Source organism: Neofelis nebulosa, chromosome 3, assembly GCF_028018385.1.
Source record: "Neofelis nebulosa isolate mNeoNeb1 chromosome 3, mNeoNeb1.pri, whole genome shotgun sequence".
NCBI lineage: Eukaryota > Metazoa > Chordata > Mammalia > Carnivora > Felidae > Neofelis > Neofelis nebulosa.
The window spans coordinates 8,693,364-8,765,452 of record NC_080784.1 but is presented as its reverse complement, the minus strand read 5'-3'; positions in this window follow the sequence as shown (position 1 = coordinate 8,765,452).

The window sequence follows — 72,089 nt, the reverse complement described above, 5'->3', positions numbered from 1 at the left end:
TATGTTTCATAAAATTTACTCATTTTTACCTTACTTACTTACACTATACAAAACATTACTTACACTATACAAAAAAACAGAGTTGGATGCTGGGCTCTTGAGAAATGCAGTTTAATCTGAAGTGTATGTGATCCCCCTCACTAACCTATTTCTACATCCTGATAACAGAATGTGTAAACATTTTGGGTGGCCCCAGCGGTTTTCAAATTTCAAACCTTTTTGCAGGGATGCCTTGAAGCATTTTTAAAATAACAAATCCATCAGCATCCTGTTGGTTCCAAATGTTTTTGATTTATTCCCACTTTCAGACCAAAGGAACTTATCAAAACCTGGCAATCCTTTTACTTTGGACTTTTTTAAACAAATTTTTAAAAGTTTCCATGGTTATGGAAAAGGGCAGCGGTACAGTATTCTACCTTTTGTGGCCATTTTCTAAGTATAACAGGAATCAAAGTCTCCTCATTACAGAGAAGATAATGTGTCAGAAAACAGTTACTGTTTAGTTTGGGAAAAAATCAAGTAAAAAATCCAAAAGTATGGCAGCAGCTATATTTTCATAATGAACAGTGCAGTTGCTCGTCAATTTCATTCAGAAATCTTCCAAGAAACTTTCTGGCCCTTCATCCCACTTTGATTTAACCAGTGTATAAGACAGCTGGGTTTATACACTAACGTGATGGGTTCTCCAAATTGTGACCTACCAGCATATCAAGGTAGGTTGTTTCCGACACCAATTTCTCCAATTTAGTTCCTATCCTTTCAATTACCATTGATTGTTCAGCCATTCACCAACAAGGCGATCCACATAATTTACGATATCAGAATTGTCCTCTGTTCTATTTCTAGTATATGTGTCCAGTGGTTTTCATTTTTCACTTTTTATCTTGCCCCTCACTTGAAAAATTGAAAAATGACAAAACCATTTTTAAAATGTTTGCACTGATTGTTGTTTCCATAAGTCAGGCAAAGCCTGGAAGAAGATTCTGGGCAGTCAGGAATGACCCTCCAAATCCCAAGAAGATCAGCAAGTCAGGGAGTATTTGTCACTACATCTGGAAGTGAACAAGGACCTCCACCTACAAGTGTGTGACAGCCGGGAGCCATCAGACAAAGGGGAGCCCCTCTGGGGTCAACCTTGTTACAAACCTGTGAACTCTGTTCATGTTTTATGACCCTGACAAGCCAAGAACTTGAGATGTCAGTTGAATGAAGGCAAGAGCAGGAATCTCTCCCTTGTCCACTTTGATCATCCTGTACACAGTTTTGTCTAATCTTCACACGCTATTTAACTTCTTTCTCGACCCAGAGGACACAGGGCATTTTGTAATTTTAGATCTTGTTTATGGCAAATATCAAAACCTTAGTAACTGATTTAGAATCTAATGACATATAGAGAAAAGACTACCTTTTCCTCTTCATAATTCTTCTCCATGACAATAAAATGACTCATCTATATGCATTGTTTAGCATTTTACCGCCACATTGTTATTAAGAATTTTTTTTCCAGGGGCGCCTGGGTGGCTCAGTCGGTTGAGCGTCAGACTTCGGCTCAGGTCATGATCTCACGGTTCATGGGTTCCAGCCCTGTGCTGACAGCTCAGAGCCTAGAGCCTGCTTTGGTTTCTGTGTCTCCCTCTCTCTCTCTGCCCCTCCCCTGTTATGCTCTGTCTCTCTCACTCTCTCAAAAATAAAATAGAAACATTTAAAAAGAAAAGAATTTTTTTCCAACCAATATTTTTAAAATTAGCTTTAGGTTTTGATCGGGGTAGGAGACGGGTTGGTTAATTCACCTTTTGGTTTTATTATTTTGTAAGACATTGCATAGCTCCAATGTCAAAGTAACATACAAACGTTCGGAGAAAGCAGCTCTCATTACTGTCTCTTCTTCCCTACATCCTCTCTCTTCATATGGGTGAATATGCTCATTAGTTTTTGGATTAACCTTCCATAGTTTCTTTTGGAAAATATAAGCAAGTATACACACACATGTGCACACGCACACTGATTGTATCAGAAACACTATTCTGAGCCTTGCTTTTTCATTTAATAACACGTCCTGGGATTACACAGAGCAACATATAAAGATACTCTGTGTCCCATTCTACAGGCAGGCACATATCACCATGTGAATGTACCGTCTTTTATTCAACCAGTCTCGTGATTATGGATACTGGGGTCGTTTCTTCTATCTTACTGTTACTAATAATGCTGCAATACCCTGTGCCTGCATCAGTTTTTTGTTAATTTTCTGCCACTTCCAACCAACTTACACATATAATCTATGTGATTTGCAATTTACTCAGCAGATGACCTACATAAACCTAGTGGAACCATTTCAGAATTCGAGACAGAGATTTCACATCAAGCTTCGGAGAGCCCGTCCCACATGATAAAAGCACAAAAAGTGAAGCGGGTACAAAAAAAGCAACCAAGACTTTATGCATCTCCCTATGGGAAAACAAACCCTATGAAAGATGTGTCGTCCACAGCAGGCTGAACAGTCTGCAGATCTGATAGGCATTAAGTAAGGACTATGACAACCCAAATGTTTAAAAATGGTATTGTACTGTGATTCTTTATAATCCACCTTGCAGCAATAATTGGGAACTCAAACTGTGGTTTCTCCAATGTAATAAAAACAAGACTGAGGAACTGTGGTTAGAGAAAGTTCTGGTGATTTTTAGGATAGACTTTTAGTAGATCCATCTCATCATTCTATCTCATTTTTACTCACTACCACATAAAATGGTATTTCGAATACAAGAACACGAACCTAAATGCTGCTGATGGGTCCACGTTTGGAGTTCTCTAAGAATGAAACTTTCAATTTAATTGGAGGGCCACAGATGTACACAGGGGAGTGAGATTTGTAAATGTTGAACTACATCTAATCACTTACTTTGCAAAGTGGTGGGAAACTCTGAGTTGTGCTCTCCACGCCACTTCCCTGCTTCCTTTACCGTCACATGCTTGTCACCCAAGACAACATGCCAGCTGAAGATCTACGAAAAATAAGCAAGATGATTGTATTCAGTTCATGGATGAGCCGATCTGCCCCACAATGTCTGTGCATCAGTATGCTGGAAAAGTCGGTTAGAGCATGGGCTTTGAACCCTTAGAGCCTGAAGTCACGAGGTGGTGATTCCAATCACAGTTTCAGCGCCTTTCCTTCGGAGAGTGACTTAGCACCTTGGTACCTCAGTTTCCTTAACTATTATCCTTATAATAGTAGTGCCTCTCTTATATTATTGTTCTGACAATTAAGTGAGCTAACATTTAAACCATTTGCTCTTGGAACAGATTAAGTGCTCCAAATTTAGCTTTTGTGAATTCTAAATTAATTATTCTGCTTAGACCCACCTAGGAAGGAAAATTGGTGGACCCCCCCCCCCATAAAGCGTATAGCTTACCAGCTTTAACCATGGGAACAACAATCTTCCAGAGTAATGTAGGCATAAGGGAGTCTAAAGACAAAGCCAGAAATTTCCCCAGGAAATAGGAAGAGAACATAAGGATGCATGGGAAAAAAAAAAAAAAAAAAGGTATTCTAGAATCTCCTAAATTCTCCAGCACACAAGATGGCCACAATCATGTTGAACGACCAAATTGTAAGGTAGTGGTGTTGACTCACAGAGAATTAAAATGAAATTGCTATAACAGATTAGTTTAAAAACCTCAAGATTCAATACCCTTTAGTAAAATCCATTCTCTTATCTCATTGCCCCTCCCTTCCACAAACCTAATTTTGGTTTTTCTACTACATATTTCAGTATCAATGCATATATGATGTTTATTCTCTTTATATCAATGCTTTAGAGATGCTCTATTTTTCTTATTGTTCTTTTTTGAATTTAAAGATCCATGAGGGCAAAAATATTTATTCTGTTCACCACTGTTTTCTTCGTTTGTATTACTGAGGGAAATTGTTAAAAACATGACTTGTTATACACAAGTCAACTTTGGAGAATGTTTGAAATAGAAGGCGTTACAGTTACAAAATAATTAATATCCAAATATTCTTCTTTGACAATATCTAAAAACTAGAACCAGTTTTATCTCATGACCTATCTGGGCTCGTGCTGATAAAATCATACCATCAGAATCATGGGCAGCATAACTAATTGCCAGTTCTCTGTGCCAAGAACAAACCTGCAGGAAATCCGAGCAAAGCTTCTAATAACATCATTTCATAAAATGGAGGAATCAGAATTTGTTACATCAGTGTGTTGTCATCTCACTAAGTGAATACCTCTTGTCAACCAAGATATTAAATCACAAGATATTAAATAGGAGACAACAAGCCCCACGTAGAAGTAACATAATAGGTATTAAATGAGACTTTTCCTGCCTTAGAATTGCAGCTGAAGAAAACACAATCAGTCCATATATAATCTCACACTGAGTGCTAGACATTTCTGTCGGATTTTCTTCAAAAGAGAACCAAGCTACATAATCTGTGCCCTATCTCTAGCGTTGGGTGCCATTGCCTACACAAGATATGGACCGGAAGTGAGGAGGAGAATGACCAGATGAGTGGTGCAAATGCTCCTGTTGGCCTCCCTTCTCCGTGTGAGGGGGGCTTTAGCAGAACCCTCCACGGACAGCGGAGCTGCTGCCCCAGGGGAGGACACATCCCCCACCCTCCGGGGGGCACACTGGCTGAGCTGCAGAAACCGGTGAGGCAACCTGACAGCGTGGCTTGTGCTGCTCCAGGCGCCAAGGTTACTGAGGTCTTTTCTCTCTTTCCTTCCAGGGGGAGCTGTCCCTGTGAAGGAGCCCAAAGCCAGGCAGTCAGAAGTATTTAATCCTGACTATCAGGATCAGGATGAAGCAGGCCCTGAGGATGTTGGGAAGGATGCTGATTTCCCTGAGTGGCGGGAGCTCTGTCTTCAGAGCGGCCGCAGGCTGGCAGGTGTCTCGGCTTCCAAGAGGAGATATGGGAAAACAGGAAATTAAGGCGTACTTTCGTGTTCAAGGTAATGTAAAAGGGTCCCTTTCTACCAAGAGTTTCCCCCAAATCATTTGAAAGTCCAGTTCTATAAGAGTTGAAGAAACAACAAGCAACTGTCCTAGTCAAATTTTTTGAGTGTCAGATGTGTCTCCCTTAACAACTGAGACACAAACCTTCAAGGAAGGATGATATTGATGCACAGAGCAGGTCAAGAGGATAGCCACGGGACAAAATGAGGGCTCTGGGCCCCTAGGGGGCCAGGAGAAGAGAGGATGGTAAAAGGTATCCACCGACAACCAGGCAAGAGGTTTCTAATTTTACCTCACCTTGGTTTTCCATCTCTTTTTCCAAAGACTAAAAAGGAAGGATCCATCCACAGTTAAGAGTCGTTACTCTGTCTTCATTTTAGGTCCTTATACTACCCAAGGCAGCAAGGAGGTAAAAAGTGGAGTCCATGTAGGTTTCGGGGTGCTAGCCTTTTTTTTTAATGTTTATTCGTTTTTGAGAGAAAGAGAGACAGAGCATGAGTGGGGAGAGGGGCAGAGAGAGGGAGACACAGAATCGGAAGCAGGCTCCAGGCTCTGAACTGTCAGCACAGAGCCCGATACGGGGCTCAAACCCATGAACCGTGAGATCATGACCTGAGCTGAAGTCTAACGTTTAACTTACTGAGCCACCCAGGCGCCCCTAATGGTGCCAGCTTTTAATCTACACCCGTAAGGAGGCTTGTGGGTGATACTAAGCCAGTTCTCTCTGGATGTGAAGGAGAAATTTTATCCCTGGAATTTACAAAAAGCTCCCTGGAATTAACAGTTGGCTAACAGTCTAAGGCTGCTTTGTAGCATGCACAAGGACATGCGCACGTGCACACAAGCACTGCTGGAGGACCCTGTGTGACTTAACACTACTACCCCAGTGAAAAGTGCTGCTTCTTTCTGATGCCCTCCGTTGGCAGCTCCTGTCCTCCGTAACAGAAGAGCGTTTACTTTGTGCACCTCATGGCCTTCTTGTTGTCCATACTCAGCCTCAGATAACTTTGCTTTCTGACTCTTTTCACTGTGTCTTGCTTTTAGGAAGACAGCTGGGAAGGTGTCAGCGTGGCCTCAGGCCTCAAGCTTGGACAGACGCCGGGAAGAAAGGAGAAGCAGGATCCTGGACAGAATTCCTCGCATATTCCCTTCTGAAGAATAAAGATATAAATAATATAAATATAAATAAAGAATAAAGGAGGACGGTAAAGGAAAACATATGGAGTATTAATGAGGGAAGCAGAGAAATGTGTTAATGGCAAAAAAGAATTTGCTGGTGATTGATCTAGGTATTATATGTAGCATTTTATTCTTAAATATAGATTTCACGGTTGATGCTCTGGGGGAATTTAGTTAAAAAGGTAATGATTAACGCACTCGGAATTCTGAATCTAGCTGAGGCAAGTTTTAGATAGGAGCAGTTCTGATACATACGCTCAGCTCACAAAAAAGTCAAGTCCATAAGCACTGCTGAAAACAAAAGCGGGTCAGAAATATTAAATCAAGGAAAACTTCCCAGAAAAGGAAAACTTCACATGGCTCCTGTAAACGATGGCGAACGTGCACTGGACACAGTTTCAGGTGGTGGGGAGTTTGTGGGTGCGGAAAACTCTTGACTTGCATCATCTCTTTCTGTCCTGCAGACACCCCCCCCCCCCCCCCCGCCAAGCGCCCGTGGGCACGTGCACCCCACCGCCTGGCTATTGGGAGAGGATGAGGAAAGTGCGATCACTTTCCTCTTTCCTCCTCTGAGAACATTAGGACTCTGTACTCAGAGAATTGTAGATGATTATTAATATGCTCCATCTCTCAAGTTCTACATTTGCTTTTTACCTGGCCTTCTGAAAATGGTGCCTTCGTCCATTAAGGCCAGTCTACTGGAAGGACTGGAGGCCCTGTGTGAGGGGCAGGCTGCAGGCTGGCGGGATAAAGTGCATCGCACATTTCACATCTTGCCTGCGCCTGGTCAACCCCTTAGCTTACGAATGTGTAGGGCTCAGGCAATTAACACAACGTGTTTTTATTGAAAATCAAATAGTTAAAATATTTAAAGTGAATATTAACATACCATCCTTTGAAAAATTAAAAAAAAATAAACTAAGTAAAAAAAATGGAGTTATCTCCATTCCTTTCCCATAGATTTAAAAAAATGTTTTGTTGGAACATTGCATTTTAAACTGTGATAGGCATGAATATTAGATGAGGGTGAATATTTCTCTTGGGACACAGAAGGCAGCCCCCTGTTATCACTCTCATGCTAACAAAAGAATAGCTTTAACCTCCATCATGATCAGAACTCAGAGGTAAGATGTCCCAGCTCCTAGCTCAGTAATGTATCCTTTGAATCAACTTAATAATCAACTCACGTAAATTTAATCCTGCATAAAGCCAAGTCTTATTATTAACATGCAATTTTGCTTCTTTATTTCATTTCAATTGAATTTACGTTTAGACTTTTTGTTCTCAAAAGTTTCTTTAGGGAAGTTGTTTTGATTGTATCATATTAAATACTGTGATTGAAACTCTAGAAATAGGTATATAGATATAATATATCATCATATAAAGACAAATTTTTAAACTTCATCATGAGAGAGAGACAGACAGAGAGAGAGGAATTCTAAAGCCATATACTTTAACAGTGGCAGATCAGAATTGATCCAAAATGTGATGGAAAATACTGAAGAGCTGATCTGATGTTTACCTGCTGTCCTGATACAACCTCACTAGTTAAATTAATCCCGATGGTGAGATGGTATCCCCAGGCTCTATGGAAAAAGTTTCTGAGTGTCAGATACCTGTTATAATTTGGATTCATGTTTATATAATCAGATTATTCATCTGCTTTCTATTTCACTGACTTCTGTTTATTATTTTCTCTTACTTGGGAATGGGTGGAGATAGATAGATAGATAGATAGATATCTATATAAAATCATATCAAGCTAGGATTCAATGTATTTTTTGTTATGGATTCTTGCATCTACGTTAATGAAGAATACTGGATTTTTTTTCTTGTAATGACTTAATTAGGTTTTTAAAATAATTTTTTTTAATGTTAATTTATTTTTGAGAGAGAGAGAGACAGACAGAGCATGAGTAGAGAAGGGGCAGAGAAAGAGAAAGAGACATAGAATCTGAAGAAGGCTCCAGGCTCTGAGCTGTCAGCCCAGAGCCTGATGCGGGGCTCAAACCCATGACTACAGGATGGTGATCTGAGCCGAAGTCAGATGCTTAGCCGACTGAGCCACCCAGGGGCCCTCTTAATCTGGTTTTGATATCATAAGTATGCTGGCTTCATGAAATGGATTGGTAAATATTCCCTTTCCCTCCATTTCCTCTAAGAGTCTGTGTAGGATGGGTACTGTTTCCCCCTAACGTGTCTGATAGAATTCACCAGTGAAGCCATCATGGCTTGAAGTTTCATTGTGGAAACGTCTTTATTAATGAATTCAATTTACTTAATGGGATAGGGTTCTTTTGACTTCCCATTTCTTCCTGCCACAATTTTGGTAACCTTTGCTTTTCAAAGAATTTGTCCATTTCTTCGAAGTTGTCAAATTTGTTGACGTGAAGTTGCTTACGATAATTACCTTCTATAGAATCGGCATGATCTACTTGCTGCATAGACAAATGCTTAGAAGTTTAAAAGAAATCTTTGAGATCTCACAGGTCCCTGGATTCTGGGTCAGGAATTCAGAAGTGTGTTAGCTGAGTGCTTCTGGCTCAGGAACTCTCACGAAGTGGCAGTCAAGATGCCAGCCAAGGCGCGGCTGTTGGAAAGGCTGACTGGAAATGCAGGATTGGCCTTCAGGGAGGCTCACACACCCTGATTCTGACAGATTAGGACTGGTTGTTGGCAGGAGTTCCTTGTCACATGAACCTTGTCACCACGCCTCTTATTTGTGGTCACGACATGACAGCTGGCTGCTCCCAGGGTGAGCGAGCCAATGGCAAACAAGGCGGAAGACACAACGTCTTCAAGACTTGGCCTTGGGAGTCCCACTTGGTAAGTTCCACGGTATTTTTTGGTCATGCTTGTTGTCTCTATTAATGTAAAATGGAAATACCCAAAAGTATGAATACCAGGATGTGGGAGTGGTTGGAGTCATCTTTGAGGCTGGCTGAGATCTATCATTCAAGATGTATCATCCCTGGTATTTGTAATTTCTGTCCCCTAATTCTTTTTATTATTTTTCTCTTAATTGGCCTAGCTAAAGGTTTCTTTAATTTTATTGATATTTTCAAAGAACCACTTTTTAGCTTTAAGTCTGATTATTCATCTGCTTTCCATTTCACCGATTTCTGTTTATCTTCTTCCTTTTACTTTCTTTGAGTTTATGTCCTTCATCTCACTTTTTGAGGTGAAAGCTTCCACCACTGATTTTACAATCCTCTTCAAATACACACATTTAAAACTAAATTTCCTTTTAAGCACTCTTTTAGCCATAGCCTCCAAATTTTGTCATCCGATGTCTTTATTTTCATTCACTTTAAAATATTTTCTGACTTCTCTTGTGAGTACCTCTTCAAGCCATTCACTATTTTAAAACGTGTTGCTTAATCTTCAAGTATTTGGGGATTTTACTAATATCCTTCTGCTATTAATTTCTAATCAATTTCATCGTGCTCAGTGAATATATTCTGTAGTACTTAAACTTTTTAACTTTATGGTGTCTTGGTTTACGGGTAATTTACCACGTGTACCTGAAAAGAATGTGTTCTGCTACCATTGAATGAGTTGCTCTAGAAATATCAATTATGTTACATTGGTTGGTTAAGTGTTCTATATTCTTAATGATTTTTTTGTCTACTGTTCTGTGATTTACTGAAAGAACTATTGAAATCTCTAGTTATGATTTTTTTTTCTTTTTTATTTAGGCTGTGCGTTTTGTTCGAAACTTTGTTTTTAGGTGCATGACCATTTGGGTTTGTTATTTCTTATTTATTTACTTATTTTTTATTTTTATTTTTTGAGAGAGCAAGCAAGCATGGGGGGGAGGGTAGGGAGGGAAGGAGACAATCCCAAGCAGGCTCCACACTCAGCACAGAGCCCGATGCAGGGTTCTATCTCATGACCATGAGATCATGACCTGAGCCAAAATCCGGAGTCAGATGCTTAATCAACTGAGGCACCCAGGCGCCCCCTGATCATTATGAAGTGTCCCTCTTTATATCCAGTAACACTGCTTGCCCACTTTTTCTCCTACTAATACAGCCACTCCCCACTCCTTCTTCGTGAATACTGTTAGCCTGCTGTATCTTTCTGTACCTTTTTATATTGTAACCCTTGTATTTCTTCATATTTAAGTAGGTTTCTTCAGACAGAAAAATAGGTTGTTTTCCTCCCGTCTGACTTCTGCATTTTGCTTCTATTAGTAGCATGTCTTCGTTAAAGAGGGATACCTGGGCCAGACTTGGCAAACAAGGGGCAAATTACCAACCGAAAAGGTAGATCAGGCCCGAGGGATGTGAGGGCAGCTGATGGTCTGCTGAGAGGAGTCAAGGAGGTCAGGACCTTGCAACAGCTCGGGGAGGGGGGTGGGGATTTCAGATGCTGGGCCACCAGCCATTCTGCAGGGGCTTGTGGAAGTGTGGAGCCCGCCAGGGGTCTCCTTGACACAACTTCTGCCTGATCGCCCTAATCCAGGAAGCCGCAGCATTTTCTGTAAAGGGTCACACAGTAAGGATTTTAGAGTCTAGGGGCTGGATTTGGCCCATCGAACCAAGTTTGCTGATCCCTGCCCTAGAGTATTCCATGGTCCGGGCCTGAGTTCTGGCTTTTCATGCCCATTTCATCTCTTCTCCATCATAAAGAGACTCGCTGGAGTTATCTGCCCCATCCGTACCCTGCAGACACGCAACAGCCTCCAGGTCCCCCCCTGCCATTCTCTTTGTCCTCACCGTGATTTGTCCCCTGCCACTGTGCTGCTGCGGGTCCGGGTGCGGGGCGGCGGCCCCCCAACGCCTCCCTCACGGTGGGCACGACGCTGCTGTCTGTTCCTGCAATTCTCCCAACTTAGGCTACTGACTGCTGTTCCTCCCAGTGCAGCTCTGCCTCAGCCAAACGCGTTCACGATAGACGAAACCACAGCATCTCGGGAACATGAGGGGAGACTGAGGAAAGTAAACTGCCTGAGGCAACTCCCTGTCAGCTTTTTAAGTATAACATGAATGTTACATTTAAGTTTAATTAATTTTCATTGTGGTTGGAATGAAGTCTACCATCTTGCTATTGACTTATATTCTGTTTGTCGTGTTTTTTGTTTGTTTGTTTGTTTGTTTGTTTCCTGCCTCTTATTTTTTCGGGGGGATTGTTTCTGGATATCACACTTTTTCTTCTCTGTTGAATTGTTACTTACTCTAAATTTTGTCATAGTTGTTCCAAAGTCTATAGTAACCGGCTTTAACTTACAACTGTCTATATCCAAATAACATCACACTATTTTATATCTAATAAAAAAAGCTTTATAGCGATACACATCCATTGTCCATATTCCATCCTTTTGCTAGAGTTGTCATGGCTCACTTCTACCTCCACTATAAAATTCAACATACTTTGTTTGATTTAAACAATCAGTTTTGAAGATATTTATTTATTTACTTATTTATTTATTTAAAAAAAAATTTAAGTTTATTTATTTTGAGAGAGAGAGAGAGAGAGAGAGAACACGAGCAGGGGGTGAGGACCAAAGAGAAAGGGAGGGAGAGAATCGCAAGCAGGCTCCATGCTGTCAGCACAGAGCCTGATGAGGGGCTCAAACTCACGAACCGTGAGATCATGAACTGAGCTGAAACCAAGAGTCAAACTCTTAACCGACTGACACACCCAAGTGCCCCTGAAGACATTTAAATACTTACCTACATATTAACTTCTCGTGTTGGTTTTCCAAATTTCTGTTTATCATCCTTCTTTCTCCTGAGAGAAATCCTTTACTATTTCTTATAGCACACATTTATGAACAACACCCTCTGTCAGCTTTTTTGGCCTAAAAAATAATTTATTTCTTTCTCCTGAATTTGCGAAAGACATTTTCATCAGATATAGAATTCTACATGGACTCTTTTTATTTCAAAACCTAAAACGATTAATTCATCAGATTCTGGCTTCCACTGTTTCTCCTAAACATTTTTATCTTTGCTTCCCTATAAGTAGCATGTCTCTTTCTGGCTTCTATATGAGTTTCCCTTCTCCTGAGTTTCCAGTTATTTGATTATGATATGACTTGACGTTGTTTATCATATTTGGGATTATTTAGCTTCTTGCATGTGGAAACTTTTGATCATCATTTCTTCAATTTTTTTTTTCCTTTCCCCTCTTCTAGATCTCTATATTATATCACTTTATATTTAGACACAAGTAATTTTGGCTCAGGTAAAATTTTTTAGTCTCTTTCTCCCTGTGCTTTCTTTTGGAACTTTTTCTCTTTTCATATCTTCGGTCTCACTGGACTTGTTTTCCTCTGCAATGTCTAATTGTCTAGTCAGTCCATCCAGTTGATTTTTCATGTTGGACATTATATTTTTCTTCTCTAGTAATTCCATTTATTTTTTTAAAAACCTATCTTCCATTTCTCTTATTATTTGATCATGATTTTCTCTAAATCCTGGAGCATGTGTACAATAACCACTTTAAATCCCTTGACCTCTACATCTACTATCTGTCATCTCTGGACCTGTTTCTATTGATTGATTTTTCTCCTGCTTATGGTTCATATTGTCCTCCTGCTTTCCATGTCAAAAAGAATGTGATTGGGTGGTAGATATTCTTAATAAAATGATATTGATGACCGGAATATTTTTGTCTTCCTTTAATGTGTGTTGACTCTGTTTTACGAGCAGACAAATGCTCTTCAGCGGAAAGCCACGGTAGTGGGGCTCGCCTCGCGTGTTCCTCTTTTGTCAGGGCTCACGGTCCTGTGTTGCCCATTGTCCATTATCTAAAAACAGGGTTTTGATTTTTTTCTGCATTTTTTCCATTTTTCTACTTGTTTATGGTAAGAGGGCAAGTCCTGTACCAGTAGCTCCACTGGAAAGGTTGGAGGCCAAAGTCTTAAGTGCATGATTGAGTTATGTTCTGGCTAAGTAAAACCAATCTAGTAGTCCAGCATAAGACTGTACAGCCTGAAATTTGAAGATACTGCTTCATGACTACCTTTTTTTTCTGTGTTACCACAAGATTTGAAAGTTCCAGCGGTGTTTGGTTGTGAATCTTCATCTAGTCAGCTATCTACGGCAGCTATGGCATCAGTTAGCACATCCCTTCTGAGACAGGGCACCTTGGTTAAAGACCCATTTGTGACGCTCATGACCTTGGGTAAGTTTTTTAATTTTTCTCTTCCCTAGTGTCCCACTATTAACTTTGGGTAATCATAGTACCCACTTCAAAGGATTGTTCTTAGGATTAAATGAGTGTCTACATATATAGTGTTTTCTAAGGTTATTTAGCATCTCCATGCCTTCTTTTCCCATCTGTGATACTGTGATAATCGTATTACCTACTTACTTCATAGGGGGTGTATTGAGGGGCAAATATTAGTTCTTGAATGTATCCATATTTTTTTTGGCATTTTGAGTTTTTCAATTTGAAATTGTCTCTCATTTTTCTGGGATGGATTTTCTCTCTTCTCTTCTTTTCATATTCCTGATAATTAGGTATTATAAGTTTTTAATATAAAGGAACAGAGAATAAATATTTTTAAATTTTTTTTTTCAACATTTTTTATTTATTTTTGGGACAGAGAGAGACAGAGCATGAACGGGGGAGGGGCAGAGAGAGAGGGAGACACAGAATCGGAAACAGGCTCCAGGCTCCGAGCCATCGGCCCAGAGCCTGACGCGGGGCTCGAACTCACGGACCGCGAGATCGTGACCTGGCTGAAGTCGGACGCTTAACCGACTGCGCCACCCAGGCGCCCCGAGAATAAATATTTTAACCTTCGACAACCAGATGGTCTCGGTTGCAATTATTTGTTTCTGCTATTGCATTGTGAAAGCAGTCCTCAGTAATATATAAGTGAATGGGCGTGGCTGTTTTCTAACAAAATGTTATTTACAAAAGTCAGCAGTGGGCCAGGCTTGGCCATAGGCTGTAATTTGCCAACCGTAATTTGTAAACCATAGTTTAGTCGGTCTGTCACCTCCAACTCCATTTTAAATTCCTGGAGTTGAGAAACTGTGTCCTTATTTTGTTTGTATTTTTATATCTCTGCCCAGTGCCTGGCATAAAATAAGTGCTTACTTGGTGATTTTCTTAAAAAAATAATTATTTATTGAACTCCTACCAAGCACCACAGCACCAATAAAACGCATATCCTGAGGTAATCGCTGCCTACTCTTGCTTTTTTACCCAACGAGGCAAGATGGAAAGGCCACCTGAAGAGTTAAGAAATAATGAGCCTATTCTAATATAAACAACCCTGCTGCTAAGCTTTATTTTTTTTTCCAGCATTTGGGTCATTTACGTTTCCTCTGCACCTTGCAGAAGTAGTTTAAGCTCTTCACAGCCATTTTTTGAATCCTCATTATCTGGCCACATTCCCTAGACAGGACATTACAAGTTTCCTTGATGATCATTTCACTTTGAACCTAATGGAAGGGTGGGTTCGGTTTCTGGCCCTCTAAGTGTTTGAGCCAGGACAATTTGTATAACTCTGCTACGTTAATGACGAGGAAAGCGATGTCTGTTTGATGAAAAGGATATCCTGTCCCTGCCCTATCCCCATCCCCGCCTCTACATGCCTATCACGCAATTCTGCTTACCTCAATAAATACACCCTGATGGGACTTAGGTCCCCAAGGTTCATCTTTTATCTTGGTTTTATAAATCTCTTCACCAGGATAGTGTAGAGGAAAGAGTAAAAAGTCAATCTCACATTTAACTCTTTTTATAGATAAAATAACGTTATCATGATGCTATAAAACGGTCATTTTTACTCAAGTTAAGAGAAAGGGGGAGCCATGGCAAAACAAATTAATTCCATTCCTATCTCTGCCAATAAAGCAAGGATATTTAAACCAATATACATCTTCTGTGCATGTTCCTTTGTGGGGGGAAATGTAGATGGTCGCATCACAAACACTGAAGGCCCCTGCCCCAGTGTCTCCGTGTGTGTGTGTGTGTGTGTGTGTGTGTGTGTGCGCGCGTGCGCGCGCGCCCGTGCGCGCGCTAGTGAGAGAAGCTATAATGTAAACACACGTACAAATCATTACATCTGAATTGCGTCAGGATTAGCACCACTTGACTGTCTCAGGTCATGTAAAAACCACTACTCACCCTTGTTTAAAATCAGAGCTTCCGACGTTGGCTGCAGATGAGTATTCCATGGAGAGAAGCAAACACAATGAGCTGATAGCTGAGACATTAAGGGGTGGGTGTTGATGAAAAGATTTCCTTGTATTATTTTCATTAGGTTTCCTGCTTGCCTCATCAATGCTTGATAGACCTAGGTGCCAAAAACTAGAGATTACTTTTATGGAGCATCTTGCGAATTTATTTCCTCTAAAACTTGATGATATTCACCTTAGTGATCTAACAGAACACGGTCTTTACTGCAATTAGAAACAAATGCACCGGGATGTGCGTAATCACTAAATGCCCTAGGGAAACTGGTCCGAGGCAGTCAGATAAGCTCTCGCCCATCTGTGGTCATTATCTTCCAAGTTCACACATGATGCCGCCCCGCGCCCCACCCCCCACCACCGGTGCACCCCCCTCCACCCCGTGCTGTGTTGCTACTCCCGTTACCAGTGCTCCTGAAGATAGCAATCTCTGTTTCAGTATGTGAACAGGACGTATTTCTACTTCATACTGGTGGCCCCTGCCTTCACGTTCTGTCTGTGTCAGCTCTGCTTTCTTTCCTGGCTTCACCCCAACATCTAACTAGCTCTATTTGCTCCAAGTGAGAGTTTCTCAACTGCATCACTTTTGACATTTTGAGCTGGATAATTCTGCTAGGAGGAGCGGTGGTTATCCCATGCATTGCAGAATGTTTATCAGCACCCCTGACCTCTAACCACTAAATGCCTAGCCCATCCCCAATCTGCCAGTTGTGACAATCAAAAGTGACTACACAGGGGCGCCTGGGTGGCTCAGTTGGTTGAATGTCCAACTTCAGCTCGGATCCCCATCTTCGGGTTCGTTGCGTTCAAGCCCTGCATCAGGCTCTGTGCTGACAGCTCAGAGCCTGGAGTCTGCTTCAGATTCTGAGTCTCTCTTTCTCTCTGCCCCTCCCCGTCTCATATTCTGTCTCTGTCTCTCTCCCAAAAATAAACAAACATTAAAAAGTTAAAAAAAAAGTGACTACACATATTGCCAAAGTTCCCCTGGTGGGGGTGGGAGGTGAAGGGTGCAAAATTACCCCTGGTTGGGAACTTAACACTAAATAGTAAGTTGATTTTACTACAGTGGTCGCCATAATCACATAAATCCTGCCCTATATTCTAATGTAGTTTGTTCCTAAGTGAGCATTCCTTTCAATACATCATTTTAAAGATAAGGAAATGGTGGTCCAAGGTAATGAATTCAATTAACCAGGATGACACAGCTCACTGATGACAAAGCCAGGGTCAGGCCTTATTTTATTAGAGTGCTTCTTCTAACCCGGCCCTGCTCCCATTTACTCTATCACAGAGAGTTGTCAGCAAAGAGGTACTACATCTTCTGCTCTGTGCTGTTCAAGCAACCATCATTAAGTAGCTAATTAGTTATCCATTCATTCATGCATTCAACAAATATGTGAATGGCTTCTTTGAACCAGATACTGTTGGAGGATCAGGAGATATAGTAATGAGCAACCAGTCTGTCTCTGCCCTCCATAAAGTAGGGCAGGTGGAGAGAAATATAAGTCAATTGCGAGAGGGGTGTCTGGGTGGCTCAGTCGGCTGAGTGGCTGACTTTTGATTTCAGCTCAGGTCATGGTCCCAGGATTGTGGGATCGAGCCCCATTTCAGGCTTTGCACTGGGCATGGAGCCTACTTAAGATTCTCTCTCTGTCCCTCTGTCCCTTTCTGCCACTTATCCATGCTCTCTCTCTAAAAAGAAAAAAAGAAAAAAAATCTATAAAGAGAGATTGGGAACCATGAAGGGCTTTCTATTCTACTCTATTCTACTCCTATTCTACTTCTATTCTATTCTATTCTATTCTATTCTATTCTATGCCATCCATCAGCATATCTGAGAGACGAACATTCCAGGAATAGGAAAAGCAAGTCCACACAGGCTCTGAGACAGTCATGTGCTCAGCATATTTAAGAACTGGTAAGGAGACCAGTATGCCTGGAACAGAGAGAAGGGAGTGTAGGAGATGGACTGGACAGCAGCCAGAGGCAGATAATCTAGACCAGAGAGACAGGTGGTGATATTGATTTACTCTAAGATGGAAAGGTGATTGTCAAGTTCAAATCCCAGCTCTGCTACTTCCAGTTTATGACCTTGGGAAGTTACTTAATCTCTGTACTTAAATTCTCTCACCCTATAATGTGAGGAGATTTGACGATATTACTTGATAGGGTTGTGCGAAGTTTTAAAAGCTAACATATTCAAAGTACTTAGAATAGTGCCTATAAGTACTGAAAAGAAGTTACCAGCTATATTATTGACTGTTTAAATGATCCTTCTGGCTGCTGAGTATGGAACCAATTAGGGGTGCAGGGGTGGTGCAATGTGAAATCAAGGAAGAGTGAGGGGTTTGTTACAACAATCCAGAGTATTAGAAAAGATGTTTGAAGAAACGGCCTGAGTATTCAGAGTATAGTTTGAAGACAATGCCCATAAAATTACTGATGATGTAGAGTCTAAGAGACAATGAGAAGTCAAGGGTGATAGCAGGTTCTTTAACTCAGTCAGCTAAAGGAATAGAGCTACCAGTTCCTCAGAAAGGAAAGATGGCAGAAGAGACACATTTGGGACAGAGAATTTAGACAGAGAATTTGGGGGCATCTTAAGTATGAAATGTTTGTTTGACATCCAAGTAAATATGCTGAATAGTTGATATGGTTCATAAACTGGGAGGCCAGGAGAGAAATCCAAGCTGGACACGTACATGTAGAAGCTGTCAGCATATGGGAGCTCTTGGAAGCTGTGAGGCTGGATGCCAACACCTCTAAGTAGTGGTGTGGATACACAAGGGTGGGGGGGGAGTGCATGGGTGGCTCAGTGGGTTAAGTGTCTGACTCTTGATTTCAGCTTAGGTCATGATCCCAGGGTCTTGGGATTGAACCCCACATCTGGCTCTGCACAGGGCACAGAGCCTGCTTGGGATTCTCTCTCTCTGCCTCCCTCCACCACTCACATTCACGCTGTCACTGTCGAAAGAAAGAAAGAAAGAAAGAAAGAAAGAAAGAAAGAAAGAAAGAAAGAAAGAAAGAAAGAAAGAAAGAAAGAAGAAAGAAAGAAGAAAGAAGAGAAAGAAAGAAGAAAGAAGAGAAAGAAAAAAGAAGAGAAAGAAGAAAGAAAGAAAGAAAGAAAAAGAAAGAGAGAGAGAGAGAGAGAGAAAGAAAGAAAGAAAGAAAGAAAGAAAGAAAGAAAGAAAGAAAGAAAGAAAGAAAGAAAGAAGAAAAGGAGAGCACCAAGGGATGAGCTCAGGGCACTTAGTTATTTGCAAACTGGCAAGATAAGGAGAAGCAGAAGAGGGGAGGGAGAGGAAGGTGTGAGGAAGAGGCCTTAAAAGGGGCAAGTGCTACTCTGGAATCCAGTCGAAGGAGAGGCCCAAGGCGCAAGGACCTCCAGCTCCGGTAAGGGAAGATGAAATGTCTTACATTAGGCCAACCCTACCTTTCAGAGAAACTCTGAAAGCTAGACCAAAGATAAAAACTATCTTCTTACAAGCATTAGAGAGCTAAAAAGAAAGTGGAAATTGTTTAATCTGCAGAGATACTTTTCTCTTCTACCTATGAACGTTTGGGTTTTTTTTTTATTTACTAAGCCATGATCTGGGAAGAGAATAAACTCCAAATGATGAGCCCAGAATCTATGACCCCTTTTACCATGGGCAAGGCCTGACTCCGGAGAAGGTAGCTGAGAGGTTGGGAGGCAGAATACTCTCCAAAGCCCAAACCAAAGCCCAAGGCCCTCCAAGAGGAAGCCGAGTGCAGGCGAACTCTGTGTGCGTGCTCGGAGCACTAATGAGCTATGTACCAAGTTATGATTCCCACAAGGAATCCTCTCAATTTCTAGGGCTGTGCTCAATTTGTTGCTATAATCATTAATACCATATTTGGCACACAATAAAAAATAGCCTCGTGCACAAGAAGACAACATTTCTTTTTAACAGCAGGATTAAGTGACAGTAGAAATAGATCCACAGGGGCTGTGAGAGTGAATATAAAATAATTATGCTTCTGGCATTCCATTAAATAAAGGACAGGATAGAGAAACAGGGCATATGAGTGGAAAACATAAAGGAAGACAAGGCACAGTTGAGGGGTGCCTGGGTGGCTCAGTTAAGCATGTGACTTTGGCTCAGGTCATGATTTTGCAGTCCCTGAGTTCAAGCCCCACATCGGGCTCATCACTGACAGCTCAGAGCCCGGAGTCAGCTTTGGATCCTCTGTTCTCTCTCTCTGCCCCTCCCCTGCTCTCTCTCTCTCTCTCTCTCTTTCTCAAAAGTAAGCATTAAAAAAAGTTTTTAAAATAAAAATAAAATTAAAAAGCAGAGTTGAAAAAAAGACCAATTATAGTAAAACAAATAGGTGGGTTTAATGGCAGATTAATTACAGCTAGAATTAGTGAACTGAAAGGTCAGAAGCAGTATCCAGAAGGACAAAGACATGTGAGGTTGAAACGTAGAAGAGAACGTGGCCGGCTCAGAAAACACAGAGAGCAAGTCTAATAAACAGAGTGAGAAAATCAGGCAGAATAAAATTTGAAACCAGGCTAAAAATTCTAAAACCTTCGAAGCATAAACATAAATTGAAGCAGGATCCACAGGTAGGACAAATGTTTTTGAAGGTACACATGGGAGTATCATGCTAACATTTTTCAAAACAAGACAAAGATAAAACATGAAAAGCAGCCAGAGGGGTGGGGGGGAAATGCAACTTTTCTTCAAAGGAGCAAAAACTGAAGGAAAAGCTGACCTCTCAGAAGACACAATGGAAGCCAAGGAAAACGTAGTGCTAAAATAAAATTATGCCACCCTATAATTTTGCCAGTGAAGATGTCCTTCAAGAATGAGCATGAAAGAAAGACACGTTCATATAAATAAAAACAATTTACCACCAGCAGAAGTACTAAAGAAATATTCAAGGGACTTGATCAGAAGAGTAAGTCCACAGTCGCAAACAAGGAAATATAAGAAGGAATACAGAGCAGGTGCAAAGGATAATGACATGGTAAATGGTAATTTAATGGCAATTAAAGATGGTAGTTGGCGGGGCACCTTGTGGCTTAGTTGCTTAAGCGCTGTGTTCAGCTCAGGTCATGATCTCACAGCTCATGAGTTCAAGCCTCGCATCAGGCTCTGTGCTGACAGCTCAGAGCCTAGAGCCTGCTTCCGGATCTGTGTCTCCCTCTCTGTCTGCCCCTTCCCCGCTCATGCTCTGTCTCTCTCCCAAAAATAAATGTTTAAAAATCTTTTTAACAAATAAAAAAATACAAATAGTAATTGGAGTGGGTTCTAAAGACAAAACGAGGAAAGAAAAAGCAGACAACAAATACAGACAACTTTTGGGGGGAACGTTTCCATAAAAGGGAGCCGAGCTGCAGTTGAAGGTAAGATCAATGAAGAATTACTTTTTAACATGGAGGACGGTATGGGATGTATGTGCTTGTGGAAATGATCCTGCAGAGGGAAATCCTATTACGCTGGGGATGTCTGGAGCATGATGTGGATTTTGAACAAAGGGATGCCATGCAGGGCACAAAGAAGGGGTTGTCCTTAGATACAGGAGACGACCTGGCCATCAAAATAGGAGTGACAGCACATGGCTGCAGAGGCAAGTAAGTTGGTACGTGAGGATGGGACCACGGAGGTTCTTTTCTGATTGTTTCGATCTTTCAGTAAAATAGAAAGGAAATGGAGTAGAATTACCAGGCAGCACTAAGATCATCAATATAAAGTGAGACCAGCCAGCAGAACTGCATGTTTCTCTTGAATGGCCTGGATGCAAATACAAAAGAGAGGTGGATTTTGGCAGGTTTGGAATTATTTCAGATGAGGAGGGGGAGGGAATGGCTCTATAATATAACATAAACTGGGCAACGAGAGAAGATCAGCAAGGTGAGGAAGGGACGACGAAAAGCTGGTAGAATCAACAGAGTATAGAGCTGATGAATCAAAGACTCACTAAGGTTCAGGTCTTTGGAGTTGACCTGGAAACGTGTGAGGTGGAACAGGGAGAGAGGCGACCTTGACGGGAGACAAGAGGTAGCTAACCAGAATGCCAGCACGAGGGTCTAGTCAAAGCAATCAGTAAGCAGGCAAATCCACGAACCAATTACTCTTAGAATTCATCAACTTATATTCATTTAACAGGTTTTCAAATCATTCTAAAATTCAAACCTGATCGTGCTGTTATTGAAAATCCTTTAGACTATGCCTCCCAATCTCTGAACTAGTTTTCAGTATAAAATTCACCCACAGGAGGTCGGCACAAAAGTTCTTCCATTAATTGGTCTCTTCTTACTTCTCCAGTGGCAGAAATAACTTCCACCCCCCTACACACCCTCCCTGGGCTGAGTATTACCTCCTTTTGAAGTCCATCTTAGGGTGCTACTTTTTCTGAGACCTAGACCTGCAACCACGCTCCAGTGGACTGAGTTTAGACATAAGATATGAGTTTGAACACTTGTCGCTAGCACTGCACTATGATGCCTTTTCACTCTTAATGGCTTCCCACAAATCAGAAGGTCTTCGAGGACATAGAGTCACTTATCTGTAATCCCTCCTCTCCCACTCCTACTTCATATATTTGGACATGAACTTAACTACTAAGTAAATGAGAAAATAAGGAATCAATGTGCATCCTACTTGAGGCAGAAACCAAGCTAAGGGTTTAGCCTTGAGACTTCAGTCAGAAATACACACTCCGTTGTTCAGGTGAGAAGGAGTCTGCAGGGGACCAGGGGTGGGGGTGGGAGGTGGGAAACAATTGTAGGAAGAAACTTACTTATCAAGGCATCTCAGTTCCTAAAAACATAGTAATATGTTAGTAACCAGTAGCCCATTGAATGGAATTGAAAATTTATGGGTGATTCCAAAAAGTAAGTTGGCATTCAAGTTAAACAAGAAACTAGAATGTGGTTTCAGGATAGATTCTGTATAAATGTTGGTCACCTCTGATAGCTTTGCCAATATGTTAACCATTCAACATTTCTGTTCATTTTTCCCCCAATTTTAAAGTGGCTGAATTATAATCTCAGTTGTTTATATAAAAGAGGTAATTAATGTTTGGCAAGAAACTGGAAACAATGACGCTCAGCTGTACCTTTATTTAAATTCTGTTCAACATCTTTGGTTTCTATGTTTGGCTGTTTATTGGTATCTAGGTAGTTATTTAATTAGCTACTTATTTAATGAAGCCATTTATTACTGCCCAGATAGCCATAATCAAAGGCATAATACAAATAAAGTATGAAAAAGATTAAAATCAATTCATCAGCCAAATATGAGCTCCTATACAATGGAGAGATTTAATTATTTCAGGTCTGGTGTTGAGATTAGCCTGATTGACTTTCTGGCTTGGATTCAGCGATCTATTATCTCATTTTGAGATCAAATCTGGCGAGAAACAGTCATATCATTTGTTTTGCAGGCGCGATGAAGGAAAGGTATATTCATTTACCTCCCATGACAAAACAATTAGTGCAACAAGATAGAATGTATTACAGTTTTTACTCATTAAGCTTCATTCTGCACTCATGTTGTGTGCTGCGTGACGTTCGAGGAAGACCAGAGTTTTGGGTTGTTTATGTTATTTAGATAGAGAGCAATTTCTTTTACATTATGGCATGCACCAGAAACCACGTTGCTTTGAAAATGCTTACCTATAAATTACAGGAGAAAAAGACTTACTCTCTTAGTTTTTTCAAAAAATAGAAAAAGGGAGAAATGTAGATGGAAGAATAATTAAAATATTACACAATTTTATGAGACTCAAAATGAAAATATCCAACATGTGGCCAAAATGTGGCCATTTAAACAATGCCTGTGTTAGCAAATGCTTTTAAAGTTCATGCAGAGTTATTTCCACTTCTTTGGCTCCCAGTTGCATATACGATGACATCTGCCCTCCTCATCATGGCATATCTGCCTTTCTTTCTTCTGACCAACACTGCTCCAGGTGTTCCCTCCTCCAGGAGCACAAAACACTCAATCCCCTCATACGTGTCCCGCCCCTATCACGACGGCGCTGGCTTCTACTGCCCCACTCAAAATTGGAGTTATTTCCATTAAGCAGAAGAGGTGTTTCCCAAGGAGGAAAAGAGCTGGGATGGAAGTGCAAGAAATTAGGAAGCAGAAACCCAGGTGGTGGAAGAATTAGCATGTGCTGAAGTTAGAAACCAAACAGGAAAACCCAAAGGAGTTGAGCTTGATTTGAGCACATTTTATTTCATGTGAATTTAATTAATCAGAAGGCTTTGGCCCCTAGTAAACCAAACAGTCATAGAATGTACGTAAGGTTGTATACACTGAAAGTGATTTTTTTCACATGCAAACCTTTAGTCTTTTTACCAGCTGGAAATCTGGGTGCACAATGCAATGTTCACGGCATGCCGTCACTAAATGAGTTGGCCAAGTTCAGCATAAATGATGCCACTCAGAGGAGAGGACTGGATTTTCCTGTAGGAATTTCTAGTAAACTGTTAGACTGAGGTATTAGGAGACCAAATGAGTGAGCTGACAGCTTTTGATCTCAGGCTTTTATCTTCAGGTAATGGCTTCAGAAACGGAGAATATGGCACAAATTGTGTCAGGAAAACGATGTGGCAGGTTGACATGGTTTTATAACCATATTCATGCACCGAGCTCAGCCGCTATGGAAATGTGGTCCCTCCCCATTTTATATCTTTCTATCCCATGTAAACCATGTCTAGAACCCAACTTACTGGATTTTATTCAAAATATATATTAACCACAAAATTTCATTATTTAATTCAGATTTATTTTTGTATGACAACCTAGCAGCTGACGGTGGGCAAGTCTATTTTTCCCTCAAAACCACTGCACAAAATGAAAAAGCTACTGACTTCTAAATTTAGGATAATTTCTTCCACAGTCACTTAAGTTCTCATTTATACTTATAAGCTCAGAAAGCTGCCCCAAACAAGTTCCCAAAGCCCTGCTACAGAAGTATTTCAAATCCATTCAACGAGGATTTCCTGAACGACTGCTGTGTGCTGATCCCGGGGTTGGATATGTCAGGAAAATACAAGGGAATTATACGCATGGTCCTACCTTCGAGGGTTTGTTATCTAATTGGAAAGATGGAGCATATATATGGATGATTCAGTTTTATATGTGTTTATGCGTTGAGTACCAGGTGTGGGGCTGTAACAGAAATGAATGTAATGGTGTGCCTGAACAGAAGTTTAAGAGACAGGAATTTATTTCAATCTGGGGGAACTCGTAATAGAAGGAGAAAGGTGAGTTATGAGTATTCAAACGACAAAGCATCAAGTAAGATGCTCTATCATTCAAAATCGTAACAGATGAGGGCGCCTGGGTGGCGCAGTCGGTTAAGCGTCCGACTTCGGCCAGGTCACGATCTCGCGGTCCGTGAGTTCGAGCCCCGCATCAGGCTCTGGGCTGATGGCTCGGAGCCTGGAGCCTGCTTCCGATTCTGTGTCTCCCTCTCTCTCTGACCCTCCCCCGTTCATGCTCTGTCTCTCTCTGTCCCAAAAATAAAAATAAATAAATAAATAAATTAAAAAAAAAAAAAAATCGTAACAGATGAGATCAAAACCAAACCAACGAAAGCCAAGAAAATGGCACAGAGTCTCCAGAAATCAAGAATGCGCCACCAGGATAAACTTGACCTAACAACAGGTACGAATGAAGTTGTAAGTGCAGGAAAACCATGTGCTGCTGGTCTTGAGATCGGTTGGAAAAAGGGATAAGATCTTAAAGATTGTAAGGTGAAAAGATTATTGTAGAAGAGAAATTATACAAGCACACATTACTTTAATTATCCTGTGACCCTGTCTCATAAAACACACTGAAAATGTGTGACTTTTCTGAAAAGACTCCCACTGTTCCCGCCGAGTAGGAATATATTCCAGCAACTTAGCTTGAATAGTTGAGAAGCAATTTTTGTCCTATAAATGATTTCTTTCAGAAAAAAAGAGAAAGTAAACTTGGAGATTCAAATCATTTCAAGAATGGAAAAGGTATCATATAAGGCAAAGGCATCTAGGGCCGAATGCAGATTTATTAAATTGGAAAAGTCAGGTTTTTAATTTGGACTCAAGGGTATAAAAACTATAATGATGATATGTACCACATGCTATTCCAATATATATATTAGGTCCTAATATATATATATATATTATGTATATATATATATATTATGTATATATATATATATATTCTATCTATAATACCTACTATATTCTAATATATTTATAGTATATATAATAATATATATAAAGTAATTTTAAGGGTTTAATAAATTAGTATATACTAATCCTTAATATTATTATAATAGCATTATATATTAATGTATTTATTTAATATTTATATAAACTAATACATACACATACACATATATATATTCCTTAATGTAAGTCTTGAACGTAAGTGCCATGATTACCCCCATTTACAAAGGGAAGAATGTGGTCTAGAAGCCGTAAGCAAAGTGCCTAAGGTCACAGAACTAGTATGTGTTATGACTGGGGTTGTAAAAAGTGTGATACTCCACAGTCGGCATCATGTTCTCATCCATATTTGAGCTATTGCCTCTACTGAAATGTGCCTCCCTCTCGTCCTTTAGGGTTCATCAGGCTCTGCCTACTTGTGGATCTCAGGTCAAGTTTCAGGTCCGGCATCCCCCAACTCCCACATCTGTTTCCTCAGGTGCAGCTCACATGACGAATTCTTTTCCTCAGAACATATATCAATTCATATGAATATGGTACTTTGCTTAAAAATCTGTCTCCACCATATGACTGCATTATCCATTAGTATAACACCTACCACCATAACATAGTAGGAAGTCTGAAATATTTGTTGAATAAATCAGGGAGGGAGGGAAGGAGGGAAGGAAAGGAAAGGAAAGGAAAGGAAAGGAGAAAAAAGGAAAGGCAGTAAGGAGGGAGGAGGAAGTAAAGAAATGAAAAAAGAGAAGTAAAAATTTAAACAAGGAAAGAAACTAAACATATTTAAGTTCACCCATTCTTTAAAGATGTCCACTATCACCACTGTTATTCAACACAGTATTGGAAGTCTTAGCCTCAGCAACAACACAAAGGAATAAAAGGCATCCAAATCAGCCAGGAGGAAGTCAACCTTTCACTCTTCACAGATGACATGATACTCTATATGGAAAACCCAAAAGATTCCACAAAAAAACTGATAGAACTGATCCCTGAATGCAGCAAAGTCACAGGATATAAAATCAATGCACAGAAATCAGTTGCATTCCTATACACCAATAATGAAACAACAGAAACAGAAATCAAGGAATCGATCCCATTTACAGTTGTACCAAAAACCATAAAATATCTAGGAATAAACGTAACCAAAGAGGTGAAAAATCTATACACTGAAAACTATAGAAAGCTTATGAAAGAAACATGAGAAGACACAAAAAAATGGAAAAATATTCCATGTTCCTGGATTGGAAGAACAAATACTGTTAAAAAGACAATATTACCCAAAGCAATTACACATTCAATGCAATCCCTATCAAAACAACACCAGCATTCTTCACAGAGCTAGAACAAATAATCCTAAAACTTGCATGGAACCAGAAAAGACCCCGAATAGCCAAAGAAATCTTGAAAGAGAAAACCAAAGCAGGAGGCATCACAATCCTGGACTTCAAGATGCATTGCAAAGCTGTAATCATCAAGACAGTATGGTACTGGCACAAAAACAGACACTCAGATCAATGGAACAGAATAGAAAACCCATAAATGGACCCACAAACATATGGCCAACTAATCTTTGACAAAGCAGGAAAGGATATGCAATGGAATAAAGACAGTCTCTTCAGGAAATTATGTCACTGAACAGTAACATGCAGAAAAATGAACCTGGATCACTTTCTTACACCATACCAAAAACAAACTCAAAATGGATGAAAGACCTAAATGTAAGACAGGAAGTCATCAAAATCCTTGAGGAGAAAGCAGGCAAAAACCTTTTTGACCTTGGCCACAGCAACTTCTTACTCAACACATCTCTGGAGGCAAGAGAAACAAAAGCAAAAATGAACTACTGGGACCTCATCAAAGTAAAAAGCTTCTGCAGAGTGAAGGAAACAATGAGCAAAACTAAAAGGCAACTGATGGAATGGGAGAAGATATTTTCAAATGACATATCAGATAAAGGGTGGGTATCCAAAATCTATAAAGAACTTATCAAACTCAACACCCAAAAAACAAATAATCCAGTGAAGAAATGGGCAAAAGACATGAATAGACACTTTTCCAAAGAAGACATCCAGATGGCCAACAAACACATGAAAAAATGCTCACCATCACTCATCATCAGGGAAATACAAGTCAAAACCACAATGAGATACCACCTCACTCCAGTCAGAATGGCTAACATTAACAACTCAGGCAACAACAGATGTTGGCAAGGATGTGGAGAAAGAGGATCTCTTTTGCATTGTGGGTGGGAATGCAAACTGGTGCAGCCACTCTGGAAAACAGTATGGAGGTTCCTCAAAAAATTAAAAACAGAGCGACCCTATGAGCCACCAATTGCACTACTAGGTATTTATCCAAGAGATATGGGTGTGCTGTTTCGAAGGGACATGTGCTCCCCAATATTTATAGCAGCACTATCGACAATAGCCAAAGTATGGAAAGAGCCCAAATGTCCATCGAGGGATGAATGCAAAAGAAGAGGTGGCATATATATATACAATGGAGTATTACTCGGCAATCAAAAAGAATGAAATCTTGCCATTTGCAACTATGTAGATAGAACTAGAGGGTATTATGCCAAGCGAAAGTAGTCAGAGAAAGACAAATAACATATGACCTTGCTCATGTGAGGAACTTAAGATACAAAGCAGATGAACATAAGGGAAGGGAATCAAAAATAATATAAAAACAGGGAGGGGGACAAAACAGAAGAAACTCTTAAATATGGAGAACAAACAGAGGGTTGCCGGAGGGACTGTGGTAGGGGGGATGGGCTAAATGGGTGAGGAGCATTAAGGAATCTACTCCTGAAATCATTGTTGCACTATATGCTAACTAACTTGGATGTAAATTTAAAAATAAAAATAAACAAATAAATACATAAATAAATAAAAAGAAAATATCTGACATATAAGAGGACTGAATAAATGATAATTACAATAATCATTTTCATTATTTTTACTATTATTTCTAACAATTCACAGCAGTTACCTTCAGTTGACTAACCAGAAGGAAGGTAAAAAGAGGGTAGTTCAGTTTCTAATTTACCATTGCTCTTACGCAGTCAGCTTTTTCCTTTTTTTCTTTTTTAAAATTAAATCTATATCCCACTGAGCTTGACAAACATGCAAACCTCTAAACTTCACAGAGATACTGATCTTGGGAAGTCTCCAAGGGAAATGCCGAACAAGAGAGAACAATCTAGAAAACCCCAAGTAACTGAGATAACGAGAATTTTTGTTGAATAGCAACACTCTACCTTTTTATGGTGTCTTTCAGTTTTCCAAGCACATGCTCAAACATATAATGTCGAATTTCAGCCCACTGCAGCCCTGTGAGGCCAGCAGGCCTGCTGTCCCACCTCCATTCAGAGGAACGAAGGAAGGGTCATGGCAGGCGTCTGAACTCACCTATCTAGCAATACCCAGGAGGACAACCAGGGTCAGAACTCAGACGTTCTCACTCCTGGACTCCCCATCAAACAGCCTTTTATGAAGCACTGGCCTCCATAACTATCTAGCCAATAAAAATTAAATTAATTTCTGAGCATTTGCCAAGAGGACAGAAAAATGTATTGTTTTCAGCTGGCTTTATAACTGGGGAAACAATGCCAGGAGGCACACAGGCATCACTTTACTGCTTTGTGTGGCATCGTTAACCTCTTTCTTGAAGGAAACTACCCCAGACGCCACAATTCTTTCACTTTTTTCTTTGAGCATGGAGTTCTAAAGGAATAATGGAAGAACAAAGAATTCTGTAGAAAAATTTCAAGGTAGAAATTTAATAATGTAGGAAATTGTTTCTAAAGAAGGTGTTCTACTCTTTCTTTTTCTGCCTTTCTCCTAAGGTAAATCCTTTCAGTTCTCCCCTTTTTTGTAATATTCATGAAATAAGGAAAATGAAAGGAAAAGGAAAAAGACTTACATAAAAGGGAGGAAAGAAAGTACAATGTGTCAGTTTACCTGAATCTATTTTCTTTTTTTTTTTAAGTTTATTTATTTATTTTGAAAAGGAGTACACATGAGCAAGGGAGGGGCAGAGAGAGCAAGAGAGAGAATCCCAAGCAGGCTCCACACTGTCAGCAAGGAGCCCGACATGGGGCTTGAACTAATGAGATCATGACCTGAGCAGAAATTCAGAGTCACACGCTTAACCAACTGAGCCACCCAGGTGCCCCCCTCCTCCATTTCCTTTTTCAATCAAGCATAAATGCAAGAAGTGGTCTGTTTCCACAATGGTAGCACAACTTGTTGAAAGTATTTCCATCATGCTACTCACAAAACACAAACAAATGATTTCTTATTATATCTAATCTAAGAGAGAAATGACTTGTGTTCCCCATCTATTTCTCTCCAAGTCATCATATTCAGAATAAACTACCACTATTTTAAAAATGCTGAATTACCTTTTTCATTATATTACTCTTTCTGGGTTTGACTTTATCTTTGCTTGGCTACATGATGTCTCCTCCTATTTTAAATTCCCTCCCCAAGACATAACCCTAGTTATAACAATAAACAGAATCTCCCTTATTTGAAAAATTTCACAAAGGCCTAAAAGGCAAAAAAAAAAAAAGACTTCTCTTTTATATATGAATACGTTAGGAACTGATGTCTCTTAGTAATCTATTCTGGGGGGAAAAATCACACACATTATTTAAAGGGAGTTAGGTGTTATCGCTTTGGCATAAAAGTCATCCAACTGAGAAATTGCTTCTTGGTTATCTTAGTTTCTTCAACCTATTAATTCAGTTCATTACAAGAAAATACCCTACTTATAAAAGATCTAGCATTTGAACATACTTTTTCTTTTGAGTCTTGAGAGAGACAAAAGTAATCAAACTGCTTGGAATCTTAAAAAGAAAAAAACAAGAAGGAAAAAAGAAAAGAAAAAGGAAGGAAACCATGTCGGTGAAGTCAGATAGTGAAAGTAATTACTACCAAAGTATAACTGCAATTAGGCATGAAGATGAGACTTGAAATGGTCTTTACGAGCACTCTGTGGACACAAGGCTGAGAACTTCTCAGGATTTGATTGGATACATGGCTATTTGACAAAAATCTGCCCTTAACATTGACGCAGCAATATATTTTTCAAATTTTTTTTAACGTTTATTTATTTTTGAGACAGAGAGAGACAGAGCATGAATGGGGGAGGGTCAGAGAGCAAGGGAGACACAGAATCCGAAGCAAGCTCCAGGCTCTGAGCTGTCAGTACAGACCCTGACAGGGGGCTCAAACTCACGGACTGCGAGATCATGACCTGAGCCGAAGTCAGACGCTTCATTGACTGAGCCACCCAGGCACCTCTCAGCAATATTTTTTTAAAAAGACTCTTTTGTAACATCAACTCATCCTTATTTTTAAAACAAAATTTGCTATTATAATTTCTCCTTAAGCAATGTGAGTAGAGATAACACTGGAAATCTTTCCCAAAGAAATGAGATTTCCTCTCATTGTGAAGATGAAAACATTCCCTCCTGTTCATGGTGAGGGCGGGGAGATCAGTCACTTGATTGTTTCTTGGTTTTAGATGTGCTTTCCAAATTGGATGACAGTCACAAACACTCAGGATACAAGACAACGATTTCCCCTAAATAGTTCCTAAATGCTAAAATAATATAGATTTCAGAGATTACATTTGGTCCTACCTGGTGAAAAGTTGTATGTTAAAGAGGAAATAACATTTAAAATGATTCCTGATTGCTCATATGAAAATTCAGCAAATAAAACTAGTCCCAAAGAACCAAACTCAATTTTAGCATTCTCAGTTAGGTGACATTGTCATTAAATTGACGTTTTGGTTTTAAAATAAGATAGAAGCGGGCGCCTGGGTGAGTCACTTGGTTAAGCGACCGACTTTGGCTTCCGTCATGATCTCAAGGCTGGTGAGTTCGAGCCCGCGTCGGGCTCTGTGCTGATAGCTCAGAACCTGGAGCCCACTTTGGATTCTATATCTCCCTCTCTCTCTGCCCCTCCCCAGCTCAAATTGTCTCTCTTGCCTTCAAAATTAAATAAACATTAAAAAAAATTTTTTAATAAGATAGAAGCTATCTTTGCAGTAAGAAGAAACTCATTTCTGTAATACAAATAAATGCTAAAGGGGTAGTGGGGAATTATACCAATTTTAAAGAATAAGTGATATACATTACCCAAGTATAATACTCTAATTTTGGGGGGCTTGTTCTATGGCCTAACATATTACTGACCTTGGAAAATGTTTCATGTGCACTTAGAAGAATGTGTATTCTGCTGTTATTAGGTATAATGTTCTATATATAGATGCATATGAGCTCTGAGTACTTCTCTGTATATATGTGAGATTTTAATAACATTTTTCTTAAAAAGAAGGAAAAAATAGGGTGCCCGGGTGGCTCAGTTAGTTAAGTGTCTGACTCTTGATTTAGGCTCAGGTCATGATGTCAGAGTTCGTGAGTTCAAGCCCCACTTCGAGCTCTGTGCTGTGGGATTCCCTCTCTCCCTGCCTCTCTCTCTGCCTCTCCTCAACTTGCACACACATGCATGCACTCTCTCTTTCTCTCTCAAAATAAACAAATAAACTTTAAAAAAAAAAAAAGGAGAAGGGAAAAAGAACACTGGGTTTTCATTTAAAAATATCTCTAATCTGCTTAATAATCAAAGTGAAAATTCAAACAACTAGATTCCTATTCTTGTCTTAAAAATTAGCAAGTTTTTTTTATTTCCATTTTTAATGAAATACCCAGTACTGATAAGAGTGCAGCAAAACAGTCATACTTCCATAGTGCTGGTAGTAGTCTGATATGACTCGTTCAAAAACAATTTGACACATAATAATTTCACTTGTGGCACAAAAGTATATTACAGTATTATTTATAAAAGCAAAATTAGAAATCATCAAAATGTAATTCTTTACAATGATATCTATGAAGAGTTCAAAAAAACATGGAAAAAAAGCAGTAGACATTAACAATTATTTAAAAAGAAAACAAGACTGTTAGGAAACACACACACACACACACACACACACACACACTCACACACACACAATGCATCAGTACTAAACAGAGGTTGTCCCCAAATGTAAGGATGCCTCAATATTAGAAATGCTCTCCCTGTAATTCACCATACTGTAGAATAACCATATTACTCCAACGGAATATTATAAAATGTTTAAGTATTTCATTCTGGTTAATTTACCTTGTGACTTAATGTACCTATAGAAACTGGATGGTCTAATCCTTTCCCTTTCTTTGGGACCTAAACTACATGCTTAGCAAGGCAATTGAGGAGGTGAAATGGGGTCACGGTCCGACCTCGGCTTCTGTGTACTCAAACTCGATCTTCCTTGCATAAAGACTTAGCAAATAGGGGTGCCTGGGTCGTTCAGTCGGTTACACTTCCAACTTCTGTTCAGGTCATGATCTCACGCCTGGTGAGTTAGAGCCTCATGTCGGGCTCTGTGATGCTCACCACCAGTGATGCTCTGGGTGGTTAGACGTTTCTCACTGTGGGTCCACTCCCAGTTATGCAGTGTCCAAGCCCAGGTGTCTGACTTTCTTGCACATGATACGTTCTACTGAACCCTTTTCTACTTCAATTGGCTAGAAGAGAATCCGTGTTCTGCCACATAGAACTGTAAATGATACTGCAATAAACCACAAACTCCAGCAAATATCATATTTAATGGAGGAATGTTAGACCCAGCTTTAAAATTAGATATATACAAAGCAACACTAAAAAAAAAAAAAAAAAAAACATTACGCTGAACGGAAAAAGTAAAAACCTTTAAAAAGCTGATACGGACTTTTAACCACGTATGTAAATTAAATTTCATGCACAGGCACAGGCACGGTTTCATTCTGACACACACACTTGGCAACATACAGCAGACATGCTGCCCTGAAGGGGGCGGAGACAGTGACTTCACAAGGACAGAAAGAAGCAGACGGAAAGATGAGAGAGACAGAGAGAGGGTTGTGGTCAGCTTTCGTGCCCTCAGTCTTCTCAGTCTCATCTGTGGGACCGGGGGCAGGGGGTGGCCACTTTGCCCTGTGCCTGCTGCTGGTGCAGAGCCCAGCCACATGAGACTGACCAGCCCCCACGGGACAGCACGACGGCACCTCACGTCACATCCATGGCACACACGCTCAGCTCTGTGACACGCATCCTCAGTTCCAGGCCGGGAGCTGCCCAGTTAACACACAGCTGTACAAAACGTTACAGCACCCGAAAGTCAAGCAAGGGGGGTAGCACCTCTGGCTTTGACCAGGAGGAAATGCGAGTTGGCATCAACTCTTTCCTTTCTTCCCCAGGGAGAAGGTTCTAGAAACAATCACCAGCACAGCTTCCTGGACGGTATACTCTACAAGAACAAATAGTCAAATTTCTGTGCCGCCCCTTACCAGCTCTTAGTAACATTTGTGGGGTTCATTGTTCATACATGGAGCCACCATTACGGATCCACCAGAAACGTGATCAAGTTAACTTCTCCACCCGATGTTCAAGAAAGAAGGAAGAGCTGGTCACAAGGGGTGAGCAGAGAAAGTAATAAGCGGTGACACAGAAAAAGATACAAAATATTGGCAGAACACAAGGCCTGATCTTAAAAACAAAACAAAAGCCACTAAGATAAATCTTCAGCAAGAGAGACAAACCAGCAAAGGAAAGAAATTTAAATGTAATGGGATAAATGACAGATTTTTTTTAATTATGAAAGTTTTTGTGCATAATGTGTGCATAAATAAGTGCAGATAAAATAAATATATTTCTGAAGATTTTTTTTAATGTTGAGAATCAAAAAAAAAAAAAAAGAACAAGAGAAGCTGAATCAAAGGAAGTATTAAGGAAATTGAAATGAAAATTAAAAACTTCTGGGGCACCTGGGTAGCTCAGTAGGTTAAGTGGCTGATTTTGGCTCAGGTCACGATCTCACAATTTGTGAGTTCAAGCCCCACATGTGGCTCTGGCTGACAGCTCCGAGCTTGGAGCCTGCTTCAGATTCTGTGTCTCCCTCTCTCCCTCTGCCCCTCCCCTGCTTGCTTTCTCTCTCTCTCAAAAATAAATAATAAACATTAAAAAAAAAATTTTAAAGAAAATTAAAAACTTCAGTTATTTACACACACCTCAAAAGAGAGCTCTAAGACCAGACTTTTCATTGGTGAGTTCTAATTTTAAAGAACAAATAATCCTTAATTTACAGAAACAGAGAATCTAGAGGGAAAAAGTTTCCCGTATCAGTATATAAAGCTAGTCTAACTACAATAACTGACCTAGATCCAGACGGTATGCATACACATAAAATACACGATACAACTTCTATATACAAACTCAAAATCCTAAATAAATTCTTAGTCATGCAGATTAAATAACACTTTAAGTGGAATATATCCATTTAGAATTTATTACTGGAAAACAAAGATAACTTCGTAGCAGAAAATACATTGATGTGATTCCCCATATAATTGACTACAGTGAACACAACTCTGTTAACCATCTAAATCATTGAAGGAAAAGCAGATGAATTTTTAATTCTGAGATCAGAAGAGATCTGGCACGTTCAGGGTGGCATGGCCATAGACAGATGAATTTTAATTCAACACCCACTCATGATAAACATTCTAACAAAAAAGAAAGAAAGAAAGAGAACTTTCTTTACTTGTTGTAGACTGTCTGCAAACTAAATGACAAGATATCACCACATTTAATGGAAATTGCTAAAATTATTTTTCCTTAACATCAAGTTAGAAATACCAGTTACCATTGCTATCGCTCAACACATTACCAGGAATCTTAGAAAATGGTTGTGAACAAGGAAAAAGAGAGAAACGTGGCTTGATTGCATAGAAGATTGAATTGTCCTTATTTGAAGATGACCTTGTCAATGCCAAAGAAATCCCATGAGGCTCATCTGGGTCTCAACAGATAAACTTTCACTAAGTGTAACAAAGAGTCTGCCTCCACTAATGTGTGGTTTCTGATAACCTTTAGGCCCGACCCCTACCTCTTCCACGTGTGGCCTGCATGGAAGCTGATAAGAAGGTGGGTAAGAAAGCTCTCACCTGTGGTTCTTGGCGGGAGATTCCAATGAAGTGACTCCCCGCTCCTGCTCGGGAACCCTCACTGACCAGGCTCTCACCCGGGCTCTCAACCCATTTGGGACCTGCTCGGGAAGCCTGCCCTGCTGTCCCCAGAGACCTCCAGTTCATACTTTCTTGGTGTGTGTGTGGGATCATCAGTCTCAACGTTTGAGCCCACTTTGGGGTGAGGGTACATCCTGCGTCTTCAGAGTGGTCGCCACAAAAAGGGAGGCGGACAAGACAATTATACTAATGCCAGTAGTGTTCCTTTGCACCAGCCACGGCAAATAATGAACCAGCAAAGAAGATGTTAGCAAGAACAAAAAATTTACAAAACAGCTATTACATGTAAAAGAATACAGATGGTTTTTGAAGAAAATGTTAACTTTCTTTTCAAAAACACAAAAGGTCGTGCTAAGCGGAGAAGTGTATCGTGCATGGCCACGGTGTTATTGCCTTTCTCCACCAGGGGCCCCTCCTGCAGAATACAATCCGAACAGCACTCCCTAGAGCTGTGTAACATTCGGGACTCCTCATTGTGTTCATAATGGGATTACAGATATTCACTCTGTAAATCGAAAAGTACAATGCAGTTCAAATAAAAAAAATCCCTGAAGGATAATGAAGAGCAATATAATGAAGTGATCTGAAATTTACTAGGGGAAAGTAAAAGTATAAATAAAAGTCTATATGAAAAGAGGACATTGCCATCATCCTCAAAATAGCATAAGAGTTCTTCTACTTCAGGTCAAGAAGGAGTAACAGAAACCAGACTTCACTTCCTGTCCAACACAACTACAAAAGGCAAAGTATCTGAAATAATATTTTTTCAGGATATGGGACATCAGGCAACAAAGGGGTCATTCCTAAGCGCTGGGGATGAGCGAGCACTGTGCTTTCCCGGCTGGCCTCCTGAGTGAGTCTCCAGGCCACCGTGCTGGCAGGGGGCCTGGGCTGAGCCAACATTCTCCCAGATTTGAGATGACAGAACTTGGTGTCCAGGGGGCCCTGGCAGCTCATGTCTTTGGGACCGAGGGCCAGAGAGAGGGAGACAGCTGCATAGAGAGAGAAGCCTAAGTAGCTCCTGCATGTGAGGCAACTACCTGAATCCCTGGAAAGAACCATCCAACAGGATTCGAGGCAACAACATCCAGAGCTCACCCAGGGCTGGAGATAGGGCCCTGCCCACCAGCCAGAATGGAAACTGTAATTCAGGGGGCTTCAGGTGGAGTACTCAGAAGGGTGTTGCCTCGGTGGGAGAAACTAATTCACCTTAAACACTGCCTTGATCCTACCTCAAATCTTGTAAAACCAAGACCTAAAAAGACCCGTTTCTGGTATCCTAACTGTATCCCATAACAAAGGTAAATATATCTATATCTATATCTATATAGATATATATTTATTTATTATATTTATTTTATATTATATCTCTATAGAGATATCTATCTATATAGATAGATAGATATCTCTATAGAGATCTCTCTCTATATATATAGATAGATATCTATATAGATATCTCTCTCTATCTATATAGAGATATCTATATATCTGGGAAGAGACCTTCCTAACACTAAACTTGCGGCATCTGAAACATCCACCTGTCTAAGAACCACCTTTAGAACTTCTTGAAGCATTAGATTCCCCACCCTCAAATATTCTGACTCGGTAGTTTGGAATGGTGCCCCCAGGGTAGATTTACAACCCACTTTGATAATGCCGATGCCACTCTCAGCCGAGCACTGATCCAGATTAGAAGCACTGATCCAGACCACCCTCTTTAAGCTAGCGGCTGGGATCCCAACAGGAAGTACAGACAATGGGGCGGGACTGGACGTGAGATAAGTGAGTGAGTGTGGGTAGAAAGGCTAGAGTGCCCTGCTAATGCATTGTTTCTTTATGAAACAGAGCAAAAAAATTTGGGAGGGGATGTTCTTCAACATCATCCAGCTCTTTGTTCCCTTAAGCCTTTGGGCTTTGCCACTGAGCCAAAGGCCTCCTGGAAGCAGGGCCACGTCCCTCGTGGGTTGAAGACAGCCACCCAGCAGGACAGTTCTGTACCCGCCTCATCAAGTGGCCTTCCTCACACGTCCATGGCTCTCCTGATGTCCTCTAGGAGCTTCTGTTAGGAATTCTACATTTGGCCCAGAGAAAACTGCGAAGTGGGTCAGAGCAGTATGTCAGATCAATCTACTTCAAATTCAATCTCTTCGCAAAGTCCCCACCTCCTTCCATGCCCCATCTGAAAGTAGGTCAAGCCGCATTTTCCAAAATAGCCTATCGGAAAGGGTGACCCATCATCCCAGTCTACCTGGGACAGAGGGGTTTCTGAGACGTAGGTAGGGCATTTAAAAAAAAAAACACTTATTTTGAGAGAGACAGAGATACAGAGCCAGTGGGGGAGGGACAAAGAGAGAGGGAGAGAGAGAGAGATAGAGAGAGAGAGAGGGAGAGAGGATCCCAAGCAGGCTCAGCACTGCCAATGCAGAACCCAACGCAGGGCTCGATCTCACAAACCGTAAGATCATGACCTGAGCTGAAGCCAAGAGTCTGACACTTAACCGACTGAGCCACCCAGGCATCCCTGAGATGTGGGACATTGTACTTTAAAACCAGAAAAATCCCAGGTAAACTGGGACAGGTTGGTCAACTTCTGCAATAGAATTAAATGACAGAAAGTGGGTATGCCTGGAATTTGGATATAAACTTCCTCCCAATTATCAAATCCTAAGGAAGAAATTTAAGTCAAAAAACCAAAATTCCTTCTCAAGATACACAGGAAGTATATAGCAGGAAAAAAACAAAAACAAAACAAAAATAAGCCTGAAATCATTTCTCCCAACATTTTATTCTGCCCTGCCTCAGCCAGAGGATTCTCAGGGAAGCTGGCATTGCTTCAGTACATACAACCTGGGAAGGCTCTGACTGGAACGAATGGCATCTTTCGGGGCCTCAGAAGTTGTATTGTCCAGTTTCAAGACTCTCCTGAGACCGACTTGTAAAGAATCCAAACTGGTAGTGGACTCACATGATTATCCATGAGATTATCATAGCTACCACCTCACACTCTTTAAATTTAGAACATAAGATAATCCGGAGCATCTGGGTGGCTCAAGTGGTTGGGCATCCGACTTCAGCTGAGGTCACGATCTCACGGTCTGTGAGTTCCAGCCCCGCGTCGGGCTCTGTGCTGACGGCTCGGAGCCTGGAGCCTGCTTCCGATTCTGTCTCCCTCTCTCTCTGCCCCTCCCTCGCTCATGCTCTGTCTCTCAGAAATAAATAAACGTTAAAAATATATATATAAGGGGCACCCGGGTGGCTCAGTCGGTTAAGCGTCCAACTCCGGCTCAGGTCATGATCTCACAATTCATGGGTTCGAGCCCCACAGTGGGCTCTGTGCTGACAGCTCAGAGCCTGGAGCCTGCTTCGGATTCTGTGTCTCCCTCTCTCTTTGCCCTTCCCCCACTCTCTCTGTCTCTCAAAAATAAACGTTAAAAAATCTTTTAAATAAATTTTAAAAAACCTACATAAGATAACCTTCAGACTCAACAACAACTATCCAAGGAAAAAAAATCACAGTCAGAACCCAGAAAGTTTTGCTGATAAAGCCATAGCAGAATCCTGTAGTTACTATAGTCAAGGATGATAGCCAGGACCGCTCTGGGGTCTCCATAAGGGAAGGTATCTGTAGAAAATACCTCAGCACCAGCTTTTCTAGGAGGCCAATCATTCTAGGTCAGCCACCCAGAATCCGTGACCTGTGAATCATTTGCTGTATTAGAAGGAATCTCTGAGCAAGAGGCAAATTTTGCCCACCTGCCTTTCCCATTTCTGTGGTTAAGATCACAGAGGCACCTGGGGGGTTCGGTTGGTTAGGTGTCTGACTCTTGATTTTGTCTCCGGTCATGATCTCACAGTTCATGAGATTGAGCCCCACTTTGGGCTCTGGGCTGACATCACGGAGCCTGCTTGGGATTCTCTCTCTCTCTCCCCCTCTCTCTCTCTGTACCTCCCCTGCTCACTCTCTCTCTCAAGATAAACATTAAAAAAATAAAAAGGTCAGCATGTGCTTACTGCCTTCCATCTCACAGAGAAAGAAGGTGCTGTTGCCATCATGGGATGTTTAGACATTTGCAGAAGGGACTGTTGGTCGCCAGTCTCACTTGAGGTGCCTTTCTTTTCCACCCATTACATTAACGCCAGCTTCTTTCCCATTTTCCTGGAAGGCAGGTGTCTCTGCAGCCCGCGGTATCAGCCTCTACACTCCTGCCGTGGTGTTTTTCAGATCCGCACCACAGTGGCTGTTTGCATGGCTTCTTCTTACTGCCGTGGCCTAAGAAACCGGCTGTGGGGTGATTCCCCCTCATCTGCAATTCACCCTCTCCATCTGAGAGGGCACGGAGGGGCCTGCCTCGAGAGCCACCGTACGGCCACCTAAAGCCCACGCTTCTTCTTCACAGCTCGCTCCTCGACCCCGCAAGCAGGCTGGGTTTGGTACAGCTGGTCCAGTATTGCTTACCCAAGCTTGGCACTAGGGGCTGAAAACTAAAACCTCCCTGAGCCTTTGTTCCATGAAGGTTTGATTTCTGCTCTCGCTCGTCTATAAAAACAGCAACTTTCCTGCAGAACAGAGCCGTCATAAGATGCAGTCACCTGCCAAGGTCGAAATCTCACGTAGCCTAAGATTTAAAACCATCCACCCAGGCGCAGGTAATCATGAGGCCACCACAGGGGATCAGCACAAAGTCGCCCTGTACAAAATGAGCTGCAGCAAACAGCCTTGGGCCAAGGCCACTTTGCCCCCCCGCCCCCAGGTCTTCCCATCTATGTCTTAAGTTGCCCTTGCTGCAGGAAAACCCCATCAGTTTCCTAAATTTTTGGAGGAACCCTCAAAACACTTAAAGCTCACCCACAGCTTAGAGAAGCAGAGCAGAACCGAGAAAGAAAGGACGCCGGAAATGTTTCAGCGACCTCAAGTGGGAAAGCCTTTCTTCGAAAATGTCCCCTGCTATCGCCTGAGTGAGAACAAGCAAAGGGAGGGAGGAGAAACAAGCAAAGAAATACAGGAGGAAGGGCATCTTGATGACGTATGTTGTTAAGACGATACAGTAGAGCTGTTAACGTGAGTTTTGAAACACGCAGACTTACAATTAAGAGAGTACCTGGGGGGAGGTGTTAATTAAAACACTTAAACAGTTTTCACTGTATGGATCAAACGATTCAAAGCACAAAAGAATGGATGCATCCATTTTATGTGGATTGAGAAAGGAGCTCTGAGGTCACTTGAGCAGAGTTCAGATGGCTTTATATGGACTCCAGGAACCGGAAAGAATGGGGAAGCGGTCTCATTGGACAAGGCTGGTCTGAACTCTCTTTCTCTGAGGTGATGAACAAGGGTAGTCATCAGGCGTCGACTGGCCAAATACTTGAACATTTTTAATTTTTCCAGGAGCCGTTGCAGAAAAGGCAATGGTACAGTAATTGTACTAAATAAAAATATTTTACCTAAATTTTCTTCATAGCACAGATCCTGACATATCATGGAGCTATCAGCATAGAATAAACCCATAAGAAGTCTTTTTCCCCTTTGTCAGGGGGAAGGATCATTAATTTTAGATTTAGTACCTGGATCATATAGGTGAAACAAAATGTTTAATTGACTGAAGCCTTAATCCTTTTTTGTTGCTCTTCATGTATTTTCTCTTTTTTAATTTTATTTTAATTCCACTGTAGTTGACATACCGAACCCTTACACTCCTAACTGCTGCACCTCTATGATGTCGTGAGGATTGATCCACTACAGTTTGGTTTGTTTTCTTTTCTTACTGCTGGAGCTTAGTGGCCATTTGTCAGTGAACCAGGTACGCATGGGCTACACCTGGTGAATGTCCCAAACAGGGAGGCTTTGCACCCTGTGTTTGGTGCTCACTCATGGAAAGGGGATTGAAAGGCGATGCCAGGGGCACCTGGGTGGCTCAGTCGGTTGAGCATCCGACTTCGGCTCAGGTCACGATCTCGTGGTCCGTGAGTTCGAGCCCCGCATCAGGCTCTGGGCTGATGGCTCAGAGGCTGGAGCCTGCTTCCGATTCTGTGTCTCCCTCTCTCTCTGCCCCTCCCCCATTCATGCTCTGTCTCTGTCTCAAAAATAAATAAACGTTAAAAAAAAAAGAAAAAGAAAAGAAAGGAGATGCCAATAAACATTCTAGAAAGGGAGCAAATGGTACAATGGGAAATGGGATTAGGCAGGATACAGGGCAGAAACAACTACTGATTACTAAAAAGCAAGAAATCATAGCCCTATGGCACACCACACACAGAGCGGAGCCCAAGCAAACTGAACACTTAACTGTGGAAGACCAAATGTTAAATGTTTACAATAAGACGTAGGAGAATATTGTCACGACTTCCAGAAAAAGATTTATAAGATGCAAGAGACTAAACAAAAAAGCAAAACTGATAAAAAAAATTTTTAACTGTAATATGCATGGCTGACAAGAGATTGATAACCAGAATTATGAAGATTCCTAGAATTTATTTTTTTAAGTTTATTTATTTTGAGAGAGACAGAGAGAATGAGTGTGTGTGTGTGTGTGTGTGTGTGTGTGTGTGTGTACGCGTGTGTGTGTGCGGAGAGAGAGGGAAAGAGAGAATCCCAAGCAGGCTCCATGCTGTCGGCACAGAGCTCATACTCAGAAACCACATGATCATGACGTGAGCCAAAATCAAGAGTCGGATATTTAACCAAATGAACCACTCAGGTGTCACAAGAATCCTAGAATTTAATTTAAAATTATGAATACAGCAAAAGATGGCCAATGGATATAAACAGGAAAGTCATAGAAGAGGAAACCCAATGGCCAATAAACATATTCAAAGATATTCAAACTCACTAGTTGTGGGCGATATTCAAAGTAAAAGCACGATCATCTCTCATGTTTCACTCATCTAAGTGTTAAAAGTGCTTCACTAGGTAATATAAATCCTGGCAAAGAAAGGGAAAAAGCAACTTGCAGGCCACATGTGATTTGGCACAACTACCTTGAGAAGCCAACTTTTAATATTCTTAATTACAGCTTGAAAATGTGCACCCAGGAAAGCTGAAGCCACACACCTCCTAAAACTGAGAAATCCTGCTTAGTGTAAGGACTAGGAAACCTAAATATGGGCGCCCAAGGGAGCTTCAATCAAGATGCCCAATGCGGCATAATTTTCATGGGAAAGACTAGGAAAAAATTAAATGTTTATCGAGAGAATGGATAAACACACATGTGGTTATAAAATGCTACTCTACTTAGCTATGAAAATGAGTAAGCTGATCTTTACCAATCAACATGATTAAGTCTGCCTAGAATAACATATTGAGAAAGAGATAAATATGAAAAATGAAATATAGAGCGGAATACCTTGTATTCAATTTGTTAAAATTCAAATAATAACTCTTACTTATGGATATAAATCATTAACAGTATTAACATTAGAATGCGAAGAATATTAACTTCAGGAAAGTTATTCTGGCTAAAACTTTAATGGAGAGGGGAACAAAGGAGGTTTCATCTAGTCAGGAAAGTATTGTTTTTATTTATTTTTATTTTTTAGTGTTTATTTATTTTGAAAGAGAGAGAGAGAGAGAGAGAGAGATACCACATGTGTATGCACACAAGCCGGGGAGGGGCAGAGAGAGGGAGAGAGAAAATCCCAAGCAGGCTCTGTTCTACTAGAACAGAGCCTAACAAGGGGCTTGATCCCACAAATCATGAGATCATGACCTGAGACAAAATCAAGAGTTGGGACACGTAACCAAATGAGCCAACCAGATGCCCCGAGCCAGTAACTATTATTTTTAGAAAGACAGATATAAACGGGGGCGCCTGTGTGGCTCAGTCAGTTAAGCATCTGACTTCAGTTCAGGTCATGATCTCCTGGACCATGAGTTCGAGCCCTGCTTTGGGCCCTGTGCTGACACAACAGCTCAGAGCCTGGAGCCTGCTTCAGATTCTGTGTCTCCCTCGCTCTCTGCCCCTCCCCTATGCGTGCTGTGTCTCTCTCCCTTTCTCTCTCTCTCTCTCAAAAAATAAACATTAAAAAAATTTTTTTAAAAGATGCAAACAAAATTAAGGATTCACAATTGTTAAATATGAGTGATAAATAGACATGTTTATTACGTACTCTAATTTTCGGTGTATTTAAAATTTTTCATACTAAAAAAAGTGATATATTTCCAATAGTCTGACTGTGCTTTAATCTGAATGAAAAGAAAGCAGCATGTTGAGTGTAGTGCATGGTTTCCACAACATAAACCAGCAATGGGGAACTGCCAGCCCGTAGTCGGACAAGGGCTCAGCCGTTATTGGTCGGTCATGATATAACGTCGACCCACAAAGTGCTTTTAAAAATGTGAAGACTTTGCCAACATTTTCAAATGGGGAGATATCCCATAAAAATCCCGATTTCTGGCTTCATCTGCAAAACCAGAAGCTAGGGCAAAACTAGTACATGGTGCCATGGGGCAAGAGCAGTGGAGCTGAGCGGCCACAGGCCCCTTGCACGGACGGAACAGCCAGTGACTGCCCACAGCCCTGTCCGTGCAAAAATGCACACTGCGGGGCTGCCCTGTCACCTACCATCACACCTGCTCTTTGTTCTTATACCAAAGAGGAAAGCTAAATATCTCCCCTGGCCTGCCTCATTAGTTTTCATTACCTGTCTCTTCCTCATTGGCATCCAATGACTTGGACCCTACAATAGCTTGTAACCCCTATTTTAAAAGAAAAAGAATCATTGAACAAAAAGATTGGGAAGAAATACAGCAAACATTTTCACTGCTGTCTCTCAGTTATTGGATGGCCAGTTTTCAAAGGTTAAAAAGCACTGTATAAAACTGTGAAAATAACCAAAAGATGCTTCCATTTTACCACCTCAGGCCAGAGCAGAGAATGAGCATTTAGGACGGCATTCTGCCTCAGCAATTCCTCTGCCTTCGCTCCCATCACAGGAAAACTCCCACCATCCCTTCTGAGCACAGTGGACCTTTTAAGATCCAGCATTTCCAACCCCCCGCCCCGCCCACCCAGGCCATTCCTTTAAACAAAAATCCTTTCTATTATTTCTTACTCAACTTTCAAAACTCTCACTCATGAGTTCAAGTACAAATGTTGTGTGATGCTTTTCGTGATTTCCTCTGCTAAGAGAACTTCTCTGCGATCTTAGTTCTCATGGCCAGCCATTGTTTTGGCATCTGGTACCACATGGCAAGGGGCACCTACATCATCTATTTGCGTGTGGCACTGTGCATTGGAGGACAAATCTTAACCATCACTTCATTTCCAGCTCAGACCCGCCTAGAAAATAGACGTCCAAAAAACTCAAATGAGAGGCACCTGGGTGGCTCAGTGGGTTAAGCGACCAACTGCAGCTCAGGTCATGATCTCACAGTTGGTGAGTTTGAGCCCCACAAGGGGCTCTGTGCCGACAGCTCAGAGCCTGGAGCCTGCTTCAGGTTCTGTGTCTCCCTCTCTCTCTGCCCCTTCCCTGCTCATGCACGCTTGCTCGCTTTCTCTCTCTCTCTCTCTGCCCCTCCCCTACTTGCAGTCACTCTCTCTCTCTCAAAAATAAACATTTAAAAAAATTAAAAAATATGTATCAAATGAAATACAACGTATTAATAGAATACACTACATTTAGGAGACATAGGCACCAAGTTTAATCGATATTCTTCTTTCTGTGATACATGATGGAAGTTGCTTTCTTGATTAAACTAGAACATGCCTTTATATTTCCTTCTCAGATGAATGCAGGAAATACGAAAAATAAAATCATAGTGAAGTGAACATATAAAAACTCCTATTCTATGGTTTCCAGATGAGTGAAATTTATTTATTTACATTTTATTTTCAATCAAGTAAGGGTTATATGTTCTAATTTCTCCAAATCTTCATTAAGAGTTTCTCAATGTATAAAGGCTAGTTAAACATACTATTAATGATTGGGTGACGTCTTACCCACCATATTCAGTGAGTTTTAGGAATATTCCCCAAACAAAACATACAGCAATTCATAGTCCAACATGTACAGTTTTTACCAAATCACTTTTGGGTGCAATTTAAAGGCCTGATTTCCATACATATTCCTGCCATGAGGCTGTTTTTCCTGATCCCCCAGCATGAAAAATAAGAAGTGCTACTTTATTCACTTCCTAAACTCAAATGACATGTCGTGGATTATCTCTCCGTCCAGTGTCAGCACCTAATGTCTCTACTGATTTTAGTAGCTGAGCTGTTTGAGTTTTCTCAACATATGCTTTAGAGGGAATTTATCTGTTTATCAATGAGGACAGTAAGAAACAGAAGGAAGGATAAATTCTAGTAAGAACGATAATTTTATGTTTGACCCCACAGGGAATAGCATTTTTCCTTCCTATCCATATCATCAGAAGACATATATCTACCTTTACATTTAAATTATTTAAAACATTTGGAATTTACTAAATTTAGTAAAGCTTCCTAACTGTTGCTATAAATGTGACAATATCATAAACATAAATAAGTAAATAAAATATGAATGAACGAATGAATGAATGAATGAATGAATGCAAGCCATTAGTTCTCACTGATTGCCTACCTGCATGAATGCATTTTGGTCACATTTTGCAGCCCTCAGGAATTCACTGTAAAGCAGCCTTACCAAAACATGACAGATGCCTGGTTAATACACTTGAAAGTGGACTCCAAAATGTTAGAAATACAATAGGCAAGAAGAATGCCATGCATGACCTTAAAGCCAAAGATGATCGCGATGTGGGCCAGAAGTAGTAAAAATAGCATCTACACTGCCTGATCCAGCGTATGGTTACTGGCAATCATCCCAGGTTAAAATTCTTTACCATGACCAGAGTCAAAACATCAAGTAAATCGAAACCTGAAGCATTTGTTAATAAAGAAGAAAGAAATATGGTTTCACCAAACGTGACAACAGCACTGATGAATGATTTACACTCAAGCATCTTGCCATCCAAATTATCACGCTGTGTACCAATCACAGGGAGGGGGAAAGAGCACTAACTACTCAGGGGTCATCCTTGCAAGGTGCTCACTTTTTTTTTTTTTAACGTTTATTCATTTTTGAGAGACAGAGTGTGAGTGGGGGAGGGGCAGAGACAGAGGGGGACATAGAATCCAAAGCAGGCTCCAGTCTCTGAGCTGTCAGCACAGCGCCCAATGCAGGGCTCGAACCCACAGACTGTGAGACCGTGACCCGAGCCGAAGCCAGACACCCAACCAACTGAGCCACCAGGGGCCCCAACAAGGTGCTCACTTTTGAATGACAAGTCTGCTACACAGCTTCGCTGACACAAAGTTTTAAAACTCTCTATTGAAAGTATAGTTATTCTTAAATGCCCTCTAAAAATAGAGTCATTAATGGGGCGCCTGGGTGGCTCAGTCGGTTAAGCGTCCGACTTCGGCTCAGGTCACAATCTCACGTTCCGTGAGTTTGAGCCCCGCGTCGGGCTCTGGGCTGATGGCTCAGATCCTGGAGCCTGCTTCCGGTTCTGTGTCTCCCTCTCTCTCTGCCCCTCCCCCGTTCATGCTCTGTCTCTCTCTGTCTCAAAATAAATAAATGTTAAAAAAAAAAAAATTAAAAATAGAGTCATTAATTAATAACACTGCCACATATCTTATCTACTTAAAGGTTATATGAAATACCATACAGCTGGTATGCTTTGTGTATCATCAGAATTCTCTGGTCTTCCATTTAATATGCTTGGGCAGAATCACCTAGTTAAACATATGTTCACAAGGGAGCACAAACCACAGAATTATCCACAAACCAGGAGGATAATGTTCTTAAAGCATTCAGAACGGGGTAATGACCAAGAGTAAAGTTCTGGAACCAGATTTGCTGGTTTCAACTGGCTCTGATCTTTCTTGGCTGTGCTATCTTTAAGAGAGTTATGTGTTTGGCTTTTTCAACTGAAACACAGCACTAATCTAATAAGGCTATTGAGAAAAAATACCACAGCAATGAAATTAACAAATGTTTAATTGAAAGCCTATTAAAATTGTTTAAACAGAAAAATCATGAATATGCCATTAAATTTTTAAAAATTGGGGACTTAGATTCTTTTTACTTATAAGAAGTCCTATATATAGGGTAATTTCCAATAAATAACCATGATTTTTTTAAAATATCTTTAAAACAATTTTAAGATTTTATTTTTTATTTTTATTTTTTTTAACATTTATTCATTTTTTGAGAGACAGAGATAGAGCGTGAGTGGGGGAAAGGCAGAGAGAGAGGGAGACACAGAATCCGAAGCAGGCTCCAGGCTCTGAGCTGTCAGCACAGAGCCCAACAACACGGGGCTCAAACTCACAAACCATGAGATCATGACCCGAGCCGAGGTTGGACACTTAACCGACTGAGCCACCCAGGCACCCCAATATTTATTTATTTTTGACAGAGAGAAAGAGTGCGAGTAGGGGGGGGGGCAGAGAGGGAGAAGGACACAAAATCCAAAGCAGGCTCTGGGCTCTGAGCTGATAGCTGTCTCCTATGGAGACATAGGACTCCAACCACGAATGGTGAGATCATGACCTGAGCCGAAGTCAGACACTTAACTGACTGAGCCACCCAGGCACCCCTACAAAAATCTTAATTGGTTATGTGTTAAATAAAATTTTGTCACCAAATAATCTCATAAGCAAATTTAAAAACTATTCCCAAAGCAAAAAATACTGTTTTTAATGCAGGATGTGGGAGTATTTTAACATGGCTGAATATCATGAGGATTATAGGCCCTAAAATCAAGCATGCCTAGAGTTTATGAAAGTTTAAAAGGCTCAGGAAATTTGTTAGAAAATCATGCAGGAATCCAGGCGAGAATATTTGGCCCAGAGAGATGGACAATGTACGTAATTCTTCATCCAGTTACTTCATTGTTCACCCCCAGTATACATGGATAGCGGTATCTGAATTGTTACGCACCCCCAACCCCCACCATGGGAACCAACTTTATCAACTATGCCTTTACGTGCAGCTGAGTTTGCCTAAATATAGTCTTACAGACTCTATTCAATTCCAGAGTTACTTAGGTCAGCACCCTTCTCCCCATCCCTTCGGTGAAACTACTTAATACATTTGTAATATAGTTAAATTATCTCAAGACATTCTGTATTTTATTCTGAGATCCTCCAACTTCCAAAATGATTTTGTAAAATTTGCATACACTAAGGCTCCCTTTCTGTGCTGTTAAGTTCTGAGTTTTGCCAAATGCACAGTGTCCTATACCCACAATTAAAGTATCCTACAGAATAGTTACCATTCTAAAAACAAACCAAAACCAAACCTTAGGCTCCATTTACCGAAACCCTCACACTGTGACCCTGTGGCAACCAAGGACTTTTTTTTTCCTATCTCTATAGTTCTTCCTTTCACAAAACATATAATGAGAATTATTCAACATGTGTAGCCTTTTCAGACTGGCTTTTTTCACAGAGCAATATGCATTTAAGGTTTACTCATGTCGCCATGGCTTAATAGCTCATTTCTTTTTATTGCTGAATAATATTCATTGCATGGGCGTACCACAATTTGCTTATCCACTCACTTGAGGTATATCTTGGCCTCCAGGTTTTGCAGGAAGATTTTTGTGAGAACTGACGTTTTCAAATCAGCTGGACAAATACTTAGAGGAGTATGACTGCTGGATCTTAAGGTAAGACCGTTTACTTTGTATAAAACTGCCAAACTGTCTTTCTTCTAGGGTGTCTGTACCACTCTGCATTCCTCCCAGCAATGGATAATGTTGCTGTTGCTTCAAACCTCGCCTGTAATTGTTAGGGTCAGTGTCCTGGATCGCGGCCATGCTAAAGAAGCATGTGGTGGCATCTTGTTGTTATGTTCTTTTGTAATTCTCCAATGAAAAGCAATTTTTAGCATCTTTTCACATGCCTAATTTCCATTCGTCTGTTTTCTTTGGTGAGATGTCTTTGCAGACCATTCGCTCGTTTTTTGATCAGGTTGTTTGTGTTCTTATTGTTCACTGTTATGAGTTCTTTGTATAGTTTGGATGCAAGCCCTTTAGCAGATCTGTGTTTTGCAAATATTTTCTCCCAATCTCTGGCTTGTCTTCTCATTCTCTTAACAATCTCTCTCACAGAGAAAAAGTTTTTTATTTTAATGAAGTCCAACATAGTAATTGTTTTTCTTTCATGGATCAAGCTTTGGGCATTGTATCTAAAAACCATCGCAAGAGCAAGATGCAAGGTCAGGTGAACTTTCTCCTATGGTCTTCTTACATAAGCTTTAAAGTCTCGCTTTTTAAAATTAGGTCTCTGATATATTTTCAGTTAATTTTGGGGAAATGTTGAGGTCTGCGTCTTGGCTCATTTTTTTTTGTTGGATGTGCAACTTTTCGTTGTAAATTCTGTCCTTCCTCCATTAAGCTACCTTAGCCCCTTGGTCAAAGATCACTTCATTGTGTTTCACTGCTCTGTACTTTTACCAATACTACCCTGTCTTGCTTACTATTGCTTTGTAGTAATTCCTGAAATTACTGTTCTGTTTTCTTCACTATTGTGTCGGTTAGTCTAGGTCTTTTCACTTCCCACATAAACTTTAGAGTAAATTCGACAATACCCGCCAAAGAGTTTGCTGGGATTGGGATTGGGATTGCACCGAATCTCTTCATCAGTTTCACAAGAACTGACATTTTAACAATCTGATTCTGCCAATCCATACACTCTGGATATGTTTCCTTTCATTTAGATGTTCTTTCATTTTTTTCATCAGAGTTTTGTAGTTTTCCATGTATACATATTGTACATACTTTGCTAGATTTACATCTAAGTATTTCATTTTGGGGGGTGCTATTGTAAAGTATATTGTTTTAATTTCAAATTCCAAAATTGTTCACTGCTGGCATATAGGAAAGCAAATTACTTCTGTACGTTAACCTTGTATCCTGTGAACCTACTGCACTTATTTCTTAGTTTGAGGAGATTTTTTAGTCAATTCCTTGGGATTTTCTATATACACAATTGTGCCCTCTGCAGATGAAAACACTTTATTTCTTCCTTTCCAGGCTGTATACATTTTATCTGCTTGTATTTTTGTAGTAGCCAGGATTATCAGTATTATGCTGAATAGAAGTACTGAGAAAGGACATAGTTGCTTTATTCTTAGTATTAGGGGAAAGCATCCAATTTCTCATCATTAAGTGCAGATTTTTTTTTGGTAGATGTTCTTTATCAAGCTGGTGAAGTTCTTCTCTATTACTAGTTTGCTGAAAAATTTTATAAGGAATGGTGCTGGATTTTTTTCAAATGCTTTTTCTGCTTCAATTGTTATGACCGTATGATTTTTCTTTACCTATTGATGGAATAGATTACATGATTGATTTTGAATTCTGAGCCAGCTTTGCATGCTGGGAATAAATCCCACTTGTGGTATATGCATTGCTGATTTGCTTTGCTAATGTTTTGTTCATTTTACGTCTATGTTCATAAGAAATAATTGTAATTGTCTTTAGTTTCCCTTTCTTGTAATGTCTTTATCTCATTTCGGTATTTAGGAAATGCGAGCTTCAAAGTTGCTCAGGTCAATCACTTTCCAGTATTCCAATTAGACATGTATTATAATGTTTGTAATTGTCCCAGAGTTCTGTTCCATTTTTTTCTCCCCATCACCAATTTCACCCATGCCTCCATCACCTCCCCGTGGGAACCATCAGTTTGTTCTCTATGCTTAAGAGCCAGTTACTTGGTTTTCCTCTCTCTCTCTCTCTTTTTCCCTTTGATCATTGTTTTTACTTCTTAAGTTCCACATATGAGTGAAATCTTACGGTATTTGTCTTTCTCTGGCTGACTTTTTTCACTTAGCATAATACTCTCTCACTCCATCCACATTGCAAATGGCAAGATTTCATTCTTTTTTTTCTTGGCTGAGTGATATTCCACTGTATAAAGTGGATATACCACTTCTTTATCCATTCATCAGTCAATGCACATTTGGGCTGTTTCCATAATTTGGCGATTGTAATAATGCTACTATGAATATCAGCATGCATGTATCCCTTTGAGTTAGTATTTTTCTATTCTTTGGGTAAATACCTAGTAGTACAATTGCTGGATCACAGGGCAGTTCTATTAATAGCTTTCTGAGGAACCTCCATACTGTTTTCCAGTGGCTGTACTAGTCTGCACTCCCACCAAGAGTACCCCTTTCTCCACGTCCTCACCAACATCTGGTTTTTTGTGTTGTTAATTTTAGCTATTTTGACAGATGTGAGGTGATATCTCACCTGATGATGAGTGATGTTGAGCATCTTTTCATATGTCTGTTGGCCATCTATATGTCTTTTTTGGAAAAATGTCTATTCATGTCTTCTGCCCACTTTTAATCAGGTTATTGATTTTTCTGAGTGTTGAGTTTTAGAAGTTCTTTATATATTTTGGATACTAACCCTTTATCAGATATGTCATTAGCAAATACATTCTCCCATTCCATAGGCTGCCTTTTAGTTTTGTTGGTTGTTTCCTTTGCTGTGCAGAAGCTTTTTATTTTGAGGAGGTGCCAATAGGCTTTGTTTTGTTTTGTTTTGTTTTTTGCTTTTGTCTTCCTTGCTAAAGAGACAGATCTAGTAAGAAGTCGCTGCACCAATGTCAAAGAGGTTACCGCTTGTGTTCTCCAAGATTTTAATGTTTTCAAGTCTCACATTTAAGCCTTTCATCCATTTTGAGTTTATTTTTGTGTATGGTGTAAGAAAGTGGTCTGGTTTCTTTCTTTTGCATGTTGTTGTCCAGTTTTCCGAACACCATTTGTTGAAGAGATTGTCTTGTTCCCACTGGACGTTCTTTCCTGCTTTGTCAAAGATTAATTGGCGATATTGTTGTGGGTTCATTTCTGGGCTTTCTATTCTGTTCCATTGAACTCTGTGTCTCTTTTTGTGCCATTACTGTACTGCTTCCATCACTACTAATATAAGTAATAGAAGTTGAAGTCTGGAATTGTGATGTCTCCAGCTTTGCTTTGCTTTACACAGTTGCTTTGGCTATTCGGGGTCTTTTGTGGTTCTATACAAAGGGAAAGATATTCCACACTCATAGATCAAAAAAACAAATTTCGTTAAAACATCTATACTACTTGAAGCAATCTACACATTTAAGGCAATCCCTATCAAAATATCAATAGCATCTTTTACAGAGCTAGAACAGTCCTAAAATTTCTATTGATTTATCTTCTATCAGTCTCACAGATTCTTTCCTCACCTGTGTCTAGTCCACTAATGAACCTATGAAAGATATTTTTCAAGTCAGCCACAGTGTTTTTATTTCTAGCATTTCCTTTCGATTCCTTCTTAGAGTTTCCATCTCTTCTTACATTACCTAGCTGTTCTTGCATGTCGTGTATCTTTTTCCATTAAATCTTTTATTTATTGACTGTAGTTATGTAAAAAAAACTTGCCTGATAATGCGAACACCCGTGTTCTAGCGGCATCTGGATCCAATGATTACTTTGTGTCTTTAGACTGTGGTTTTTCTCTTGCCTTTTATCATGCCTTATAACATTTTATTGAAGCCCTGACTACATAGAGAAAGAGCCTATCAATTCTCAGAGTTTTATGACTTGAACAAGCTGAGAACTACATGATAGAGAATAATTCCCTTCATTTTTGTGTGTAAAAATACAACTCATGGGGTGCCTGGGCAGCTCAGTTGGTTAAGGGTGAGGCTCTTGATTTTGGCCCAGGTCGTGATCTTGCGATTTGTGGGATCAAGCCCCATGTCAGGCTCTGCGCTGACAGTGTGGAGCCTGCTTGAGATTCTGTCTCTCTGACCCTTCCCCACTTGCATGTGTTTGCATGTGCCCTCTCTCAAAATAAATAAACCTTTTAAAAAATGATTCAATAATAAAAATTTTAAAAAATACAAGGTTCCCAAGGTAGGAGTAATAAGAAAATAAAGTATTATTTGAGTATCTTGAGTAATTAATGTAAATTCTTAATTAAAAGGCATTATCTCCCACATATGTTCAGTTTGTGAAAAGTTACCTTGCTATAATAATTCATTAAATAATTTTGACAATACAATTTGCAATTTATGAATTCATTCTAACACCAGGCAAAATAATATGTTTTTTTTAAGATACGGTAATTGAAGAGCAGACTTGTCTAGAAGCAGGACTAATTAACACAAGCTTCAGACAAGGCAAAGAAGACACTCGTGATTTTCCTTTAGCTTTTCTAAAACATAAAGACTTAGCTCTATCCACTTATATAACAGAGGAAGCTAATAATTCCAAATCTGACACGGGACACATGTCTCACACTGTATGTTACATGAATAGTATTTGCAATAAAACAGCCATACAAAAGATTACTTTTTAATTTTGTACCACTGTGCAAATCACTGCACTTATTTTCAAGGCTGATTAGATGGCATCGGGGAGAGCAGGTGAAAAGGAGCCTACATGTGAGCATTCAATTAATGTAACTTTTATTAAAAGAACATTATGGTGGCAGAATCAAACCCCCAACTGTTCTCTGTCCTCTCGAGCAGATAAAAAGGAAAAGAAGCCCTACTGTTTAGAGGGAGAAGATCCTGTGGATAGTCCATCACTATTTTGCTTTTGCTCACTATTTTACATTACCAGCAGACTTCCTAACAGTAGTCTCTGAGAGATGAAAGCAGACTCTCACTGGGAATTCCACACAAATGGATTAATTTGTGTCGCCATTTTTGGCATGTCGCCATGGATACGGCCATCCGATGGCCTCGGTGCAGCTGTGAGTTGATTGACGGTCCATTCACAGCACAAAGCTTTACAAAACCAGTAACATGAAAGAACACTCATTAGTGGACAAAGACCTTACTTACACGTTTGGGTGATGCTTCAAAGACTGAATGTTACCTCTCAGTAAATCTGACCTTCCTATCAACATCACCAATGAAAGTTAAAACTACACCACGAAAGAATATATTCAAATATATTTATTTGATGCCTAGCTTTATTTCGCTTTGCCTCAACTCTGGCTAAATGACAATGGAATTGAAAACAAACCTAAAAGGGTCTGTGTTACAAATCTTATACTTTCTAAAAATTAAAAAAAAAAAAATCAAAGAACCGAAAGCCATTTCGCATTATAAACCTAGAAACTGGAGTATACTTAGAGCAATAAAAGGTAATAATTCCCATCATTTACTATAAAGTGGAAAATCTGCCTTCTTCATGGATAGCATATTGGGAAATGCTGACATTTTACACTGTCACAAACACAAGAGTTCAAAGATGCTGTTTCTTTCTCTGTAATTAAACTTACCTCATGAGACTCCAAAGCTGCGTTGGGAGGGAAGTACCCACTCTTATGTACTCAAGGTAATTCTGTCAACTCAGGCTGATCACTCCAGGTATCTACTCTCTCAATTCAGGAAGCTTCCCTCCCCACATGACCAATTCTCTTTTCCCAGGGTGTGATCTGGGATCCCGAGGTGGCTTATCCATTGCCCCATCATCAAAGGGAAGGAGACTCTCTTACGCTCACCATGCCCTCACTGGCCTTCCAGACCCGTCCCCCCGGCCTTGAGCACTGGCCCTGTCTTGCTGCCTCCTCACTGATGTTGACATCCCTACCTGGCATCCAGTCGTTAGGTCCATGTTTCAGCATGCCCCTCAGCCTCTGTGCCAACCCTCTGTCTGTCTGCTCAGCCACTTTGTATACTTGTTGGGGTGCTCAGAAATGTGTACCTGCTTTCTGCATGGTGCCTCATCAGATGGGTAAACTACACGCAAAGTTGATTTTGACACTTTGATGTTCTTTAGCTATGAGTCTCCCTTTATTTCTATCAAAGGGCCAGAAATAACAACTCTTTCAGGACTTTTAGCACTCAAGATCCCTGCTGTTTTCCTTGGAATCCGAATCAAAAGACATCGTTTGGCATGTTACCCATGTATAATGTAAGCTAATCCATCAACATGACAGCATAAATGAAAATGAGATCCTACTGTCCTCCCCACTGCTGACAATTTCAGTAGGATTTACTATTCTGTCCTCTTTTTTTTTTTTTTGTTAGTGTTAAATTAGGCAGAAACACCAAATCAAAATCAACATTTTGGAATTTCTCACTTAGAAATATTTCATGTGAATTAAAATTTTAGCACCTGAGTGAGAACACTGATCAACTGAGAAATGTAGGGATATTTGCCCACATTTGTGCAGGTGCACCCTAAATTGAAGTATTCTTTGTTAAAACAGTCTGATGAATCTATCCTAAAGCAGCAAAATTAGGTAAAACTAATGTGAATCACACATGGGACTATGTCATGTAGGTATAATGTGGATCTGGATGAGATATAAAAGATTTATGTTCTATGTCTTTTTTTCTATGTTGCTATTTATAAGCTATCCAAGTTCATTACTCTGGGGTATACAAGGACACCAGAGAGGAAGGGGGAAGCAGCTGGGGAGTAGAATCCAAGCGATGAAAAGGAAGTAAAATTAATGAGGGGGAAAAAAAAACTCCGAGGTGAAAGAAACCTCATAGCAAAATAAAGAGTATCAGGTACATTTCCAAAAGTGAGTAGGTAGTGGGCAACACATAGAAATGTAGTTTAATTGTCTGGTTTGCACCTGTTGAAAAAGCTGGTTTCTACCTCCTTTCAGATAATAATGATAATATCAGGTCTATTCCTTTCTCCTATATTTGTGTTTGAAATTCAATGGTAGTTAACTTTGAGATGATACTTTGATCAGGAAAGAAGAAAAGAGCCTTTGTATTCAGTTTTCTGTGAAGCCTCAATCCTAAACCTTTGAAAGTGAACAGTGGCCAGAGAGAGGGCAAAAGTCCCGGGCCTTAAAAATATTAAATAACAATGAATAAAGACAAAATGAACGACAGCCATTTGGGAAAGATTATTTCATTTATGAGAATCATTGTTATAGACGGCGAGGTAGTAGAAACAGGGTTTTTCTCGGGCCTGATTTTTTAAATACATGCAGTTAGGGAACAGAAGTGAATGAGGAAATTGGTCTTAAAAGAGAATTAAGCCGAATCTTTAATTTTAATAAACCCAGAGTCTGGGAATCTCTGTGTGTCCTTTAAAAAGTCTTAGTTCACTTTTCTACATCTTAAAGCTCTTGGGTGCCAAACACATTTCAAGCAAAATAAAAATCGAAAAATATAAATCCCCGGGGGGGAAAGTTACAAATTAAGTATAGAAATATAGTGATCTATATTAATTTTACTCCTGGAAATTTCTGATTGTTTTCACCTGTAGTAAAGGAGCATTTTAGTTATTTTAAGCTTTTAAATCTGTTTGTCCAAGTGAACATTATGAAAATTCTTTAAGACCTTGCATGTCATTTATCAAAACAGAACAGATTGATATCTGATACCTGATATCATTTTCATTAAAAAATGAAACATTTTTCATTAAAAAAAAATGAACATTTTTTAAGTTAAAAACAAGGATTTTAAAATGCTTTGCCAATATGGAAGGCTTATGGGGGAAGAAGGCCACTTACAACCTGAGAAAGAGCAAAGGTGAAAAAGAAATGTCACTTGCTGTCACAGCCGAGGGCAGGGATGGGAACTGACGATCTCAATTGTCGTCAGAGTGCCTCACCTCCATTAAAATATCAGAGCAACAAACTTCTCAGAAACGCCCAATTTATATTTCAGAGTACAATAATACACATATGATACAATCGAGGGGGAAATTTGACATGGAGTTTTTAAACGTAATCGTCCGTAAGTAATTACAGTTTATGTCTCTGTAGAATTCTACTCTCTGCCCTACAGTTTTAATTGAGTACTTGGCCTTTTAACTTTGAACTTCACAGTTTATTTCTTTTTGTCTGCCAGTCACATTTTACTTCCTATTGATTTTTTTTTTTTTAAAGCAGCAACTATATTTAGTCCGGATAGAGTAACAGGGACTAACTTTTCTTGAGTAGTTACCACGGACCACACACTCTGCTCCAAGCTTCACATACTTGATCTCACTTGAACCTGTACCTGGAGTGTTAGTATCCCTTTACAAATAAGCAAGCTGAGACCCAGAGAGGTTAAGCAATTTGCCCAAAATCTCAAAGGTGATAAATGGCTGAGGCAAGACATGAATCCATTTTGGTTGTACTTACCACTTTCAGACAAAACTCTTCAATGTTCTAAGAGCCTTGTTGCATGCTCTATTTTACTAATATGAGTCTACGACTTTACTGATAAACAGGTTTTCATACATTGAATTTAGGCTAAACTAAATGTGACTGATTTAGGCTAAAATAAATCTGAAAGTTATTTTTTAATCAACTGAGGTCAAAAGGCAGCAAGGGAGGATTTTCTCAAGAGGCTTTCAAGTATCTGGGAGCTAAAATGTAGAGAAATGTAAGCACACAGCACTCAGGCTCAGAGTGAACCCAACAGCAACAAAGGGAACACACCTGTGCTGACAGCGCGTCCTTCCCTTGGAGCCAGGTGGCGGGGAAGAGGGTGTCATGATCTTACCCTTGCCCTTTTTCAGTTTTCTATTCCTGCTCAAGTCTGGACCACACTCACATCTTGCCTTCTCTATTCTCTTTCACGACACTGACCCAAAGCAGGAACACAATTTTTTCTACTTCCCCAAGCATTACCCGAGCCCACTGTGTGGGACAGCATTTAACACACAAGACGATCAGAGAGGGTCGGCGGGGTATAGCTGATGTCCTAAAAGCGAGAATGATGGCATCCTCTGATGCAGATCAGCTGCATTTCCAAGCTCTTTTCCATTCCTTACTATCCAGCAGAACTACGAGGGCCCCAATGAGTTTTCTATGCTGAAATCAGCCAGTGAGGTTCCTATCTGCCTCCAACCTTCTCAGATCACACTTACCTCCCACTTCAAGCTGCTACAGGGCATCATTGTGCTCAGGGCAACCTGCAGAGGGGATTCCAGAACACTTTGCCTGAAGAAAACAGATACAAGGAGCATAATTTAAATGTCAGCCACATTTTACCAGAATGTGGTCAGATGTGATTTAATCATAATAACAAGAGAGAAGAATGCATTTCAGGAATGGAAAGATAATTCAATATAATAATCACATTTTCTTTTTAAAAATATCAACAGAATTAAAAACCCTCCAGAATCGACTGGAGATTAGTGGTCAACAACAAAAGTATATATAAATAAGTAATTCAATGCTGCTTTTTAAAAAAACTGTTTAAAAAATAATAGGAAATAATACCAATAAAAGTAGCAACAAGAGATATGAAATACTTAAGCAACAGTGTGCAGAACTTCAGTAAAGAAAATTAATTTTATAGAGGGACTAAAAAAATGCACCAAGTAAATTAAAAGACCATGCTTATGCATGGAAAGATTCAGAGGTATGAAGATGTTCATTTCCTCACTGTGACTCTAGAATTGGAATGCTCTATCAATCAAATAGCAAACAAAGGGTATTTATTTTTTCTGGTGGTTTTTCTTTTTTATTTACAATGAACATAATTTGATAATTCATATGGAAGACATAAGTGAACATATATTTATGTGAACTCCTCTGCAAGATATTAGAAATAAACAGAATGACAGAATGAACTAATGAACAGAAAAGATAGTTTCGACTCTTATGGAGTTTTTATTTATAGTGTGAGAGATGGAAAGTTAAAAAATACACAGATAGGGGCACCTGGGTGGCTCAGCCAGCTAAGTGTCTCACTTCAGCTCAAGTGCTGATCTCACAGCTCACGGGTTCTAGCCCCATGACAGACTGTGCTGACAGCTCAGAGCCTGGAGCCTGCTTCACATTCTGTGTCTCTGTCTCTCTCTGCCCCTCTTCCCTCTCAAAAATAAACATTAAAAAAAAATTTTTTAAAGACACAGATGAAAAAAATTACAGAATGTGATGTATAAACAGGACACTAAAATAATGGATCAGACCTAATTGGACAATAAAAAGCTCCCTGGGAAGTAAACTTTAAGCTGTAACAAAGAACATCTAAAGACAGATATGTACATCTAGAAAGACTGAAAATATAGACCGTAATGTTAAGAGTGGTGAGAGATATTAGTCATGTTTTCTGCTTTACATGTGTTTAAAATTTCTGTGATAAACTTAAAAAGTTCAAAGAAAAAATGATTCATTTTTAAAATAACTTGAAACCAAAGACCATAGCAACTGTTGTGAGTTTTTCTAGAAAGCCCTTTATAGAAGCCATTGGCTGAACATCTATTTATTACTCCAGTTTCTTTTATTTTAAAAAATGTATTTAACCACTGAATGGATATAGATACAGATGAATGAAAGCCATTTTCCCAGAATCAGTGTTCACAAACATACCCCGAGTACTTTGAGTACTGAAATACCTACAGTCTTCATTTCAGCAATTTATATAATCATGTTCTATTTTTATTTTTTTTTAATTTTTTTTAACGTTTATTTATTTTTGAGACAGAGAGAGACAGAGCATGAACGGAGGAGGGGCAGATGGAGAGGGAAACACAGAATAGGAAGCAGGCTCCAGGCTCAGAGCCATCAGCCCAGAGCCCCACGCGGGGCTCGAACTCATGGACCACGAGATCGTGACCTGAGCTGAAGTCGGACGCTTAACTGACTGAGCCACCCAGGCGCCCCTAATCATGTTCTATTTTTATATAAAATTGGTGAAAATACAGAACATTGATATTTACCTGATTTTTTAAATATTATTTTAAATTTCATGGTGTTTTGTTTTTTTTTTTTAAGTTTATTTGAGAGAGACAGAGTAAGCGCACACAGGGGAGAGACACAAAGAGAGCTAAAAGAGAATCCCAAGCAGGCTTGGACTGTCAGCACAGAGCCTGACGTGGGGGCTTACGTCACAGACCATGAGATCATGACCTGAGCCCAACACTCAACTGAGCTGACTCAACTGAGTCAGACACTCAACCAGCTGAGCCACCCAGGCACCCTTCATGATGTTATTTTTTAAAAAAAATCCATGGGCCAGTTAGACACTAGAAGAAGTTCTATTAGTCTCTTTTAATTTATTACTTAATTTCATTTCTACTGATGTTTTTTTCAAATTATTTATTTTAGAGAGAAAGAGAGAGCACGTGTGTGCACATGTGGAGGAGGGGCAGAGAGAGAGGGAGAGAGAGAATCCCAAGCAGGCTCTGTGCTATCAGCACAGACTCTGGTGTGGGGCTCAATCTCACGAACCGTGAGATCATGACCTGAGTTGAAGTCAAGAATCAGATGCTTAACCGTTAACTGAGCCACGCAGGTGCCCCGATGTTTTTCATTTTTATAGGTGTTCTGAATTCATTTTTTTTAATTTAAGGAAAGTATGGCAAGAAGAACACACCTTTCACAAGTTAGAATAAACTGGAATTATTGTTGATTTCTAGTATCTTCTATATCTAATATCTAGCCAATGTGAGCCCACTTACCTATTTTTTTCCTTCAAAATATGGAAAGTTTAAAATACTGCCATGTAAGATATAAAGATAATTTTAATAAGCATTTTGATACCTACATAAACTGCTCTGGTTTAAAGCTTTTCATTGGATAATATTGAAATCAGTAGAACTATCAACAGATTTTTTTTTATAATTTACAATAATTTTTTTTATAATTTCTCAATCTGAAATATACATCTTTTTGCCTTCCAAATGGTGCCTTCCAAATGACTATTTTTAAAGACGGTGAATTATTTAGATTTCACGTTATACTAATATCTCTTCAGACATAATCTCCCATTAAATAACTGGTGAGCCTTCCAAATAAATTCAATGAGTTAAATCTTAGACACGATAAATAAATTTCAGCATTAGAAATGCATGAACCCATCTAAGGTCTGCTTCAGGGGACTGTTCTAGAGCAGTAATTGGCAAGTGGTATGAAGCAATCAGTTAGACGATCCCAAGGGCAAGTAGGAGCGAAAGCATTGTGGTCCTGGCTCAAGGACACCCCAGATGCTCAATCCATCATGAGCAGAGTCCACTTTGTTTTACACGACACTTGTATACTTCATCAGGCGAAGTGCTAATCAACATGCAATAGCTTTTATTTCAACCTTTAATGCTTATACACGGTAAGTCACTGGTAGCTCTTCCAAATAGTTTCTAGGACAGGGAAGAGAAGCCAGAATAAGCAATGCAAGCCTGTTGCCCAACCAATGACCTTTATCTTGAGCTAGAGTTACTTTGTGATGTAGATGTTGGAGATGGTTCATTTCGTATGTGACTTCAATCCAAACCAGCTCCCTAAAATGAGGTGAAAATGAAACTTGAGATTCCAAAGAACCAAAGGAGGAGCAAGATATAATGTGTGCTACTGCTAAATGCTGTTCAGTAGAGCTATTGGCAGGATTTTAGTTTTCTCCTTTGGCATACGTAGGGGCTCACCTTCTAAGAGCAAAGTAGAAAAACAACAAAAGACCATGTGGCATTTATATCCAAATTCAAATATCTTCCATTCACACTTGCAGTTAAGACTCTTGACAAGGATCATCAATCCCAAGAGATGAGAGACTTAACTGCCAGGGGTTATCCTTTAAGATCTGGAACAAAAATTGTCTTTCAAAATCCTCGTGCCAAATGAGACAAAGGGAAGCAGCTGGCAAAATGAGGTAAAGAGCACAGAAGAGCTTGCCAGAGATGTGTTGTTAAATTTATTGATACTTTAGTTTGAATCTACGATCTACAAACTTGCCCAGTTATCTTAGCTGTTTTCCAAGTCAACAGAACCTCAGATGGTCTTAACTTAGAGCTTGTACCTCCTCGGTCTCAAACTTTCTGGAAAACATCTGGAAAACATCAACATCAAGCCCTCAACCACAAAGCTTCATGCAGGGTGTGAACATGACAATCACTTCATAGGTATGTGTTCACTAAATCTGGGTCCCCTGTGACCCCATTTATTTTGTTTGCTTCTTTAAAGATTTGCTGGGGAAAAATGGATGGAAATAGGAAAAAATATCCTTAGGGTATTATTTATTTTATTCACCAAAATAGATAACGGAGAAAAGAAGAAAAATTGTAAATATATCTCAATCTCATTTTTTAGGAAAGGAAAGGTCTATCATACTTGATCTGTGAAGGAAGCATTGGATTTAAAGAAGCAATATTCTAGGAGAATTCACAATTCTCCTTCCCATCATGCCTCATAGCAAACTATCTACAAAGCGTACTGAAGGAAAAGAGAGGCTTTATAAATAGGGTGCCTAAGATTTCATCTGCCTGAGAGAAGGCTTACATATAAGAGGTAGGTGCTTTTAAAAAGGAGCGAGTCAATGTACACATTTGGGTTGGGAGGACAGACAAGATGTGGACAAGAGGGTAACCTGGTACTGAGAACTCAAGGCAAACATACGAAGGATGAGAAACTCCTTAGTACTGCAGAAGGAAGTATTATCAGTGTTTTGAAGCATTTGAGGAACCAATACATTCTCTTAAAAACAACTGAGAAATCAAAGTAGACTAAATGTCAGTCTAATCTGGCACTTTCTAAATGGCAGTTGCTCTGATATCCACCTCTGTCTCCAAGAAGTACGTATTAATTATAAATCCACCTACGGGGTGTGGATTTACTTCTCACAATGTTACCATGACATATGAATCTGTATCCCCGTTTTTTAGTTTATTTTGTTTTAAAGCTTATTCAGAGAGAGAAAGAGAGAATCCCAAGCAGGCTCCACACCCTCAGTACAGAGCCCAGTGCAGGATCCACCCCACAAGAGCCACAAGATCGTGACCTGAGCCAAAATCAAGAGCCGGTCACTTAACCGACTGAGCCACCCAGGAGCCCTTCCCCGTTTTGAACGTGGGGAGACCAACATTCAGTGTCAATATCCTGCCAAAAGCCACATGGCTGCCAAAGCCCAGGCTGACAACAATGGCCGTCATGGCCAATTATCAAGTGTGGCTCCTGAAGAAGGGAAGAACAAGAGGAGGTCGCAGCAGGAGGAGTGACAGAAGAATGTGGATTATTACGTGAGGGACCTTGGGTTCATCTCAAGGTACACCAAACTACTTTCCTTCTTAGGAAAACAGTGTGCTCGCTGGCTTCTGCGTTCTTTCTCAGGATTGCGTGCTCTGCCTGGAAAATACCTCCTCTACCTTTCCACTTTCTCTCTTCACCTGATAACTCATGCTCAGCCCCTCCTTATTTATTTTTTTATTTTTTCATCCCTTCCTTTAGAAGGCCTGGACTGGCGCTCTGGGGAGTGTGGTACTCCCATGAGCTCCTGCACCACTGTCCCCATGCTTGTCCTGGTCACACACTCACCAACCACGACTTGGTGTCTGTTCGTACGTTTATGTACCTCTCTTGGCCATGAGCTTCTTAAGAGCAAGAACCGTCTTTTTCACCCCGTTGGCCACAGAGCCTCATTCAGTGCCTGGGACATAGGACGAGTTTTTACACACAGAGTTGTAGAAAAAGACAGTGATGAGATAAATAGGATAAAGATAAATGGAAAGAAGTAGACTCAAATGATAGGATATTGTCAAATGATACGAAATGGTACGATGACGCTATCGAGGGCAGGCCAGCTTTAGAAAGAAGGGTAAGGATGCATTCCTCCACGGTTCCGAGACTACAGGATTGGCTTTGCCTTCTGAGGGAGAAAGGGAGAGCACGAAGGACCCGGCAGCAGCTCAGGAGAGCCTTGCTCAGCAGAGTCTTTGGTGACACAGGTGAAGCGGGAGTTCTGGAAGACTGTGCCTTACTCTGAAGAGACTTCCCATTATACTCACAATGAAATTGGAGTTTCTTACCATCCTCCCGTGGCCCGACATGATCTGCCCCTGCCCGTTTCTCCAGCCACATCACCTGTTTTCCATCCTCTCACTCCCTTTTGCTCCAAACGCTGTGATCTTCTGGCTATTTCCAGAACATGCCAAGTGTATTCCCGCCTCAGGTCCTACAGGGTTGGCTGGCTCCATTTTTACATTCAAGTCACCCCCTCCCACAGAAGGGCATCTACAAGGACACTGTGAAACGTCTCCTCCCACTCCCTAGTACTGGCATGCTCTTTCCGTGCAGACTCATCTCGAAAGTTCTATTATTTGTTGGCTGGTTTGACGATGTACTTGAATGTTAAGCTCCAGGAGAGCAAGTACTGACTTTTTCACTTTTGGGTCCCCGATGCCTGGTGCACAGCACGTGCTCAATAAATATCTGTGAATAAATGAGTCATCCACGATCCTACACTTCGGTATTACAGCATTATCAGTAAGAATGGATAAATATGAAAATAATAGCTAATAACAGTTAACACATGTTAGGCTACTATACCCTGGGTGCTGTTTTAAGTGTCCTATGTGTATTAATACATTGAGTCTCCAGAAAAGTCTGTCATTGTCCCAATTTTGCACATGGAAACCTAAGGCCCTGAGGGTTTACAGTGTTTAGCATACAGTATAATGTACCTACCAGGTAAGGTTAAGATACATAAACTGATAGCATCTGGTTTTCTAACTGGACACATGACTTAAGACGCAGTTCTTAAAATTCACTGCTTCCACATCTTTGGTGCTACCACCTTGGAGGAAACTCTCACTCTGTCTTCGGGATCTAGTGCCTATCTCGCCACCACCGTGAAGGGGTCCCCTGCAGCACCGGATGGGCCACTGTGTCTGCTCCCAACAGAGCCCTCCACATACATACCTGTGTTAGAGCTCAAGAAATTTTACACTGACCCTGCGTGTTTACCTGGCTGTCCCTCTGCTCAGACAGAATTCTCAGAGGGCAGGGATGCTGTCTTTTGGCCCTGCTATCATCCACGCCTGTGACAGCACCCAACACAGAGCAGATTCTCAGACAGTGTTTACTGAATCAATGCCACCACTGTTCATCAACTGAAAAATTGTTTCAGTGCTTGTTCCTTCAAACGGACTCTCCAAGTGTTCACTAGTTAAATACGTTTTTTAAACAATCTCCAAATGATTGAGTTTTGATAAAGTGGTGACTGTTTGGCTTTTTGTTAGGGAAAAATCAGGTTAATTCAGTCACATATTTCAATTTTAGTCACGGCAGAGACAGGCAGCTTGCAAAACAGATATGCACCTTAGGAATGTACGTGAATTTGACTTTTCCTTAGCCGTGCTATTCAAAGCATAACCATGGGTTTGAGAGTCCCTTTATATATAAGTAGTAGCTCATTTGGGTGCTTTTCAGCTCACTCCTGTAATACACAATTAGCTCGGTCTACATAAGAAACCCTCTAGCAGTTTCACATTGGGATTTGGTTAAGCAGATAATCTAAAACAGTGGATGTTTTCCTAAGGCTTATCTGAACCATCCAAAGCACTGGAATTGACTACGCTGGGCTAGAAATCTTAGAAGGAGAGGTGTTCTCATAATATTTTTCAACACAATTTGTTTCTGGCTTTGGCCAAAAACAATGTAAGAGAGATCTGTCGACACATTAAGGTCCAAAGTTAGATTTAAAAAGAGAGAGAGAGAGAAAGACTTGGAGGCGAGGGGAAAAAAAAAAAAAAAAAAAAAAAAACCTTTGAAATTAAAAAGAGTTCCATCCTGGCTTGCAGTTCAAACAGCAACAATAAAACCACAACACAAGTGGTAAACGCACTGGACGTTCATTCTTTATTTTAACAGATGATGGTGTGGCTTTCTTTCAGCTAGGACCGGGGTCCGTTCAGTCTTCCCCTGCCTCTGGCGAAGTCATCTCAACTGAAGGACTGGGAGACGATGAAAAGGTACCCAGTGCAAGGAGGGCAGCTTATAATAAGAAAGTCAATAACAGGAAATAGGAGGTGTTCACACAAGCATTAAAAGGTGCCTTAAGTGTGAACCTGGCGGGGGGAGGAGTGAAAACAAAGCAATGGCTGGGGCCAAAAAGCAGACTCTTTGGCCCTGTGGAGGAAAACTCTGCCCGCATATTTGAAATAGGCTCATTTTTCAATGTCAGGCCACTGTAATGGAACCCATGTTCTAGGAGCAACCGAGGAAACATTAGGTACCAGCTGGGCTTGAACGTAGACTCCAGTTTGCACACCTACAGATAATTTCACATTTCCAAAAGCATTGCCGGTTCTTTTATTAATATAGGAGCTATTCTGCTTTCAGCATTCGGCGCAGCGAAACACAATTTAATTACCTAAATTTGATGTATTCGATACTTGCTTGGAGCGGACTAGATTTCCAGGAAGCTCGCGAGACCCAGCTCCGGCTGCATCGTGTAGGTACGCGGTTCCGTGCAAACTGGAACATAAATAAAACCAGAGTGCACAGAACCTGTATGAGAAGAGGAAAACAACAAACCCGTCTAGAGTCAGCCACGGAAAAGAGGCTCAACCTTAATGAGGCTACCGTGTTATCCCACAGATGCTATAGTGTAAAAATAACCAAATGGAGCAAATCTTTGGCGCTTCCCTTTATTTTCCGAACCAAATTGGTATCGCCCGCCACAACGATCCACCTCCTTCATTGGGCTAGTCCTGTGTTTCGGGCAGTTCCCTACATGACAGCCTGTCTTCAAAGAACGAATTTCTATCACCCCAGGAAACATTCAAAAGACTCTAGGAATGATTTTTTTAAATAGAGCTCAGTATCACCTGACTGGAGCAAATGCGTAATATCTCAAGGCGGAGAGGGAGAGAGGGCGAAGTCGCTTCAGAATGTTTCCAGGGGCGGTGTCTGTACTTGAATTTTTCGTAATCCCCCATATTCACACCATAACTGTAAGGCTGTGCTTGTCCCGAGCTCTCAATAAACCCTTCCTTTTCCACAGTTTGTAAAATATTCCAAAGGAAACCAAATACAGTTACAAAGGTGCATGTGGACACCCAAGTGGCCCATTCGTGATATGTGAAGCTCATTACTGGTAGTGGAACTGGTGGGGAATTTGAAACCCATTTACAAATGTTCAGAATTATCTTAGGAGGAGCGAGAACCTTATTTGGGCTGAAGCTGTCTGAAACGAATAGGAAAAGAGAGGCTCAACGGCTATTTGTGCATCTCAACACATTCCAGTCCTGGCCCGGTTGGGTGCAGATGTCTCTCTCTCTTCTCACTGAGGGGGACCAGGGGAGTTAACGGAAAACAGTGCAGTAATGTTCTACCACCTGCCTGCCTTTCTTCACCAGGAGCAGCAGAGAAGGTTAAAAAACCTGTTTATGGTTGAAAGATTTCTTTCTAGTCACACCACACTGCACATAAAGCTGTGACTCCCACAGAAAGCTTGCTGCTGTTTTCCTTCCTGTGTTCTTTTGAACCCTAAGAGAGTTGGCAACAAGGGTGAAGGACACAGAACTATTACCTCGAAGACAGCAAGGAGCTCCAGGGGGACGATGCTGCATGGAGCTCCTTTCAGAATGCAGACAATAATAACTGGGGTCTGGGGTTGCCTGAGAGCCCAGACCGCCACCCATCATGCCGAAGCCATGGCAATGGACACGTTTCTGTAGGGAACTTAATCTGGGCCACACGTAGGAACAGGTCAAGTCCGGTTATGCCGGCAGTCTGTCTGTCCACAGCCACACGGGATATGAGGCATCCGCTGCTCCCTCATTCCAACAGCAGTTTGGGGATTTCCAGAATAAAGAACTATGTCATTACAATCCTGTGGTGTAGACAGAGGTGTAGGATGCCATGACTAATCCAGAGCCATCTGTGGACTTTCTCTCCTCTGCGTCGGAAGCACCTCTGGGAAGCCCCTGTCTGATGGGCACAACGGACAGCAACTGTTCCCTTCTCTGACTTTCTGGATCCCTGATGCTCCCCTGACAAACACTGGTAAACAAAATCAAGCAAGGACTCGGCACACAGGAGCTGTGAGAGGGAGAATGAAAGAAAATGAGGTGAAGACAAGATGTTACACAAATAATATCCTGATAACTACTTTCATGACGATTGCAATAAGGGCTATGAACAAGTTTGTGAGGCCGGCAAAGCAGAGCTCCCATACTCTCCATCACCCACTCAGCACCCATCATTCGGCACGTAATTGATTTCTAGAGGTCATATATTTCTGTGCCTTTGAGAGCTCTCCCTAATCTTTCTGGGTAGACTGTAAGCTCACGATAGGCAGGGACTTGGCCCACGAGACTACTTATCTAGCAGACAGCCTTGTCGTAGCCATTCAAAAACACATGATGGTTTATTTTGAATGACCTGAATCATGTTCATGAACACACTTCTGTAAGATAGAATACAGGGAGATCATTTATAGCCAAGGTCACTGTAGCTGCTGCGTACCTTGAGTGACGCTGCTGAGGAAGGACAAGTGTTTTAGAGGCACAAATCTCTACACCCCTCTAGGCCACTGGCTGAAAAGTGTGGTAAAAGAAAATGGAAAGAATTAATTTCCAAATTCTCCAAATCCTCCACCTCCTATACTTCTAAACGAAGGGACCTGCCGCTGAGAGCCCATAGTTCAGCAGATATCATTCGGGAGCCTTCAGGGATGCCAGGGTAACAGTGGAACCAAGCAGAGGGTGGAAAGTTGCTTTTTTCCCCACGAAATGAGGTGAGAAGAATGAGGCTGGGGTAAAGGAATGCTGGGGATGTAGAGAAAGGAGACACGGCACACCCAACTCTTTGTGCTAAACGTCTCATACAAGTGATACTTTAAAAGAAAAGCAAGGAAAACAGGATGTGCCTAACATCCAGGGAGTTTTCATAAGACAGAAACACCCAGCTGGCAAGATGGGCTTTTACACTCACTGCTTCAGTGGAAGCAGGAACTGAATCAGAGGTAAATCCCTCCTCTCACCCTCCATCCACCCACATCACTACTTCTACTGGGTCTTCCCATCTTTGTCCGCAGCCTCTGCCCATCCTGTTCTCTCAACCCAAACTGACTGCTGTGAGGACCATTCAATCAGGATCCTACTTCCTGCTGATTTATCTGAGGAACTGTTTATTGTAAAGGTGGCAGTGACTAATGTGGCCCTGAGATAACCTATTCTCATTCTAATACGAGCAGGAAAGATCCTACCGCCCAGGAATAACCATAATGTGAAAGTCCTTGGAAAGGTGAAATTTGACCATGAAGGGCTCCCCACACTTTTCACACCCCATCACACAGCCAACACCTGCTTCAACTATAATGCGCATCTCTGACTACCTCATTCACCAAAACTCCGCACTGACTTTCTCAGGTTCTTGCCAAGCATGTTGGCAAAGCCCCAAATAGTGCCCTAAATCCCCGAGCCACCTTTCAGCTGCTAGAAATAATGCTTCTCTTCTCCTACAGTATAAAGAAGATTCTGTTCAGGAATCACTGTCGGTGAGTATTCAAACTTCATGCAGATCAGTCACGTTTATTCTGCACTTTGCTCTCTGATCAAAAAACCTGACAACAACCACAAGAATTTTCCATAATTCTGGCTACAAAGCTCTCCAGAAATACAGTATCTATTAAGTTGGCTTTTGGAGTGTAATATCAGAAAGAGCAAGTCTTTTTAAAACCACAGAGAGAATAAAGTTGCAGAGTTTGGGATTGTCGGGGCAGAGCTCCAGACTCCCCACCAGGTTCAGCCCTGTAGTAACATTTGTTCCCCTTTCCAACTTGGCTCGTAACTACTAAGACCTTTTCTGCACACAGAATGTTTATCGTTTTTCTCCCCCACTGTTATTCATGATTGAACCAGCTCTACAAGGCAGGTGTGGGAAATGAAATATTACTGAAATATAAGGTGATGATAACCATTAGATTCCAAGCTAAATTTTCTAGCCAGGACTTAAATCATTTAAACTTCATATAATTTCAGAGACTACCTTTTTTTCTTAAGATAAAAAGAAAAACACCCGGTGTGTTACTTGGTGTTATTTGTGTGTTATTTTGTGTTATTCAAACAGAAGGAACCAGAGGAAATTACCTTTGGTGGGAAGGATAAGTAGTTATATATTTTATCTGTCAAATCCAACTATTCCTTGTAAATCCTGAATGGCCACTGCTTTTTTTCTCCCCCTCCTCTTCTGGTATTGTCTCTTTTGGGTATGTCCAGATGAGCAATTAGAATATATTTCAGTTCTAGCCTAACTTCCCCAGATATCAAGGAGGTGGTAGTGTCTCCTTAACATAACACCATTGCTTATTAATTAAAATGGCAACAAACGTTTAAGAGTTCCCTTGATGATTGTGCAAAATAAAGGCGGATCTTGGGCCATCAACGCCCTCTCTAGTGAGGTAAAAACGAACTTCAGCACCAAGAAGGAAAACTGAGATGAAGAAAGGCAAAGATCTCATTAAGGCAAAAATGTGATCCATTTGCTTATTTCACCTAGAAAGCGAATAAATGCCAGTTAGGAGAAGATGATTGATCCTGTACACCAAGAACTTGACCATGACAGTCCTGGTACATTTGTGATGACAGCTGTAAGTACTCATTAATGTGTACCCTCTGTTTCTGGAACCACAGATTATTAGAAAGGTAAGGGAGATTCTCGGAGATTCGCAAACTGTGTTCTAGCAAAACTAGGATTCAGAGGAGAATGTTCTGGACCACTTCGAGGCTCAGGGGATAGTCCAAGAAGGCAGGTCACCCCTCTTCCACATCATCTCTCCTCTGACCTGCTGTATGTGTCATGCAGTGGCCCCTTGAACAATGCCCGGCACTTAGTCGGTACTCAATAAATATTTGTTGACCAACAGAATAAACAAATATTTGTGAAACGGAGATCCCACTTAGGACTGAAGACTCATGGGACCACGGCTAAAAAAAGAAAGCGAGAAAGGGGAGAAAAAGAAAACATGTGAAACACCGTGCTGAAGTTCAGGGCCCTGAGGGGTGAATATCTTGCCCGCGGTGTGTAAGTCACTGTCCACACGCAGTCCCAGCCTCCAGACCTTCAGCTCCTGATGGCACACTGGGCTGTCCGCCTCTTCAGAGACCTAGAGCCCATGTCATGAGCATGCTTCGTCACCTTTGTTCTGCTAAAGAAGCTCCAGACAGGCCTCTATCTACATCTTCCAAACCTTGACTCAAGTAGCTAGTAATAGAATTACAGTCAGTAATGCATGAAGTTAGTAGGCAAAGAAATTATCGAAATATACTGGTTGATGACCATAATCCATAAATCTCTCGGCTTAAGTGAAACAAGAGGCTCTACAAAACCAAAATCGTGGTTCAGCTGCCTTTCTCGCGCTTCAGCTTCTTTTATCTCCTCGTTCTCTAGTTGTGGGAGCAACGGGCTAACCCTTTTGGAACAGAGCTTATTCGGGAGATTTCCATTCTGACTCAGAGAGGAAATACCAGGAGGATCATGAGGGAGTTGGCTCTTGAGAGACTTCTACCCAGGTTACATACCGCAGGGAAGGAAATGTGTTGGATAATATTCAGAAGACAAATAATACTAAATTATGGGTGTTTACCAACATAGATCCCACTCAAAATAATGTTATTAACATTTGACTTTTAGTTAAAAAACTCTTTGCTATAAATTCTGTAATCTTCATCCTTCTGTACCATTTTCCTTCAAATATATCCTTGTCTTAATTAGGAATTAGTTCATATTAAATGATCTGACAGTGATTACCATTATACAAATGCAACATTAGTCATTAATTTAACTAAGTTGCTAAGGGCCCTA